Below are 72,089 nucleotides of genomic sequence, written 5' to 3' on the forward strand. Positions count from 1 at the left end.
GAAGAAGTCGCAGAAGAGTTGATTTGGTTCTTATTTAGTCCAGTGAGGGAAAATAAGTAGACAAAAAAAAACAAAGATTATAGTAAAATTTATTCTATTCTCCAGTTTCTGCTGGAGTTTACATCATTTTTCTCACGAGGTTGTTCAAGCTCCCAAATTTAAAATCAAACAAAGAAGAGCACAGAATAAGATTATATTTGCTTTATGATCAACAAGTCTATAATCCTAAAAATGCACACGTTTCATAAATAGACCTTTATTCATATGGACTTCTATACTTTATAAAGTGGCTTTTGTCGTTAACTGCTGTTTATCTAGGACTAATAGCTAAGAATATGCAGTTTTTACGAGAAGCCTACTCTATGGATGTATATATATATATTTATATATGCACGTAACTGCAATAAATCTGCATCATATTAAATGTTCCTACACTGTACATTTGTTTTGCTTTAGAGCAGCACAGCTACAATCTGTGTGGGTCAGTTTAGCATCATGGATTATTAAATCCCACACAATTCAGTTCGCAGTTAGATTAGAGATTGTGTGCTGGAGGCAGTGAGCTGCACCTGGATGATGATTAAAAAAAACAAAAAAAACAAACAAACAAACACACTCAAAACAAAGAATGATGAGTTAACCACTGCAATAGTTATGACGGAACTGGACATCAAACTTCCAATCGTGGTACATGGTGGAAATTTAAAGTGTGGATGTGAGGAGAGGGAAGAGCAAACTACAACGTGATATTTCCATTAAAACGTTCATCTTCCCATCAACAGCAACTTGTCCTACGCCCCCAAAACAAAGCTTATTTGTGCAACTTAATATCAACACCTTCAGGCTCCACAGTTGAAGTTCTGTGCCGGCATGGCAAAAGTCGTTCTCAACAGATTAAGGACACTTTAATTAAAAACACACACCTCAGCCAGGATGAACACATCATTTCATATTATCATATTACTCTATGAACAATGGTTGGACTGTCTTTTTATTGACATCCAACTCTGTGGTTTTATGCATTAGAATACATATAATTTAGCTTCAAGCTCATGTGCAAATGGGAAAGGAAGAAAAACACTGGGCGGCAGCGAACTTGTAGATTAAAGTCAAAACCTCTTAATGAAGCTGGATTAAATGAGCTCCACATTTTGAATGATTCTCTTGTACATTGTTCTTTTAATTGCCTTAATGCTAATGATAATAATAATGATATAAAAAGACACTTATTATAACTTCGAAAGTTGCCTGAGAATTATCACGTTTCTTTTTTTTTTTTAAAGTATCTTAATTATTAAAAGGAAGTGAAATAAAGTCATCAGTAAGCGAACGGGAACGCCTGCTGGCAAACCTGGCGTACGTTTAATTTTTTTTAAAATGTAAAAAAAAGAAAAAAGGAAAAAAAAAAAATGTGCTTAACACCATTGCAACATTATACTAAATGTTTACAGAACACAATGTTCCTGCAACTGATATAAAAAGTCACATTGAAAGCGTCACCTTGGGAAAAAAAAGAAAGAAAAATGGAATGGCAACCGCAAAGCTATAAAATAGACATCACGTGTATATATTCAGACATAAAGCAGCAAATGTTGGGTTTCATTTAACAAAAATGACCGAGTTTATTACGACAGGACGGAGCGAGTTAAGCTGCTCCCTCCTCTTACATACATAACGTGTGACATTCAACAACCACATTCTCTAAAATGTGGAGATATGATGTGGGTTTTTTGTTTATGACCACATTTAAAGTCATTTCAAATCAGGCAAAAAAAAAAAAACAACTTTAAAAAAGTGAGCGTGATATGTAGATCCTGTATTTCTCCCTATAGCGGTTTAATCTCGACACCTGCTGCTTCTGCTTATTTCTCGCGACGAGGGCGTCGATACACAAGGGCGATTGGATTAAATGTGCTTGTGGTGGACATTTGTCGTCCACCCGTGTGACTGCGGTTGTGCTGAGGTTCTGGTTCAGGCAGTGATGTCACACACGGTCGCGTTTTTTATCCCCTGAACGCCTCGTTTTCATGACTGCTTCATGACTGCAAACGTGAACTAAAAAAAAAAAAAAAAAAAGAGTGGAGTTCCGCTGCTTTAAGACTCGTCCTCCTGACCTGTTCATGCTCCTTCTACGGTTCTTCCTGTGCAAAAACAGCAGCTCCTCCTCCTCCTCCTCCTCCTCCTCCTCCGTGTGCTCTTCAGCAGACGCTGAGATGGAGGTTTGTTTTTGGGAGAATCTCTTTCTGGGCCTGGGATACAACAACATGTGCCCTCAGTCTTTACCCTGTGTCCACTGTGTTTAAACGTCCATAATGGTTCCAAACTCTCATAGAGGCTTGTGTTTGTGTGTGTGTGTGTGTGTTTGGTCACATGGTCACTGTCACGACTACACGACGCGCTCCCACTCTGTGAAAGTCTATAAATCCTGTCAATATTTCTTCATTGGCTACGTTTGGTAACACGTGACATGACATCGTGTTGTCATGGTGATGTTACCCTAAGAGGAACCAATAGCATGAAGGTACTTTTCCCCCACAACAGTGCCAAAAAAACAACTTTGCACTTCACATGATTCAACTCAACAGCTTTTAAGTCCACACTTTTATGTCTATATGAAGAATTTTACATCGTTCTTGAGGTTGCCGTAGTTGTTGTTGTTGACAACGCTGAAGCGGTTCGGAAGGATCCTCATCTTCATCGTTCCGTCGGCGCCGCAGGAGAAAATGTGATTGGCTGGTCCCACCTCTATCTGCATCACACCGGTGCCCAGGTTCCTGAACAGGGACTGGCGAGCGTGTTCGTTTGGGAAGGAGAAAAGGAGACCCTGTGTGGCCAGACTCCAAACCTGGAAGAGACGGGGAAAGATTCTATGAAGTGAAAACGTGGCATATAAAAGAGATTAAATCTCAAAGTGATCCTGCTGCTGCTCCCTCTGATTCAGCTCATCCCTCTGAGATTACAAAATGGGCACTGTAGTTAATTTTAAGATGATGGCACACAGATTATCTTGCTGCAATAAATTCCCACTTGTGCAAATGCAGTAAAAACATACCTTCGAAAAATATCTCATCAACTACTGGATGGATTGCCATTTAAATTTGAGCAGACGTGCACGTCTCCTTCAGGATGAATTATAATCATTCAGCTCTCCTCTTATTTTTTCCTCTAGTGTCACCAAGGCCCCATTAAGACCTGGTATTAACATCCATCTTCGGTGATCTGATCACAGGCAGAGCCCAGATCTGGATGCTCTCAGTCCATTCTGATCTCAGAAACCAGATCTGGATGTGGTTTGAGGACATATCGTATGTGGACCTGTGCTGCATGAACACGAGACATCCTCAGGACAGATTAAAAACAACCTCACTAACGTCGCTTCATCCAATGGCAGTTGTATATTTTTTTTTACACAAAAAAAAAGCATCCATATGTTGATTTTGCAAGTAATATTTTATACATATGTGGTCACAGGACAAAGTTTAATGTCAGGTGTGAACAGTCTTTCTTAGTGCGGTCTACATGTGATCAGATCACTGAGGTCAGATGTTATTACCAATTTTGAACAGTGTGTATAAGTAAAACTACAGTCTGTATCAAGTATATACAGTAAAAAACTGTCTATATTAACACCCCCTGCCTCGTGGCAAGAAGGTTGCCGGTTTGCATCCCGGGTTCTACTTTGTTTTTCTGTACTACGGTTTCCTCCCACAGTCCAAAAACTTGCAGAGGTCAACTGTACACTCTAAACCAGAGAGCTACTTGAGTCTTTTAACTAGTGCTGGGTGTGTTAACGTGATAGCGGCGGTTAACGGCATTAACGCATGACGACTGACCGGAAAAAAAGACGCCCGTGGACGTCATGTTTACGTATTGCTAAAATGAGTCTCTAAAGTAACGCTAAACTTCAAAAACAAGAGGCGCACATACGCAGTACACAGGTGCGCTGGCTATTTGTAGCGCTGCTCTTTTCGTTTAATAAACAGACCGCTCCAGTTCGACTGTAGGCGCGCTAACGGCGCTAAAAGCGGCTAATGCAGCTAACGGAGCTAACTGGTACGTAACGGTGCCTGGACTTTATATTCTGTGCAAAGACTGTTAAACTGCTGTTAAACTTCACCTACCACGAGTTAATTAACACTTAAAGAAAATTGAAGTTGGACAAAGTTCTACAGATCGGGATCAGGACATCCCGAACAAAATAACATACTATAAAAGAATGTTTTACAAAGCAATTACAGATTATAGCTATAAATACTGGACCAGAGTCAGTAGCATCATGGCTTTTGTGTCAAAAAGTTACAAATAAATTCATAGAAAAATAAACACCTTTATGATCTGTTTTGATTTTTGTTTTTAAATCTTCAATAGAAACATATTTTCTGGCCTGACACTTAGACAGACTATAATACCAGCTTTGGTCTCATTCATCACTAGATTTGTTGACAGTCAGGAGGAAAACAGAGAAAATTAACTCTGCAATGTTTTAAGTTAATTCTCTCTTTAAAGTGTCAGAGCAGAAACTGTGAACACATGAAGAGCTTCCAGTGAGAACCATCATGTTCTTGCATAACTTGCACAGTTTAGGTTCATATTCTCAGCCTGGGAGCTTTATTATTTGATAAGGTATTTCTCGACTTAATCTGTATACTTTAGTTAATCTTCCAGGGCCGTGGACTCTCATCACGCTCTTCTCATCACATTCTTTGAAAGCTTTTGCAGCAAAGCCATATTGCATTTTTAATTTGGCTGTTATTCAATTAACAACCTCAGATGAGTAACACCGCACAGATCTTTGGAGAGGTTTTTTTTTTTTTTGTGTGTGTGAGCAATCATCCAGAATAAAAGTCATTTGAATTTCAAGCAGACGTGCGCTGCGTCGGTGCTCGTACAGCGGCACAATGCAGCGGCTTCATCCTTTGAGTGAAAGCTGTGTGATCTGTGACAACACATTCAACCGCAGCTGCGAGTTAAAAAATAGTAGATTAACTGAAGACGGTCACATAAGTCACGATTAGAGCTGCAACTAACGATTATTTTCATAATCAATGAATCTGTCGATTATGTTCTTTAATGTCTTGTTTTGTCCACAGACCAAAATGATTCAGTTTTAAAGATGTCCTTGTTATGTGGAGCAAAGAAAGGAACACCATATTCACATTGAAGAAGTTAAAACAATCAGAAATCTTGTTTTAATCACGAAAAAAGCTTCAAACCGATCAATCGATTATCAAAATAGTTGACGATTAATTTAGTAATTGATTAATTGTTTCAGCTCTAATCACAATATCCTGCCTGTTCAGTGCATACACTTTTTCACTAATTCGCACACCTTTTCACACCATATCCTCCAGTAACCATCACTTATACCAGGACTAGACGATTAAAAACTCAGTTGGGCCACATATTAAAATCAAGAAATTTAGCCAGGCCATTTTTCTGCAGTAGGTTAAAACATCAAAAAGTGCATTAAAAAAATAATAAAAAGAACTAGAAATACAATTATTTATTACTTCCCACGCCTCTAAGTGCGTAAAAAAAAAAAATAGACGACAAAAATAAACATGTTCGCCATCTCTGGTGCATAAAATCCAAAAGCTGCACAATATTAGCATTTGTTTCTCTTTGAAATAAGACAAAAATATGTCCTTTACGACCCACAGACATCTCAAAGTGTCTTCAAAAGAATAATAAAAGCACTAACTCTGCTATCAAACCTGTCAGACGACTGTAGGAATCTTAAGGGACAGAGAAAAGTGTTTCTCTAGTTATTTCTGGTGAAACCACAGACTGGGCCACTATGAAGTTGTTCATGGGCGGCATGTGGCTCACAGGCTGCCTGGACTTATTGTTGTGAGCAGAAGGTCTATCACACTTTGGATTAAGTACGATACTTATGATTTAAAATGTGCCTGTGACTTTTCTGTCTCCATGGATCGTCATCACGCAGGACCGATGACAGATTCACACGTGGCTGCTACAAAGGCTCTTTGTAATGCAAATGTCAGTTTTTTGAGCCATTTTTCCCCACTGGAGCTCTCTTACAAAATTCATAATTTTCTTTTGAAAAGTCACAGAACTTCTATGACTTATTCTGAAACTTAAACAAAGTTTTCTCTAAAGTAAAGATCACACAAAAGGATTTTCAGAGTCATATTTCACCAGGAGGAGTCGCGGCGGAAATGATGCATGAAACGTTGTTTTAAATTAGCTACAGGTAGAGTGCTGAACTTTTACTGATGTGACAGGAGGGTGGGGTCGGCTTGTCGTCTTCAAATATGTCACATGGAGCCACACAGTGTCTCTGGTTTTAATTTCTAACTGACAGTCAGTGTGTTTACGTGCACAATTTAGTCAAGCTTAGGCCTTAGTCTGACTAAGACGGACAATCAGACAACTTGTCGAGTCCATGTATGCATATATGCGGATGAGAAAATCGGTGCGTACGTCTGACTCCGCCTCCATAGGTGGTGCTGTTTCTCTCTATATCTGATCTTTACATCACAGAAAAACAAACGGTGAACAGCGAGATGGATCGCGGTTCTATCTACATGTTGTTCATGAAAAGTCCAAAAAAGTCTCCTAAGCTTTTGCTCTAGTCAATGTCATTGTGTTGTTTGTTCTTTTCCAGCAACAGTACTGCAGTCTCCTTCTACTTGCGGGTCAAAGACCAGGCAAAGTCCGACTCTAGTTCGACGAAGTGTATAAATGCAGGAGTAATCAGACTATGAATCGCATCATCAAGGTATGTTAGTCTGACTAAGACTAGCTTGATTTTAATTGACTAAAACTGGACTTTTAATATATACCAAAAAAAAAAACTTGATGCAACATTTCTCGCTTGTTGTGTTTTGAAATGAATGAATCAGAAAAAAAGAGTTAAGTCAGATTTACCTTGATGTTGCCCTCTGCTGATCCGCTGATAAAGAAGTCCTCAATTACATCAACAGCAAGTGCTTTGACCGGTGAGTCATGGGCCTGGAAGCTCTGCCGCTGGTGCCTGTGGGGAAGCTCCAGGACACTGATCCAACCTTTCCTCCCACCTGTGATAAGCAGCTGCTGCCTGGGGGCCGTCGACAGCACGGTAGCACCCGACTCGTGGCAGCAGAAAGCTACGGAGACACAGAAACATGTAGAATGAGATGGAGGGCAAAAATACAGAGAAACAGGGATGCATCGACAGGAAAAACAAATTAAAAATGTGGGGTCAACAAAATGCAAATCATAGACCAAGCTGAAATATGGTTATATGGTAATATTGTGGAAGAATAAGTAAACCAGCATATCTTTACATTTGAGAGTAAGTAAAGATAGTTCGTTAAGCTAAACTCTAACATCAACAATCAATTATTGAAACTGTGGCAGGTTAATTTACCGTTAACCATAGACGATAATATAAAAACAGACGTAGCCTTTTGGCTGGTTGCAAAAATAACTTACCCTACTTGTAACGTCACTAAAGATTTTCTTGAGGAATTAAGGGTCGCAAGTCGCTATTTTTAAGTCTTTTTTGATAGAACACAATGTCAAATTTGTAAATTATCTTCCCATTTTAAGCATGGCACGTATAAGTGGACACAATGTGACTGACAGCTAGTATGGTCCAGTCGGTGCTTGGTAGCAGGTGATGTCTGTGAACTTATTGTTTCAAAAACTGACATGGCATCAATCAAATTGTGCCCAGTCTTACCATGAACGAGGCTGTTAGCAGGAGTCACCAGAGTGTCCCACAAACACACGTTCCTGTGGAGACAAAAATAACCCAAATCCTTATATCATAATCAAAGGACACCTTTGTCCTCATCGGCCACAGCAGAAGAAGAAACTTGATGGACAAAGATTCAGCATCTAATAAGAATTTCAAGGCAGATAATTCAATACCTGTTGTCTGTTGAAAGACCTGCAGTGGCAATGAGGGAGGAGGAGCCCACAAAGACGAAGTCATGAGCCGTCTTGTTGTGACACTGCAACGTCTGGCAGAGAGAAACAAATGAGATATTAATGACAGTCATAGAGAAGCAGGATTGTTGCTTACCAAGTGTAAACAAAAATCCAAAAATAAAAGACAGGTTTGGAAAACCATTTGGCTTTAGATGTTTCTTACCAAGAATGGTTTGGGGGCATTCCCACTGGTGTTGGTCTGCCACAGACTCAAACCACCGTCAGCATCGACGATACCAAACTGCAGAAAATGTTCACAGAGCAGATATGAGATTTTGCTGAGACACAGAACAAATTGCTTTCATTTATATCAGAAAGACATAAAGTAGATGTAGATCCTTCATTCCTTTTTGGTGAATTGCATTGTGCGATAACATTTTAACAGTGTGGCGTGTCCGTGCACCTCTTACACAACTGAAGTCAAGAGATATACAATTTCTTTCTTTCCAGTTTTTAAGCATATTTAACTCCTGGTCAGAGCAGATAGTACTGGCACAGGAGAGACACCATCTGAGAATATTATTAGCTAGAGGCGAGTGCCTGAGTTCAGAGCGGCTGAATCACTCAGCTGAAGAACAATGTGTGCTGAAGCCAAACTCCCCACTGTGGTTTGTGTCTGGATGGTGAAGTTGTAAGAGGAAGTGTGAAGGTGTTGCTGGATCTGACAGGCACACATCACAATGCAGACTTCAAGGCTAAAAATACTTTTGACATCAGCGGCGATGCCAGACTATTCCTGGCCAGGCTAGGGTTTATAACCTTGTTCCCTTGGTGGTTGAATCGTATCCTGGTGACTCTGGAGTTTCCCGGACTTCTGAAGCAGATGATCTGCTGGGAGTGACCCCACTCGAACATCCTGACGCTACCATCCTGAGCTCCCGTCAGGTCTAGGAAACGGAAGAAATAAATATTTTTTTTATTTTCTACAGTGTTCTGGTTCCAAAAAGCTTTTTTAAATGATGTCTAACACATTTTAGGGAGCTATCTTCTAATGAAGTAACAGATATTAAGAGTTCTACTCACAGTAAGGCAGCGTGGGATGCGAGGTCATTCTTCTCACATTATTGATGTTTCTCTTAATCATCTGGGAAAAGTGAAGAGGAGGAGGAGAAGATGCTTAGCCAACATTAGCACAAATTCAACGTGGTAAATAGGGATGCTGTAAGAACTGCTGCTGTATAATAATAATAATACAGAGTTATATAAACTGCAGCTCTGCAGCCTGTAACACACAGGGAAACAGTCAATGTTGCTGGCTTATTTATCTGGCATCTGGTATTTTGTCATTTGTGGGTTTATTCAGCATCACTGTGGAAAGAGACACAATGCAAACACAATATTTGACTTGATATTTCTCTCGCTTTTGTTTTTTGTTGTTGCCTGTAATGAGTTAAAGGGAGCAGACGCTAAGACAGAAACAATATGAAGACTTCTCTTGCCGGCTGCATTTGAGATGGACTTTAAAGTTTAATTTGTTGCTTAAGTCTTGATCACAGCGCATCATTCATTTATTTTCCCATCAGTGACATTATTTATTGAATCATTCCGTCTGTGTCAGTGCACACAGTGACGTTTGGAGACAAGACAATCGGATTAGGTTCAAATTCCTATTTTTCTTACATGTTTTATGTAACACATTTTTGTTGTTCACACACACGCTTGTCACAGTAAACTGATCTGTACACACTCTCTAATCCCCATCTAATCCAGTTTCCCGTACGACTGTTTGTGGGGCGTAGTTTATGGTTAGGTGTTGCTAGATGTTTCTTTGACACATTACTGCGTGATTATTTCGTGGTTGCAATTATTGATTTGTAATAAATCAACTACTATCCATGATTGCCAACCATTAATCAGTGTGTTATGGGTTTAATTGAGGACTTTGATGGTATTGTATTTATGATTAAACTACAATGGACAGTAAGCTCTATGTCGATTGTATATATATATATATATATATATATGTATTTATGTATATATATATATATATATATATATATATATACATATACATATATATATACATATATACATATATGTGTATGTATATATATATATTGCATAGTATTTATCCTTTGTGTTGTATATGTAGATTGTAAGCTGTGTGTATTCTATTTGGTAATATTTCATTATCCTACAGACAGTAGTAGTAGACGCTAACGGGTTAAACTGATTAACAGAATTGCCGCATTGAGGCTAATCAAGTGAGGCGTTTTAACCTCGGCATGACAGTCTGTTATGTCTTGAAGGAGGTCTCTACTGTGTAAACAGGTCTTGTGTTTAGGGATGAGCTGATACTATCAAGCAGAGACAAGAGCTTGCTCTCAAGGCCAACAAGATTTTTATTGATCTTCATCAGCAGGATTACTCAAAAACTACTGAACCCATCACTTTTTTTTTTTTTTGAAAGGTGGTGCGTGAGGCAAGGAGGATCCTATTCAATTTTGGAGTGGTTCAGATTTTTATTTACTTTCTTTAAAATGTTGAGACAGGGTCTTAACCTTGGTGGAGGTGCACCCTCTCCGAGCACCTGCTCCTGCACCTGTCACTCTGGGCCAAGTTAATCCTATGCCACAGCCTTCAAATCGATGCAACTGCAGTAAATTCGGGCAGGAGGCTGGTAAGAACCTAAAATGTTAAACTAGGTTTGATCTGGTAAAACTGCTGTTGAATTGCATTAACAAGTAGGGCTGCAACAATTAGTCAACATTGTAGACAAAACGCATGGCTATTTTCACACTGTGGACCTGAACAACATTCTTTTAGTGACACATCTCATGCCACTAATACTACTATTTATTATTATTATCTCCAAGTTTTAGCATTATTGTTGTACTCATAACACCCAGTTTGACTTTAAAAACAACAATTACACAACTGTTCCTGGCCCTGAATTGCCCCAGTCTTTCCCCCAGTCTCCCATTCCTTTCTCCTCTCTTCTCTTTTTATCTCCTATTTTCCAAACCTGTCAAGGACAATGGTTGCTCACACTGAGAGATTTCTTCTTGTAATAAGAAATGATTCCTTTTAAACTGTCACTTTGTCCTTGCACACTGTGAGAACTGTTGGGTTTCTCTTTTTTTTTTTTAATTGTAAAGTCGCTTATAACCTAAGTCTGGAAAGCACCTTGAAATTGTGCATGATTTGTGTACCACAAGTACAATTGTAGTGAAGTAAATTGTATTCTGCTCCAACCCTGAGCAAACTGCCTGTAAAATAAATAAATGCAAAGTTGCTCTTAGTGTCCAGACTGCATAACAAGAGCAGTGAACAAACTGGTACACATCAACAAACATGACTCACTACTGCTCCACTTAAAAACACTGCAACCACCAGAACCAAATCGATCTCCCTCCCCACTGCTCCTGCCAAGTTTCTCTGCTTTAAAAAAAACAACTTTTAGAGATGATTCCATAAAACAACATTCAGTTTTTTTGACACCAAATCCCTTCAATATGGTGACAAGCAAGAAATAAGGAATAAGAAGGAGGTCTATGATGCAACATAACAGATGCCAACTGCCACAAAAATGTAAACAAGAAGATAAAAAGAGAACCGTGTTCACAAGCCGAGGCATTGGACATTTAATGACTTTGTAAATCAATGAGGGAAGCACAGGAAAGTAGTCATGACGCTTTCAGCCAAAACAAAGACGAATTATCAGCTCTAGTCTTCGTTATTTTTGTTTTTTGCTTTTTTGTTTGGCCAATTGAAATCTCCTACATCAGAAATGTTGTGTGGATAATACAGCAATGTGACCAAAAACTTTTGATAATACAAAAATAGCAGGGCTGAACAATTTTGAATAAATATCTAATTGCGATTATTTTGCGATTTGAAAATTGTAGTAGGCCATATTGCGATTTCGATTAAAATTCGATTAATTGTTCACCCCTAAAAAAATAGTACATTTTTGTCACACAGTCCAAATCACAAAGATGTTGAATTTAAAGCAAAGGGAAGCAACACGTCAACGAAGCTGGAAGAGGGTAACGTTTGGCATTTTCCCACCAAAGTAGAAGATTGACTGACCATTTAATTGCAAAATTATTTTTTGTAAAATAAATAATAAAGGCAATGTACCAGTAAGTCCCTCATTATCCACAACCTACTGCCTACACCTCAACTCTACTACAGTAGCGCGATGAGTAGAAACAGTTTGCAGCCTGAAAACATAGAAAACAACAGAATGCAGCAGGGAAAAGGGGGTGGGGGTGAACAAATGACTAAAGCATTAACACAAACTGAAGGAGGCAGCTGCACACTAAGCACCGAGTGCACTCAAAACATTGTTCAACTTCTATCAAATCTACTGTACGTCATTGACCTGTTTTCAGTCATCAGTATACATTCATAGTGATTTGCTCATACTGATTCAGGTAAAAAACAACAACAACAACAACAAAAAACTGGTTTAGAGCTCACCATGGCTGCCCCCCTTCCTGTCTGCAGACCTCCCAGCCATGGCATGTTGATGGGTGTACCGGGGCTACTGCGGGTGTACGGTGTGGTGCCATGGAGGGCAGCAAAGTCGTCACGTGTATGGATCACCAGGAAGTCATCGCCTCCAACACTACGGATAGAATCATATTTAGAAATAGGTTTTATAATGACATGTCATGATGACAAAATACAGTTAATATCACAGACGGATAAAGAGCTGTTTGTTGTGGAAGAAGATGTGTCTGATTACCATTACAAAGTGTAATTTCACATTAAGAGTTCTTAGGAGGTAAAAAAAGAAATAACTATATTCAGCCATTATTAAATAATATCTACAACAATCTTTTCTTGTGCATTAAGTAAGCTATTGAGACAGGAACAGCAACAAGAAGAGACATCGAAAGTGCCCTTATTCTGAGATTTTATGAGATTCAGTCTTTATCTATCCATCAATAAAGAAGCAGCTGCATATAAATACAGAGTGATTATGCTGCAGCCATACAGACAAACAATACTGATGTATGTACACCACCCACACAACCATCACTGAAGCAATCACATTGTGCCCCGCCCACACTCTGCTGGTATGAAGGTGAAAAGGTGAGTTGATGTTTCTTTGGTTGAACTCACAGCTGGTGACATCATCAAATACAGTATGCACATGTACACACACACACACACAGATTCCTCTATTACCCTTTGGCTTCAGCGTCATCATCATCTATCCATGTCATGATCTGTGTGGCCAAAATGGAGGACACATCCAGCTCCTGAATGTCATGGGTGGAGGCCATGACTAAACAATTACGATTTGCCTAGGAAACAGACAGAGACATGATGTGGTGAACGAAATAGATGTCTGACGAAGAGGACAGAGGTAGGGAGAACAAGGTGATGGTGATGCCAAGGTCAAATTACACAATCTTTTTGTCTGTTACGATTGGTTTGATGGTTCCAGCACCAGATCGAACAAAAACAGAGCCATAAATTTGTGCAGTGACATGTGACTCATAACAAGCGGAAATTATGGACCGTCAGTCCTTCAAAGAGAACTTAAGGTCACTTGTTCACAAAGCCAAAGTGCAGCTGTCAGTGAGGTGTGAGAAGTAAACCATTTTCCCCTTTAAATAAATGGCTGTATTCAAGCAAAAAACAGTACTCAATGCAAAAAATGGCTAGAATATGGTGAGTTGTGCCCGGAGTTGTGTTATAAATTCTGTATGAATCCACTATAGGTTAAAACCAGACTCTGAATACACATTTTTATTTTATTATTATCATTATTATTATTGTGTAAGCGGTTTAACAACTTTACCAAACTAAAAACAACTGCTTCTACACACAACTGGGTCAAAACTAGCAGTAGTAATTGATTTATTGGTCTCCAAATAATGATAAATAATGTTTTTTCTCATGTACAGTGTTGTTCAGCAGCATTGGTGGAAAAGAGTAATACCTTGTTGATGGCAAAGGCTGTGATGATGTCCGATTCCTTGTGTATGATGCGTGCCTTTCCTCCAGGGCAGTCTCGATCTGACTCAGTCTGCGCAGAGAAGCAAACACATACACAAAAATAAATCACAACCGTGCAGATGAAATCATTGCAGCTGGAACATTAGTACATTTTTCCTGCAGACAAATGTTTTCAGATATATTTCACTTCATGCTACAGAACCACTGACCTGACAAGAGCCATGAGAAGGGCTGATAAAAGTAAGTGTGGACGATAACAGAACTGATGAGAAGAAAGAACCAAGTCTCTCACTGGGCTTACTCTTTGTTATGCCTTTATAAGATAGGACATATGAGGCCACACAGTTAACCCGAGCAGCAGCCAGTGAAGAGTAACAACGATGTGCCATTTAACAGTATGAGCACAACCCCTAAGCAATGTGCACAAGCACACACTGTACCATATAGGTCCTAAGGGATATAGTAGCAAAGTATACTGTACTGTGCAATAGCTCTGGGCTGATGTTTCACAATGAAGGCAGAGTCAAAAGAGATATAGACATCATTTTAACATGGGATTGAATGCAAGTCTTTACTGGATTCATTCAAGGGGAAAAGACCATGTTTTTTTCTGTCAGATGTTATTAAGTAAAACTTGACGAACAAAAATCAAAATATGGTGGTTTGCCATTTTCACAGAGCCCATAATCCTACTGGGACTGAGATTCACTGTGACATTGCCGGGCCCATTAATCAGAAGCTATTCAGCATCATAGCTTGTCCTTCGAGAGAGTGGCTTAATTAACATAGAACCAAACGGAATAACTATAACATGGCAGCTTGCACAGCATGAGGCATATTAGAAAACCTCCATGAAGCGTCAGTGTACGGGTTCAATTTACGGTTCACATAAATATTTAGAATTGCTAAAAGCAAGATTAATATCAAATCATGACATGAACATTCAAAGATCATAGCCTTTAAAACACTCGTAGTGTATTTCTGTCAAGATCATACGTTTAATATTTCTACGATTATATGTGACAGATCATGTTTTCTATTCCTCTAAGTAAAAAGGTACATGACGATGATGCACAATGTTTCCATTTATATTAATCGCCGCACATTGTACCAAGTTTAACATTTAACATCTAATGCAGCGTATGGCAGTGTTTACCCAATGGACTTGTCAAGTCAGAAGTCCCGTTATCAATGATGAAAATATATTTTTTGCACCATACAAACACTCACAGATAAAACGATGCCATTTTGTAGTATAGTGAATGTAAATATATTGTATGACGCACATTCTTTCGTTTTCATGATTCAGCCTTGGCATGATATCGTGGCCAAAAATCTAGTTTTGAAACCAGTGATTTCAACTGTGACTAAAGTCACGGAAGGGTTTTTATGTTACCTTACAAGTAAGATGAAGGGTATTTTTTTTCTTCTTTTTGATAAGAAAAGAGGCAAATGGCATGGTTTTACTTTTAAGGTATTTAATTGCTAGGATTATTATTTACCTTTATTTACCATGAAAATGTTTGCTTCACCCATAGGGCTGAGTACTTTTTGAAAATGTTCAACATCAGTACCAATGCTATACTTAATTCTCATCTGTGGAACATGCAATTCAAATTGCTATAAAACTTTTTTCTAAATTTAGCCAATATACATTCATAGTGTCAACACTATTAAAACAAACAAAAAACAAGTCAGTTTGTCAGTTTCAAATGAGAAGTATTGCAAAAGGTACTGAGGTTGATATCGAGCCCAGCCCACTCCAATAATCAATAATTCATTTAAGACACAATACCTGATTGTTTCCCGTCACGTCCATCCCTGAATATTTCATATTGTCAGTCTGGTCCACAACCAACTTTAATGTTTTGGGGAAGGAGCATTGAGCAGACACATTCACACACACAACACACAACAAAAGGTGATGAACCATGCAAACACACAAGGAAACTGAATTATTCGTATGTTAATCAAACAGTGTGTAATTATTTGAATACAATTAAAAGCATCAACATGCTGGAGACATCGGGAGGCACTAATAACACAGGTGGTTGGCATGCAGACCAAAAGGAAATGCACAAATGCATCAACAGAGTTGTCAAAGCAATAGGGATGTGGTTTGCCTTAGGAGGGATGTGCTATTGATTTTAATCACAATGTGAACGTATGCATTATTTGATGTTAATCAACACAATGTGCTAGCTGTGCAACAGAGATGGTGTAACAGGTTATCATGGGATAAATATGATGTACCTCATTTGGGTCCTGTTTCTTGGTAAAGATATTTCTGATGAAGGTCTCCTGCACTTCTTCCTGCTTTACCAGAAACTGCCATAAGCGTTTCACTGGCAGCGCTGAATGGTGGGATGTCCTGGAAAGAATAGAACAGCTCCCGTATATAAACAATAACACTGATTAAATCTGTCTCATCTGTTCACTGAAGCACAACGATGCTGGAAATTTGTCTTTGCAGCATTGTTAAACCTGATACAAAAATAACTTGCAGCATCCTCCCTTCTTTGGAGGATATTTACATCACCAGGTGCAGGAGCAGACCATTAAATATCATGACGGGCCCCAGCCAGCCCAGGTGTTCACTCCCTCCCTTCAGGCAGAAGGCTGCACATCCTCAGACCACGGACAAGGCTAAGGTGTATTTTCTTCCCTGAGGCTGTGAGGTTAATGAACTCAGTGAAATATTTGCCTTAAGCTGTCCTCTGTATTTTATACACATTCACTGATTAATTAATTTGATACACTTTTTAAAAAAGAAAACAAAAATGCTAAAAACTTGCTAATATGTTTCGACTATGTTAAAATTTTAGCCGAACTGAAAAACAATTTCCATGTTCTCCATGTTTTTAACATAATTAATGAAAATAAATTAGACCTTGAAGTGTTTAAAAGAGTATTTCTGATTTATGCCTTTGGTGTTTTTGTTCCAAGAACAATAAACTCCTACAGAGCATAGTGTTTATAGTTTAAAAGCTGACCAGTGTATCTGAAGGTTTGAGATGATATTAAGGACAAGTCAACTGTTTTGTGAACATACAAAAACCAACAGAAGGTGACTCAGAATTTTCAATACAAATTGAAAAACAATTATTTCCCCCAAACATTTCATTAATCCTTTATAGCTCGTGTTACTCTGCAAGAGTATTTAGATATTTATTGTCGTACCTGAATGGTGTGTTGGATGGTTCAAACAGGGCTTTGTGCCTCAGCAAGGCAGGGCCAGGAGTGGCTGTTTCATCCTGGAGGTGTGTGGGGATGTATGTGGAAGGTGGCCCCCCAAAGATCTCCAGCCTTTTCTGCAACACCTGTTCCCATCTTTGAAGAGTCCTCAGGACAGCATGACACAGAGGAGAGCCCACAGGCAGGTCTATTTTAATAAAAGCAAAAACATCGAAACAATTAGCTTATAAATGAAGTAGGAAATGGGGCGACACTTATCAAAGTGCTGGATGTTAGTATGTCATAGAGTGTGTTGGGCATTTACCCAATAGATCATATCCTGCCATTGGGTAAAAGGACTTGAGGTTGACCAACACCAGTTGCACCATTGCCAGACGCATTAAACACCAGCTAGGTGGGAGAAAAAGCCATCACAAATCAGATTATGGCTTTAAAAACAAAAGCTACAAGACTGCAAACACTAGACTCTCTTTGCTGTAATAATGTCTGAGTTGTTATTACCTGTATGAATTGTGGTTTGAATGCTCTCGTTTTGGAGAGTTGGGGTCAAACACATCATCATAGTCATAGTCATCGTCGTCGTCTTCATCTTGACTGCCCTGGCTCTCCTCAGAGTCGTACCTTATTCTGTTTTCCGATGGTGGCAGCAAAGGCTAAATGACACAACAATGAAGAGGACACATAAACTACATTTGCTACACAAAAAGACTTTATCTCACCAGAATTACTGTAACCAAAAAAAGTTCAGTCCTATGGCCAAACTATAAATGTGCTATTTAACATGAATATATGAATAATTAATAAATATGAAGTTAATTGAAGTTTGTCAAGATAAACGCAAAAGAAATTAAATGGCCATAATTTCAACACTTTTTAGTTTTTACCTTGGCAATAAAGTAATCCCAAATGCTGAGCTCCGGAGGAACAAATCGCTCTTTAAAGATGGAGGGAGCTTCTTGTTCCACTACAGGGACATGTTTAGGACTGGATGGCCCCTCCCGCTCGATCCCAGACTCCTCTTTGGATCCACTGCGCGATGACAGAAGCCTGAATCGTCTGGACTTTTTGTCAGAGGCACTCGGAGAAGCTGTGTCAAGAAAGTGTTTGTCACAGTATTATTATATCTATATACTCTTTATATGCATGTTATAATCTTATAAAATACACAGGCCTATCTAGATATAGTACTTTAAAATATTAGAAATATGTTGCTGAAAACAAACACATTTTTTTTCATAAATATGAGTCACACTTCATTACATTAGATTTACTGCCAACTATTAGAAAGATCTGCAGAGAGTGTGCGATGGAAACGGCTCTCTCAGTAATAGTTTGATGGATTTCACTATAACCTACAGACAGGAGGCGAATTAGTTTAGCAGGACTAATTTGATTTCAGGAGTGGGTCACCAAAGAAAGACAAACCCCACACAGACAGATTGCCACAATCACCTGGTGGGGGTGTCCTTGTTGGGCTGTTGAGTTTCTCTATGACAGGAGTCCGTGCTCCTCCTCCAAACACTGTCACCCATAGCTTGCTGTTGAGTGGGTGGGCCATGACGCGAAAGAGCTCTTGGCTGGAGTGAGTGGCCATGCCGTGAACAAACAAGCTGAGGAATACAGCCGTTAGGATCTCACAGAGCAGCACAGTCAAGCCTGGCTGACTCTCTTCGCCTGCTGAGCTCAGAAGGCGAACCAGAGAAGCGATCCCTAGAGAGAGGGATGGGTAAAGAAAAGCAGGACAGGAGAGAGAAAAATGGCAGAATCTGTAAAAGCCCTGCAAGTGTTTGAGGAACAAAAACCACTATGGAAATAAAGTCCACTCTTCATCACCATATTGTGAAATAATATAAAGAAATCTTAGCAACATATCAATAAAAGACCAAAACAATGAAATCTTAGCAACATATCAAAAAAAGACCAAAGCAACAATGAGCTGATTCTATTTTCTGTGCTAGAACATTTCATAACATGACATTCTATGATGCTCACATACTAGAGACCTCCCTTGTCTTCAGAAAACTAGTAAAACACATCTAAGAACCATAGTACTCATGTTCATAATAAACATGAGCACTATAATTTTATCTCAAAGCAATCATCCTACGGCCTTAAGTGAGTATATTTTCAAGAGTTGAGAAAAACAGTCCAAAGCAAATATGTTAACTCATGTTCATGTCTGGTTTGTTGACACCTGATAAAGTTACAGTACAAATGCTGTGTAAACTACAGAGGAAAATACATATATATACCTGGCCATTGTGCAGGAGAAGTGTTGGGCAGAACAGACTCATCCACGCTGACAGCTCTGACTGGCTGCTTCTGAGTCAGCAATACACTCTGATAAACAATCCCCGTGAAATGGTTCACATGGCTGTGGGAGATGAATAGACAAAAGAACCAAACTCCATAGAGTCAGTATGAAGTCGCAGGGCAAACAGTTATGTTAAACATGAAAAGAAGGGAAGTTGAAAAATTAGGTAAGATGGTATCAATATTTAATGTCCAAATGTTTTATTCCAAATGTTCCATTTTGATCTTAATTCTGGGAAACAATATATTTACTCCAGTAACTTAGGTGTCAAACAACATTAAATGCTAATGAGCTGCGACTGAGCTCCAAATGCTTGCGGTTGGGTAAGTAGATATGTATTATGATGATGAAAACGGATGCGTTAAAATTGCTTTAATACTTCATGTTAGGGATGCACAATATTGGACTATTTGCGAATATCCGATATGCCGATACATCAGGGGTGCTTGGGCTGAAAACCGATACAATACCGATATACAGTATATACACGTTTTTCTCTGCATCCAAATGCAGAGGTAATTTTGTCTTTTCTGTGGGGAAATTAACATAATATTTTGCTTACTAAAATTGTATCAGGTGTAGATATACATTTACTTCATTTAGCAAAATAAATAAAGGTCGCCAGCATAGAAGTCCGGGAGGTAGCAGCCTATTTATCCTACTGTTGTAGTAATCAGTCATATCCGCAGATCTTAGTGTGTTTGCTGATATCCGTATATTGTAATATACTACTATACTAATACATATTAAAGCCAATATCTGCTGATACCGATATTATCGTGCATCCCCACTTCATATAACCGAACCACCTGCTTATTCTATCAAAATAACTAAACCAAATTTTAATCAACTTTCAACAGAGACGAGAAAAAACAATACATCAAAATATTCTCAAATTGGCAGATTCCAAATCCTACAGCATGAAATGCCTTTTCAAAAATCAACAATTGCGCTCTTACTGTCACACATGAGAAAAAAACACAAAAGCACAATTTCATCAATCCTCTGCAGCCACACACCAGGAGAATTATAAAAGAATCACCATAACAAAGAAACTACTTTGCTAATTCATTTCACAGCAGCATGAGCGAGGGCTGTATGTGTAGTCGTGTGAGGTTCGAAATACTACAGTATGATCAGAGTTTGCTTTGAAAATTAATGAATTCTCCTTTTTGACACTTACTTTAACTGGCACACACTATGCACTCTTGCTCTCTCTAGTGCCACAATACTGTGGCTTTAAAGACCCAATCTGGTCAGGCGTAAGTTCAAATAATTACATATAACATCAAGTAACTTGGCAGAACTGTGTTCGGAACTCATTACAGCTGCTTGATGCCTGATGGGTTATTTAAAAAAACCAAAAAAAACCAATCTTTTAAAAACAAAGACCAAACCATATTTATTATTCACGATAAAAATCCTAAACTGCAGCTTTCATAGATCTCTCGCAGGATCAAAAATATCACGTTTAATTAGCAAACGTCCAACATGTTTTTATTTTTCTATGCCTGAAATCACATCACTGCAAATAAACCAGTCTAAAGCAAGTCATCAGATGAATTTCCTGAACAAAACCTTATTTTATCCACTTTGATATACATGCCATGTGGTGCGTATGCACACTACGCTCTCATTATAAAATATGCTTGGTTACCAGCAGCCATGTCCCTCCTTATTTCTTGTTATTCTGCTCCAATAAGCCTAAAATCCTCACACACACACAAATGTAAGGAGACAAAGCAAATCAATGTTATTTTTCAGCATTGTTTCCATTAAAAATGCTGGTGCTAAGAATAAGTATCACTCTTGACAGATAAATAATCCAGTGGCAGCTAGTGCAGTTAATGGAGTCGTGTCAAAGGAAATTTGAGGGGACATAACAAAGTTGTATCAAAGCAAAGCATAGCTTTAATACATATAAAGAATTCAGAATTTTAGCTCGGAGAGATGCTTCCCTTAAGATCCTGTGTGAACTCAGACCTTTATGAGTCAGGCTGCATAAAAGCTTATTTCAAAGACTGAGCTGGAACAAGCAAAGTTTTATGTCTTCAACTCTTCAAATCAATGTTGAGAAATGCATTGCTTGAAGATAAATAAAGAACAGCTTGTGATGTACGAGTGATGAGTCTCGTATAAAGCTGCTGATTATAAAACTTGGAAAAAAAAGTTCCTGTAACTCGATGGTCTTAAAAAATAAAAAGGAGTGTTCAGGCACTTACCTGTAGGTGTGCCTGTCACACAGACATTGATAAATACAGGCAGATAGGGAAGCAGCCAAGGTGTGCATCACATAGATCTGGAATTACAGGATGAACAAAGAAAAAATACAAATTAATTAGTTGATTATTTAACAGTGTTTAACTTACAAACTAACTGTTAATTTGACACTTTAAATTGACAACAGGCTTGAGTGTGAGAGTGAATGGTACATAAATTATGTCCTTCACTCTCTTTCAGTGTCTCATTTCACCATCAACCACCTCACAGCTTTGACTCACTCTTGTAAATTAATTTTATTGATTATATTATTGATTTTGTCCTATAGATGGATAAATGTGAGCAGAAACTGCCTCACCTCATTGTTAACAATATCAGGGTGTGGAGGAGAGTCGAGTGCAATGATGGTCTGCAAAATGTCATGAGTCAGGTTGGTCAGGTACACCATGGGATTGGCCACCACGGTCTTTACATTGGCTGTGCACGCCATTAGAAGAGGGATGGAGTTGGGCTGGGAACTGGATGTCACCACAGACTGGATGGAGTCATCCTGTGAACAAACATCAGAGGAAAAACAAGTCAAATCATTGGAGTACAAGTCTGTAGGTACATTAAAAAAAAACAGATGCCAGAATGAATACATATGCTGTTGCATGTTGATCGTGCAATCCATAGAAAAAGTATACAATAAAACTGTGACTGTGAAACCTGCACACTTGAACATATCTTTACTGTGACATCACACCATATTAATCTCAATAGTGTCATTTATGATCTTATATAAGACAGAACAGGGAGTGCGTTAGTAGTAGATGGATGACTGGTTTTATGTATATCTGCTAGATTCCAAAACATGTACCAACACCACACCATTTTGATAGTTGATTTAAGCTTTTTTCAATATTTTCTTCATTTATTTGCTCCATATTACAAAGAAACCATTTAAACTGAACAATTTTGGTTTTTGAACAAAGCAAGACGTTTGATGACATGATTATTTCCAGGTTTGAGATACATTGATCAACACTTTTCTTCTTACATTTTAGGGATTACTCGATTGATTGAGAAAACAATCGACAGATTAATCGATTATGAAAATAATCGTTAGTTGCTGCACTAAATTTGAATAATGGTTGCTTAGTTTGGCAAGCACTGGTCCCCTCCCTAAAAAACAACAATACACCGATAATACACAACAAAACCAGTAACTAGCTAAAAAAATAATTCCTAGCTAAGCAAAAACATTAAAGACAGACAAAAGTAAAAACATAGACTAAGCAGCAAATGTGCCATTTATAAATTTGTAAAATACGTCAATGAGTAACATAACCAAAATACCAACAACTCATTGACACAGATCATTTAATTCACAAGAAATTAAGAGAGATATAATAAAACAAATCATTTTGCTAATACATGACATATAATTTAATAACCTTTTGTGATAACAAACTGAACCAGAATAAGTTAAACTGTACTTTATCAGTGACCTTTATTGTTTTGTCAGTGTATGTTTTAATTACCTGGTGAGATTCCTGAAGCAACAATATGAGCTCCATGCGAACAGAGGCCAGTCCTCCACCGTGGGAGCCATGCAAGCTGCAGTAGCTGAGGAACATCCTGAGCAATGGCTGGTTACTCTGCAGCCAGTGTCTCCTGCTCCTTTGGCTGTCACTACGAGGGCTACCCAGCTGCAAAACAAGTTTTCCTTTATTAGTTTTATTGACAAGTCAATAAAATTCCCTGTAAATGAGCCAAAGTTCTCTCGCTGGACAGTGTTCAAATAAAAGCCCCACAATGGTGTGCTGAGAAAACAACCGCACACTAATCTATTCCGTCAACAATAAATAAACTAGTGCAGCTTTAAAATGTGTGTAATTTGTGAAAACACATTAAATGCACTGTAACAAGACAGGCCCTTATAATTAGGTCTGCTTGTGAATGGTGAAAATTCACAGCAGCATGTGTTGGTAGGGTTTTTGAACCCCCGACAACACAAACTGTCCATCAAAGATTCAAGGAAGACTGGTGCAACACACTCTTCAATAAAACATTGTTTTTTTTTTCAAACTATGTCATGCCACACTGTGCTGTTGTTTTTAACTTTTTATTATAGCAAGTGTTGCATCGATTTTCCCTTATGAACAACTGACAGTTTGAGAAGCAATCAGCAACTACCTGCTCCTCCTCCTCCGCCAACCCAAATACAGAGGCATCACCCAGGACAGAAAGATCTGACAGGCAGGGCTTGTAGCAGCAGCAACGCTGGAGAGCGACCACCTAGAGAAAACACAACTTTAACTTAAAATCAATTTTTCAAGAAGGAATTTATCATCCATGCCGAAAAATGTCAAACTGTTCTCACAAGACAAAGCAAACTGCTCGAAAAGAAAAAGCCACTGGAGGTATAAACAAAATGAGGTTTATATTCGCTGACATACAGACACGGAGATGGAGATGTGTAGGAGTGATGCAAGCTATGAATGTTTTACTGAGTGAACCTTAGGATGCAGCCTGAATATTGCTTCACAACACAAGTGATAACATGCTATTAAAAAAATACGTAAGTTTTTTATGAATTTGCTCTTTAATCCTGCAAGTCTATAATAGTGTATTTAAATTACCTCTCTTTCTAACCACTGGTAGAGCTGGTAACGCAGCTTTCCCCCATCGACTTCATACCCTGTTGACAGTGTCCGGAGCTCATTGGTCATAATCTTCAAGCAGGCAGTAAACTTCAGCTGGGACACTAAGACGTCATCAGACGGTGCAATGAAGTCGTCGCTGTTCTCGCTGTCGTCTTCCAGCACCGTCTCCATTAGTGGCGACATGGCATCCTGCGTGTCTTGGAACACGCTGCTGCTGTCTGCGATTACACCAGTCTTAGCATTTTTAATTTCTTCTTCGCTCTCCTCGTCGTTGTCGTCGTCGTCATCGTCGCCTTTGTCGCTGTCCCACTTCAGCTCTAGGGGCTCATCGGGAATTGTAAGTGAAGGCTGGCTCCAGTCAAAACTTAACAACGAATCAGATTTACTGATTGACAAGCTGTTCCCATCTGACTCGTAGCCGTTCAGAGATGGCTGAGACCAGTCTGGGTCTGAGGCTTGACCATCCTTACTCCCAACACTGAGTTCAGCAGAGATTCCTGTATCTTCCTGATTCAGGTGTCTGGAATGCCTATGAACTTTGGGCATTTTGGAGAGGATTTCAAGTGCTAGCATGGGGCAGCCAGCTTGTAGGTGGGCATATGCAGCTGTGAAAAACAGTCTCCTCTCCTCCAGGCTAATGGAGTCAGCCATTCGACCCTCAGCAGTGAGGCTAACTTTAGCCTGGTCTGAAGAGCAAAAATGGCGGCGAAGGAGAAGTGGGTGGGTACGGAGGTAGATGTAAAAGTTGAAAACTTCAGGGTTAGTTGTAGACACAAAAGAGGAACCTGTCCACGGAAAAAAAAAAAACATAAGTAGGAGCTGATGGACAAAAAGGTGATACAATGAGTTATTTGCCTAAATATAAATAATATGAAATTACTACACTCATTGAACAGCAGCATACAATCCATCATAGAAACACTTGAGTCACTGTTTACTTTCTCAGTTAATATAATATACTTGCTTTTGAGAGCATAATTTACAAAACACATGCAGCACAGGGATGTCGACCTAGAGCTGCTACTGCTCTTCATTTCATTTGTTTTAAGTTCAGTTAATCTATTCTTAAGGCGAGTCTTAGTGGACACAGAAGAGCAGGTAATTTAGGAAAAAAGCTTGTGCAATTTCATATAGTTATAAGACCTAGTTGCACAGTGGAGCCATTTTGTAAGAGCAGAGGATTCAACCTTTGCAGCATCAAATTACAGTCTGAGGAAACTCTCATAAAGTGTCTTTTATAAATTAAAACATTTTCTAAAAATAGTAGATATCAATAAAAACAAGTCAGAGTATGTAGATATGACCAATACTTAAACAGTAGCAGTTACAAAATAGCTAATTTTGTCTAAAATGATCACTTGCTTTTGGTTACTGGCTTCACATTATGCATTGAATGTAATTTAATGTGTAACAATAGGGTGTGCGGCCTTGACATAAAATGAGTACACAAGGTGTCCTATTTTCATTTTGCACATTGGTAGATAAATAACAGTATCACTGCAGATTTACCAGCTTCACATTTGCACTCAGTGGTCCCAGAACTGTTTCTGTTGGTGCCATGCTCAAGGAGAGTGTCCAACGCTTTACTGTAGTCCTCCAGGACCCAGTAAGCCATGCTGCGCAAGAATGAGTCCTGGTGGGCTGGAATCTAAAACATACAGAGAATTTTAATCATTCTGGTTTCTGCAGTTCATTATTCTTCAAATCCCTATGTCAACAGCTGTAAGTAACTTGGAACAATAAAAAACAATAGATCATGGATGCTGTGGCATATACAATATCTCATGTACCTGTTTGTCTTGACCCAGAATGTGTCTCTGAAGGATCTTTTTGTAGACAGATCCCGTCTCAAAATCAGACTCGTACAATCTGGAGATGACCAGAGCCAGCTGTAGGTCCTGCATTTTTTCTAAACACACCTGAAGGGAGAAAGAAATAAAGTCAGCTATTGTCTGAAAAAAGGAGTCTCTGATCTCTGCACAGGGCAGAATGGGATGAGACAAAAAGCAGAAAATAGCAATTTTGCAAGGTTAATGTTCTATTGTGCACCATCACTTTCTACATAATAGACATGAGAACCCCAAACATTCTGAACACAATATAATGAGACAGAACTAGGGCAGAATGATTTTGGGTAAAATAGAAATTTTTCTGACACATATTGCAATAGTCATTTGATTTGCAATATAACCTTTTAACAATTTTATCAATCTTATCAAGTTGGTGGTTCCTTATTTGTGAGTTTGCATAAAAAAACATTTAAAAATAAAAGCCTATGGTGTGCATTAGTGAATATAGTTGGAGTATAGTAAGTTGTGAGAAGAATTTAAATGAGACTGCCTCACAGTCACAGAGACTAAACAAAGTCAATGATAGCCCCTTGCCTGGGTGATGCTCATTTCCATAAAATGCAGAGAGAAGCTCCAGTTACTCATGCTGATGAAATAATGTGACCCACTGCTTCAGGGATTTTTCTCAACCAAAATAACCTTGACAAAGTGGTTAAGTAAAGAAGACACCCAGAAGCTGTCCATTTGATAAGTGAGTAGAGACAGAGCTGTATATATTTTTTAACACACGATGTTTAACAAAATACATTTTTATGAAATAAAGGTTGTTGAGTTAAGTGCTAGGATCTGTGATTCTTTCAAAAAGAAAAGAAAAAAAGAATGGAACACTGCTGGTTTATGAATGCAAGTTATTAAGAAAAATTTTATAAGAGAGGATAAACAATTCATCCTTCAGTGAATTGTGCTAAAGCCTCCTGACAAACACACTTCCTGCATCCAGGATGCTCATTTTGACATCTGAGATTAGAGCACATCTGTACACTCATTGTCGTCTCAGTGCAGCTATTGTGCCACAAGGGCATCAATCGTGCATAGGTGGCACCAGGCAAGCAACCAAGCAAGGTAGACAAGAAAATAGTGCAAAAATGCTCAGTTTTCTCATAGAGTCAACACTCTTCCCATCACGTAAGGTATGCAAACATTTTTTAATTTGGAGTCATCACCAAAAGAAAGAATGTCTTCCTTTAGCCATAACCTACATTATTATGCTGAACTCTGAAGGCAACACCAGCTTTGTTTTATGGTTAAGTATTTTAATAATACAAAGGACACAATGATTTTAAGTGGTCATAAGATTCTTTTGAATATGTTTTGTATGCTTACTGCATACTGGGGAGCTCTCTCTAGTAAGATTACTGCATACTCCCCCAGCCTAGAAGACTTATCTCTTATTGCTGGCTTTCAACTCTGCTTGAGAGGATACTTGGGCTTTTATTATACCTGTATAGCTATCGCTAGTTTTAGTTGTTTATCTTAGCAGACATTTTATTCCAAATTTATTTGTGGTTTATATTTGTATCTGTATTGTTTGTACAACACTTTGGTAAGCAGAGGTTGTTGTGTTCATGTAACTAACTTACCTTATATACTATATCAAACACATTCCTTCATTTTATTTATACACACACACTAATTAGTGATTGTGAATTTCATATTACCTGAAAATGAGTAAAACTTGTACTGACAGCAAGATCTCTATATAGAGTTTTCTGTCGAGTGTCATTTGCAGCTGAGGAAAAACGGGTTTCTTGGAAACGTTGTCATTTTTTTTTCACTTGCCTCAACAGCATCCTTTAAGGACCCAGCAAGAAGAAAGAAGGCTGCAGAATGTAAGAACCGCTGCTTTCCCAAAAGTGAAAAAGCATTTTTCAATGCCGCTTTCCTCCACCTGTCCTCACTGAAGTTGTTGCGGAAGAAGTCAGTCATTTTGGCATTCTTCTGGGACCTGGAGAGAACAACAGAACTGTTGTTATACGCCTTTGATGATTTGACATCATTTCATAAGCTTCTTTTTAGGCAGGGGTAAAATTTGTGATGACGATGTGCAGTTGTATTTCATACACAAAGTCATGACAGTTCTGACACATACCTGTACAATCCCCAGATCACTGCTTTCTTTTTCAGCGCAAGGTAGAATATAGCTGCATCCAGAGGATCATTGCTTCTTTGAAAAGAAGCCTTGGCAACCTGAAAATAGGGGTAAAAAATATACATCCATCTACTCAGTATATACTCAGTATAAGTCTTAAACCTTATAGATAAACAAAGCAATCAAAATTAATAAAGAAAAAAGGTCTAACATACTAAATACTCCTGTGAAAATTAGATTTTAAGAGAAATCCAAATTAAAATTGATTCCATGTGTTGCTTAGTCTAGGAAAGGCAGTAAAAACAGTAAATCTACCAATCTTTAGAATGAATTATCTTTAATCATTAATAATGTATTCGTTAAAAAAGAAATACCACAAACATTAACACAGATTACGCTTAAAAAAAACCCATTGTCTGAATTGAAACTAAAAGAAAACAACACCTAAAAAAAAACCTACTGACTGACCACCTCACCTTCTCAATACACCTGCGTAGCTTGTTGTTGCTGCGCAGCCACCAGCCCACACCCATGGAGCGTAGCTCAGGCCAGGTGGGCTCTCCCTTCTGTAGGGCGGGCAGCATGTTCAACAGCTCCTCCTCAGCTTCAGAGTGAAATGCCCAGGCATAGTGACATGTCGACAGGCCTATAGACAAAAAGACGGACATGAGGAAAAGAGAAAATGTCACAGATTAAGTCTTCAGCTCATTCAGTGCTAAAGAAAACATATTTTTTAAGGGATATCTGTGAATTACAGTCTTTGGGCCAGCTGCAAATGACCCCAATGAAAACAGTTTGAAAACCCGATCATATTACCTTGTCGAAGCAGCTGTGCTCGGTGTGCTGGTGGCAGGGAGGTAGAGAGGAAGGTATGCAGTCTGACGGCCAGTAAGAACTTCAGACCACACTCATCCAGTGTCTCGCCACCTGGTAAATGAATGATACACAACTTATTAAAACATTTTTGAAACATTATGGAATAGATGAAATTGCCTAATGTTTCCAATCTATTTGAACAGTTTATGCATTTTTTCCCCAAAAGTACCTTTGCTCTTGTCCTGGCTGTCGTTGAGGTCTGTGCTTGTTGTAGCAATGGTGTCGGCCAACGCCATGAGAGACATCTGCTCCAGACGAGTTAGTCCTGGCAAACTCGAGTGAAGAAGGTGGCTGGACAGAACCTGTGCATGTTCTGGACCAAAGTATGTAGGACTGTACTGAGACAAGTCAATAACCTAAAGACAAGGAACAGGACAGAATAACAGTAAATGTACAGTATAGCTGGAGACAACATGAGTTCTGAATTGTTTATCATTTCAAAGCAAAAATAAATCTAGAAGAAGGCTTAATATATACAATTATGCATGTTGAAAATGTTGCTTTGGAGTCTCATTTATATAAAAACATACAGAAACCTACTTTGTTGCCCGTTTCCTCATCATTATTGTTGAGAGGATCGAGATCCGCTATGCTGGGTGTATGAAAGAGCTCATCATAAGCATCCGTTTGGCTGGAACCATGTCCACTGTCCCCACTCACACTGCCCACTTTATCTGTTAGGAAACACATGGTAGAACATAATTACACAAGAGATGCATTTCATAAAATAAAATAATAAGAATTATTTGCATGTACTAAGTCTCTTTAGTTTTCACCCCACAACTGAAATAGTGTTCTATTACTTTATTCATTTTTATACCCACCGTGCTTTGTTGATGTATCTTCATCAGCTGCCAGAAGAGCATAAAGAGGCAGGGGAGGGATGGAGCTTATCTCAGTGTAGCCAGGGGTGGAGCTCTCTGCAATGCTGAACATTTTCGGATCCCTGGCTGTGCTGCCTCCAGCACCAATGGTTCGAGAGCGTACACGCCTTTCTGGATTGGTGTTGCTGTCTTTAAGTGGTACTATTTCTCCAGCAATGCATTTCACAAGGTGAGAGAGAATGGCTTTGGCACGGTGAACCTTAGTATAGATAATTTATATTACACATCGGCAACCACAACATGTCAATTTTCTGGCAAAGTTATTATTCTATCTAAATATGGTTCCAATTCTAATATAAAATCAAAACATTAAAATAAAATACACAGTACATAAGTACAGTAGATGAGCATTTCTTTAACATACCTTTCCTAAATCCATGAGCTCCAGTAACTGTACAGGATGATACTGGGGAAGAGTGGGAAAGAGTTTGTGTGCTGCTTCAAAAAGTCCAGAATCTTCCGTCTCCACAGGCGGGTCATAAGCTGTTCTCTTCCCACGGAGTTTCTGAGCCAGACTCATCATCGACCTTGAAAAGGCCTTTTTGGGAGGAGCTAGTGGAGCCCCAGGATTGAGCCCATCCTCCTGACTCTGTCTAACAGCCGAGATTATGGAGGACACACTGCTGCCAATGTCTGTGTCTTGAGCAATGGCAGCACTGGGTTTAGGTGGTGTTGGAGGTTGCCACTGGGAGTAAACGTGCATCTCACAGTCCATCCCGGCTACCAGGATGCCATCTCGTACCCAGGAAAGTGAGACTGGGATGGGTAATGAGCCTTCAACAGAAGAGACCAGATCGACCGAACGAAGCAAAACTAGGCGAGACAAGCTCTGTTCTCGACTTGCATCAGATGGCAGACACAAGTCTGGAGGCTTTCCAGCGAGGCGTCCATACATATAAATCTTTGTCCCGATACCGACAGTCAGAACATGTGACCCATCCTCTTGAGACACCCAGTCCAAATGAACCAGGTTCCTACAGGTGGAACCTGAGCAGTTCTCATTTGTTAAAGAAAAGTCCATGTTACTTGGACTACTGGCACTTCCACTTGTGCTGCTGCTAATGCCATAATTCGCTGTGTAATCTGTGCTGTCGAGGACTATGGTCTGCTCTAAAATCCACTGTGAACCACCTGTGGACTCACACTGGAAAATGCCAATGGAAACCATGGGCTCTCTACCGTTTGCTTGGTTGGGGCTTAGAGTGGAATTTAGGCTGTGTGGTAGAGTCAAGCTTGGGGCCAGGTGAGTGTTGTAGGGCGAGGATGCTTGTGCAGGAGAAGAAATCAACACTCCCCGATAGTTCAAATGAGGTGTTGATTTCAGATGTGTATTTGGTGTCTGCCTATAGGCAACTGCAAACCTTCCAGTGTGACAGCAGCTGACCTCAATGGGGCGACCTGGCACACTTATTTCACTGCTGCTGGGAAGCCTTTCCTCGACCAGGAGTGGCCACTCCTCCCACTGGTATGACAAACTATCTATACTGAAAGGCTCTGTTGCCACAACATTACACCTCCAGAAGCGCACCTTTCCATCAGAACAGGAAGTAGCAAGGAGATAAGGCACTCGGCCAGCTGGCAGAGAACATGATGCACTCAGGTGTCCTAGGAGTGGAGTGACAATACACAATTAAGCATGAAATCTTCCATCCCATATGTACAAAACTTAAGTCAGCTTTAGCTGTCTTTACTGAATGTAAACTTAAACCTGTAGATTTTGTATTCGACTGTATGCCCTCATTGTCTCTTACCTGCTGAGGGTGTAACACTGATGATTTCTACCCCTTCTGGCAGGACCATTTCTTGGCTGTATAGTGTGTGTGTAGTGAGGTTGAGGCGACAAGCACTCTGCAAATTGGAAGTGCACGTTTTACTCCTCTGAGTGACTGGAGAACTGAATGTGTCAAAGTCGAAGTGAGAGGTGTTCATAGGCGTTTCCGTCTTGGTCTCCTCTGAGGACAAAAACAGGAAGAGTGAAATATTATTTGCAGTAGAAAGAAGTGTATGCAAAGAAAGAATTTGTGATCAAAATATTATTATTTATTTATACATATTACACTCTGACATTCATCATTTTGCTTAGGTATGAAACAAGACGATGGATAACAATGAACTTGTGCTCAAGTCATCATAAATAATTCCTGTGAAAAGACTTTTGCTTAAAATACTTACCCATAATAATGGGTCGAGCAGCAAGATGGAGATGCCACATGTGGAGGAGTGAGCGACCTTTCGGTGTGACTTCCACCACTACCAGGAAAAATCGAGCCGAGAAGGTTGCCTCACTTGAGGCTACAAAGAAACAAAAAGATACACAGAAATGAGATATTAATCAAATGAGAGTTTGAATTAGATGCAAATCAAACTTTAAAACAGAACATTTGAAAAACAAATGTATACCATCATGATGAAGATCAGGAGGGTCCTGTGTGCTCTCTGTTCTCTGACTGCCAAGGATCAGATCTTCCTCAAAGACATGTAGGAGCTGGGTCTCCTTCCCCTGCTGTAGAGAACAACGGAATCTTCAATCAAACTACATCAGATGCAGACACTTCGCTGTAGATACACTTCATTACCCGAGTGATGGCAGGCACAGACACAAGAGTTTACTGATCACTTTTAAGGCTCGTCAAGGTCTAGCCCCTGAATACATCACAGATATGCTGACCCCAAACGAGCCTGTTCGCAGCCATAGATCCACAGGCAGGTCTCTCTTAACTGTTCCCAGGCAGAGGCTCAAAACCAGGGGTGACCATGCCTCCTCTGTCAGAGCACCTCAGCTTTGGAAACAGCCTGCCCATGGAGATAAGGCTTGCTGAATCAGTGTCTTCTTTTAATCACTTCTTAAAATGTATTTTTATAGACTGGCATTATGTGATGCTGTCTTTTTATGTGCTGTCTTTTGATCATTATCATTTTATCCTTTTATCTCATTGCTCTTTCTTTGTAAGCACCTTAAATCAATTAATATTTGTTTTATTTATACTGTTTATATGTGTGTTTTTCGATTTCTGTGCAAAAGTACTTTGTAAACTGCTGTTTTTAAAGGTGCTATACAAATAAAGCTATTATTATTATTATAACAACAAGTTGTGCAAATGTTACACAAACACGCATAAAAGGTGTCTCAGGGGAAGAGAGAAGTTTTGCTGTGCACTAGTTTTGACCTTTCACAGTTTACTTCATATTTCCCATATAGACCTTATTTTGTATTTTATTTTTGTGCAAAAAATGTTTTGAACCAAGAGCGTATAAAGATATCATCGCTTCTAGAAATACAGATATATATGAAGTCAGAGTTGCTATAAAATAACTGTAAAGCTTTAATAGAATGGGAATGTGTTGATTATTGGTCACAAACAAGACCAGAATGTGGGTTTTCCTCCTCTGAGAAATAGGGTTAGTGTTAGGATTAGTATAAATATCCTCATGTTGTCCATTACAGAAACGAATACCAAATGTGCCACATGAAAATAGAATGTCAGAACCCAAGTTACTTACACATTTAAAAATAAGGTCTATAAATGTTCCAGAATTAAACTAGGATTTTAAATATATTTCAGCTTTTCAATTTTTTAATCTTTCAAAATAAAAGCCTTGTCCTTAAAGAAACCGCAAGATGAATTCTAATTATTAGGAATATGCCCATTTACCTTGTTTAATTTGTACTTACAAAGTCAGTAATGGCATCCAGCTCAATAATACACCCTGGTTTTGCAGTGGATTGCTGACTGATCATGTTGAATACCTCCCCAACATATTTCTAAGGAGAGAGAGACATTTCATATTAGTATCAGCTTAAACATATAATTATGATGCCAATACCTTTTACATCGTCTAAAACTTAATGCAGTTTCAATGAGACAAAGAACTGTGGTCACTGCCATTTCAATTATCTTAATGTAATATTTTGCTCAAGGCTGTTACTAAGAAGTGACCAGTGATAACTTCATATTCCTTGTTCAATTCTGTAAGTGCATGTGGGGAAAACCAATCACTGCAATGGTGACTGTATCCTCTACGAGAATCCCATTTAAGGACTTACCGATATCTCTGGGTTGGAGAGTTCACTCAAGAGTTTCTTCGCTTCTATAACAGCCTGATAGAGCCTGAGTGAGTGGCCATCACTTGCCACGAAGCAGGCGCTTGGGGAGTAACAGTATGCACCTAAAGATGGCAAGAAAAAAAATGGATCATGTTTGTGATAACAACATTGAGATATAATAAAACAAACAAGCAATTATAAAAGATATGCAGCGCAGACTGTTTATAGTCCAGCAAGGATTAGTACTAGAATATTTAAATTTCCTCTATAATACTAAAACAGAATAACAGTTTGATGAAGAAAATTCCATCCATTTTCTACCGCTTTATCCTCCACATGAGGATCGAGGGGGTGCTGTGCCAATCTCAGCTGACATAGGGCGATAGGCGGGGTACACCCTGGACAGTTCGCCAGTCCATTGCAGGGACATAGAGACAAAAAACCATCAACTCCCTCACTTACATCTACGGTCAATTTAGAGTGTCCAATTTACATTAATTTAATTCCCATATTGCATGTTTTTGGACTGTGGGAGGGAGCTGGAGGACCCGGTGAAAAACCACACACACACAAAGAGATAATGAGAAATCTCCAACAGAAAATTGAATTGTTTTTTTCTCACCTAAACAGCTGCTGGGAATGAGTGTGGGCAACCAGGCTACATTAGCAAATGCAGACGCATGGAGAGAATTGATCCTGGCTAGCTCCGAGACCCCGCCTGACAAAGACAGAGGGCCAACAGGGTCCACTCTCCATAGAATCAGCTCACTGTAGATTGCATTAGGATCCTGGGAAACCACACCAAGGGATGCCCGACTGGCCCGTGAACTCAGGGGCAGAGATTTTGAAACAGAGAAACCAGAAGAGAAGGCCTCTGGGGGAGCCAGAATGTTGTCTACCTCTGGTGTCCTTAAAGCATTGTGGTGTGACGTGGTGAGGAGGAGAGGAAGTAATGAGTGACAGGCCAGGTCATTGAGGTGGAAGCGGTGGCCACAGTATCGTGACTTATGAGAGACACTGAGGACAGTGGAGAAAGCAGAGTCCTCTGCGAAACTGACTGCCCACTGATTCAGAGAACCATCGGCGTGTTTGGAGATCATAAGCACGTTTGGGGTGAATATGCTTAGTCGAAGACTACTGCTGGGTGTAGCTTTTCCTTGGTCTCTGTAGCTTATTAAAGCAGATTTAGTTTGAGGCAATGTAGCCCCAGGTGGTCGTTGTCTACCATGTTGGATTGCCAGATCCACATTCTTGTTGCAGGCATACAAAACAACACTGTGGCTCAAGGAGATTGCATCGCCTGCAGGAAACGCCACAGGTATACGGGACACAAAAGATACCTGAGAGAGGAAAAAAGACATTAGAGTAGTACAACGTAAAACAAACAAACAATTAATAAAACGACAGCACTAGATTAGTGGGACTCAAAAAAAGGGTTAATTAAAATCATTAAGAAACTTTACAATTGCCAGTGATAATGTACCAAAACACAGATGGCGGGGGGAGGGTTTACTCCAAATAAATAGCTGAAATTCTGTTGCTTTACATTCTAAAGCTGAGCAGCAAGTGATGTTCTGACATTGACAAATGTTTTTGTTAAAGTAGAAAGAATAACAAAATACTGAACTACCACTACTACTACTAATAATAATAATAATAGGAGGACACCGTCCGTTCCATCTAATCAAAGCTGACAGGCTAAATCCACCTAACGTATGAAACTTGGAGTTATTTTCTCGGCCTTTATGGACTGACTGACTGCCGTGTCAAGAGAAATTTCATTATTTCACTGCTAATAAAAATGCAGCAAGGGACTTTTAGTTTGATAGGCAAGCAGACATAATTAGACTATCATTGTCTAAACAGCTGAATGAAAAGCAATTAGAATAGGAGCTAGACCATCATGACTGTCAAAATGAGTCACAGCCACACGGAGATGAATGCTTTACCTGCCCCCCCCGAAACACTTCTTGAAAATGTGACTGCAAGTCATTCAAAAGAGTGAACCGAAAAGTCTATTTAGTTTAAACTGATAATTAAATAATAAAATAAAAAAATAATAATAAAAAAATATATAAAAATAAAATAACTGACAAAATATAATTGTTTGATCAAGAAATACCGAGATGCAGAAGTGTTATGGCATATAGCAATCATCAAGGCGGCACCATACAAATGTATGAAAAAGACATTACTATAGGGGTTATGCTTGTTAATTTAACTTAATCATAAATTAAGTAGACATTAATACATTGTCTTACATGAGTATGAACGTACCTGAGCTTGTCTGAACATTCCCGGCTGGTATTCATCCAGCCAGTCAACATTCCAGACCAACAGAGAGCCGTCCATGGGATGGATGCTGAACAACATGTCTGCCCCTTTATTCCACTCCTCTAGCAGCACATCCACCTCATGCTCCACTGCTGCAACTGGAAGCGCCACACCCTCTGGTCCTTGGGGATCACTTGGTCTGCTACCATGATCCTCTTCATCAGAGTACTCCTCATCCTCAGGCTCTGAAAGAGAATGCATAAAGTGCCTGGATGTGAATTCTTCTTCTTCCCTTTTAAATAAAAATCAGATCCAAATGTTTTCCTATACCTTCATTGGAGCATTCATTGTGTTGCTCCAAGCTGCCTCGGAGCTGCTGCAGAAAGACTTCCATAGCTAAAGTGAAATGAAGCTCTTTGTTGTTGAGCCAGTGGACAGTAAACGGACCTCCAGGTTCCTCATCATCTGATACAGTCAGAGAGGAGATTGAGGGCAGCAGAGGAATGTCTGAGGAACACAAAATATAAATAAGCGATAAAGGCATTACAACGTTTAACAAAGACGTTTGAGAATAACAGAAATGTACATAACATTAGATTAGGGGCATGCCGGATAACCAGAAAACTCCAAGAGCAAATTTACATTTATGAATACGAGCGTGGGTTGAAGTATGCTAAAACATAATTCAAGCGTACAAATATGACCCTACAGTAGTAGCTGTAGGACTTTCTGTCCTGATTCAGGTCAAATTTAAGCTACCCCACAAAAAAAAAACAGATAAACAAAATGAAAATTTACTGTGAACTACTTTTAGTGAGGTAAAAAGGTCACTGGGACGTGAACAAACCACAGGCGATCTACAGAATTTTTGCTGAAAGAAATAAAAAGTTGAAGCCCTGTGGCCTACAACTGATAATATGGCAGCAAAATTGACTCTATGAAGCCTATATGGACTAGGAATAATTATTTTTATAATTATTATTATTTATTTTATTTTTATTTAACCAACAATTAGTTTAAGAAAGTTACGTTTTCAAGTCTAACCTGTAGCTGGGTTGATGCTGGCAGCTATGTGGAAGTGGCAGAGGGCGTTGGCAAGAGGTATGTTGCTGCTACATTTTTTGTGATGGTAGTGTCGGCTCTGATGCTGAGGCAGGCCCCCAGTCAGGGAAAGCTTGGGCACGTTCTGGTTTATGGAGAAGTGCCATGGTTCTTGAAAATTAAACTGTCAAAAGCAAAACACAATGAAAACATCAGACAATTATATTATTGTTTCCCTGTGTTGGCTTGGATTGATCAATATTGCATTCTTGTTCTTTGTACACCTAATAGAGAAAAATCATTGTTCACCATTATTCCTTTTTAAAATGGACACATCAGTGCAGGAAAAAACTGTGAATTAATCAAATTTTATCTACTGATAAATCTACTCCTCCCATCTCAAAATGCCCTGCTCTATGACAGTGAATTATTGTTTCTCTTTAGGTGAAGTGCCTTGTTAGACTGCCAGGATGAGCCATTGGCAGCTAAGGCACTTATAATCTTTGATACTTAAGAAAAGCCAGTGAAAGGTAGATGTGTGGACTTATTAAGGCAGAGACGAGACATTTAGAAATCTATTTTCCTATCTACTCATGTGCCTTGGGCTCTGTTAATAGACAGTGAGATCTAGTTAAACATTGACTTTTAAATGCATATATAGTATTTAAGTGGCCCATAGTGGGCAAACAATAAGGAGACGTATTCACTGATTTCCTCTAGAGCCTTACACAAATCTTCAATAATATCAGAACAAATATTAGAAAAACTTCTCACAATAAAACATTTTGACAGCACTCCAAAATAAAACAAAATAAAGTTGCTTACTTCATGTGTTGTATTTCCTTGCTCCTTCCTGTTGCAGGTGTGTTTTCTAGTCGGAGCAGCACATCTAGGTGCGTCATTGTGCTGGCCAGATGCATTGTTGTTGAGGAGCCCAGACATGAGGCCGTCACCCGGCAACAGTGTCTCTGCCCAGAGCCGACACACGCTGTCCTTACAGCAGGTGAGCAGAACATTACACACCGCACCGCTTTTTGGAAGAATAAAAGGAAAGAGGAAAAATATTGGCAAATGGTTTAGTTTGAAGTCCACTGAGGGCCTGAAAAGAATATATTGATATTTGTTTAATATTGTTAATTTATCATCCAGTGATGTTGATATATAGAACCATTTGTATGGGTTCCTGTGAATTCAATGGGACACCAATAAAATAATAATGTCTTGAGAAAATGTATTTTGATCGTGTCATATTCTGTAGTGAGTACTGCCCCCCACATCCCCCATCAGCCATGGATTTTAATGCGTCAGAGACAGAGGATGCATACCTATCCCTGATCATCTAAAAGTAATGGCATATGTATTGGTATGAATCCTACCTGTGTGTTTGCTATTTAGAAGGACCAATCATACTTCACTTTCGGACAGTAAAAATCGTAGACAGCAACTCAACTTGAGCTTTTCTTATTGTGGCCATCAGATGTGCTAGCTTAGACTGAACTGAGCTACTTGAGAAAACAAATGTATTATGGCTGCAAAGGTGGGACTGTGAAGTGTTATATACCGTGGCATATATGTGCTGGTTTTCCTCCAAGAGAAGCCGGTAACAGAACGAGGGTGAGCCAGGTAGACAAAGGAGAAGGCCAGCTTTCCCTGGACATTGACACTGGGATCTGGAGGAATAAAAAGTCCCGAAACAGCCGACTTCCACTTGCTGGTGCAGTACCAGACCTTTACTAAGCAGTCATCCTGTACAAGAGACACACACAGGCATATAATTGACAGTTACAATGACGTTGTTGCCACAAGCTCTGACATTGTAAGTAAACAAAGAAAACACAATTGTGACAGGGTAGTTTGTATCCAAATTTGAACAGGTTTGGCCACCCCTGGTAAAAGACGCTTACCTGTCCAGCAGTAGCAAAAAAATCCCCATCAGGTGAGAACTTCATCAAACTGACTGGAGAGGCTGTCCTTAAGACAAAACAATAAAAAAAGGTACATTACTCATACTGCACAAAAATATGACTGCAGACCAATTTAAAAGCCGATAGCTGCTGAACTTGTCATTGTTTTGCACCTTTTCTTTCTCCACACCAATGTGCTACCAAAGTATGCTAAAATACTTTGGTGAAATTAGAAAAGGAAATAAGAAGTTTGAAAAGTTAAGTTAGATGCATAACCAATGGAACTAGCTGGTTTATTAAATGTTTTATTTAGTAAAGTCAAGTAGATTAGAAGTTTTGAATCAATACAGTTTCTTGCTTTCCCACATCTCCATCTTAAAGTTTCCCTCAGTTCTTACTTGCTCTGCCAGATGCACCTCCAGGCACAATGAGAATCGCTCATGGTCATTTCTGCCTGCTTTCCTCCTTCAGTTTCATCCGTAAGTCCATCAGCATTAGCCCACAACTGAAGGCTACTAGAGCCTGTTAAGAGAGTGCTGCCTAGACACACAAACACATTCACTCTTACAGTATTATTATGCTCCATATCATTTAAAATAATAATAATAATAATAATAATAATACCATACTATTAATGTGTCTGAGTTATTTTTAGTAGGATATGTGACAATACCTGTGGGGTGCCATGCCAGGTTGCGTACTATTGAATGCAATACAAACTGACCAGTCTTCTGCCACTGGCAGTGAAACTTCTGTAAAGAAAGAAAAAGCAAAACATCCTTTACTTTACTCAATTCCACCATTATTTACAAGGTTGAGCTGCCAGTGAAGCTGCTTCCATGTGAGCAACTTGTGATCAGGCCACATGTACTGCAAGTATGATGGCAGGAGAGTTATACTATGAAAGAGATTAGTGTGGAAAAATCATTTAATTTCACTTTATCAGAGCAGAGAGCTAAAAAGAAAAAAGTGACTAGATAGAAAAATTCAGTTCGAATATGCGTGTGTATTTCAAACATTTGTTCTTCCCTGGTAAGACTCTAATATGATTAGACGGAAAATATTCCAATTTCTTTTAACCAACTACAAGTGCATTGCCTGAAAGAGAAATGTCTTGTTTGATTACATGGGTGAAAAGACAGTAATTAAAATAGAATATAGGTGACTTACAGTCGATGATGCATCCTTTTGATCTGGGTGCTGAACAGGCTCAAAGATGCACACAGTGCTTCCATAGGAAGCTGCAATCTGTCAGCGGAGAAAAGGCATCAGATTACACATCAAGAAACACTTTCTGACTCAGTGTGAAACCATACATCATTACACATATATTACTTGAAATGGAAAAAGATTTAACATTTACCGCTTTAAATAACACTCAAGCATACAGATATAAAACATTGCAGTTATTCAATTTAATAGATGGAAGACGAACTGGTGAATACACGCATAGTACCTCTCAACAATTGATGAGCATAGTCCCTAAATAAACAACAAATCGAAAATACCTGAGGCTGTGTCAACCCAGTGAATATTTCCCGGCTGTCAGCAAGTGAATTCTTAATGCTAGTCAAGAGGAAGACTTCCTTTCTTTGGCTAAGATCAATACACTTGTTTGATTCTCATAAAACCCGATTTGAAATTTTGAGATCTTAAGATACTGCAAGACATCTTAATTTCAAATGACATGTTAAAAATACAGATATTGTTACTTAATACTAATCCAACTATGTTATTTTTACATCTGTGCTCTAAAAAAGCTGCTGTATGTTGCCAGTAACATCTTAAAACAGGGCTATTCAACTAACATTTCTGGACGGCCAGCTTTTAGGAAGGCTGTCCAGCCAGTAGGCCGGTCGACCCCTGTAATTCTATTTTGTGTTGCATGTACAGTAAACAGATACAAAATGTTATCAATTATTTAGCACTTATTTATTGAAATGGCTGCTAGTTTTGTGCCAAAAAGGTAAGTAACAAAACCACCAACATTCAGCTACAATACAATTTGCATATAGTGCAAAAAGGTTACAGTTACAGTCCCATCAACATTTGGGTATAACAGTCACAATTGGCTCATACAAAATTAGAGGTAACAAATAAACAACATTATGCACCATAATGGCCACAATAGGCTATTTTTGCATAAATATAAGTAACAGTACCAATACATTCAGGTACAATTGCTACAGTTGGCTCTTGTGCAAAATATTCTGGTACATGCATACTGTAGGTTGCCTACAATTACAGCTGTACTATTTTATTTGCCAAAAAGGGAAGCAAAGTGCCAGAAATAGGCAAAGCTATGGTTTTGTTGGCTTTTTAATAATACATTCATTATTTATGGGTTAATGGGCCACGGGGCCAGTCCAAATTGCTTGAAGGGCCGGATCTGGCCCCCTGGCCTTAAGTTGAATAGCCTTGGCTTAAAATATAACAAATAACTTAACATTAATAAAGGGCAGTGGGCTGTTATTATTTACACAATGGAGCTGAAGTTGTACAGTAGTTACATTATGAGCTCAACAATATCTTGTAAACTAATAGCTTTGTAAAGTTCACACTGTGGAGAGGGGCAGGAATACCAGCTGAGCACGTTTTAACAGACGCTAAACCATGCTGGAGGCATGTGAGATTAGTTCTGGCCCAAATCAATTGGATTAAATATCACATGAGGGGAGTGGTAAGGGATTGGGTGAATATAAACACCACTCTCTGAATGAAATCAGGCCTGTTCTGCTGTTTTCACAATGCTGCCACAGTCCACAAATAAAAAATGTATTAAAACAATGGTCTGGCAAGACTTCTCAAGATTTTTCAAGTTTATGTAAACGTAGCAGCAACAGAACTCTATAATAATTCTAAAATCAAATGCAGAAGTAGAGTAGCAGAGCAGACTCATTAATACCACAGACTGCTTTAGCTTCTGAACAACTGCAGACTATCAGACTACGGAGGTTTGGAGGCTTAACATTAACTGTAGTGTAGTTGGGATTTGTGGTCTTAAACTAAAAGTTATTTATATATTATTCCTCCAATTTCTGAATATTTTTCCTTGTGATCCTTGCAAGATAATATAACTTTGAAATGAAAGCTTTGAATGGCAGTTATCAACTTTTCCATGCCAAATACCATATTTCAAAGCTTCAATTTTAATCAGCAATTTGCAGTCTTGCCAAAACATAAATAATGAAAAAATTAAACATGAAACAGATGCCGTACAAAGAGGACAACTTGTCATCATCTCTGTCACACAGATGGAATGGGAAATTATAAATAACTAAATCATTTCACAAATCCATTTTCTCCTAGAAATCTGCATCAAATGCACATTAAAACATATCCGACCAGATCTTTCGTTTGTGCCAACACTCAAAACCAGGGCTCATTAAGGAGATAATATCTTCTTGTGTACCACTACATGCTTTACTTGTTAATGTTTCCCTCACTTAGAGTTGATGACTGGAAGCTCCAGATTTTTACAGTGCCTTTGATGTTGCCAACAAATGCTTTTCTGGAAACATTAAGCTGCCAACATTTAATAAGACCAATGCAGAGCTTGTACTTTGCACACCAGTCACAGTTAACTTACGAGTGTTAAAAAGAGCAAAGAAAGAAAATGTGTATAGGCTTCGTAAGATGAGCACGATGTCAGCAAACCTATGAATAAAGCTCATCTGCCACACATGTAGCCATGTTAACATGTAATTGTGCTTCATGGTGCAAAAATACACCCCCACTTTTTTTTGTAATTTGGGTCATACTGGTCTATTTTTCATGATGACTGTACAGTAAAATAATGTTGCATTATATTGCTTAAATCCTGAAATACAATTACATATCACAACACTGTCTGCAGCAAGAGCTTTATCTTCTACCGACTCATAGTAAAATAATTGTGATTCAGTTTGCATTACATGTGATTACCGTATTTTCTGCACTATAAGTCGCACCAGCTAAAAAAATGCATAATGAAGAAGAAAAAAACATATATAAGTCACAGTGGACTATAAGTCACATTTTTGGGGGGAAATGTATTTTATAAAATCAGAGACCAAGAATAGACATTTAATCTTGAAAGGCAAGTTATAGTAATATCAATAGAATAGAGAACAACAGGCTTTTAGGCCGTGATTAGCTTTTTTTGTTTTCTTCATTGCAGCTAGAGTATCCTCCGCTATTCGCCAGTACCTCACAAGTTTCTCGCTCACTCCAAACTTTCTTTACGCTGCTCGATTACCGTTTTCAGCCGCATATTTCACTACTTGCAGCTTGTAATCTGCAGAATATGATTTTCTTTTTGCGGGCATTTGTGTCCAGTCTTTCTCAGTTGTCTTTTCAAAATTAGTAGTTTTACATTTTCAGTGGTACAGGAGTCATAGGAGTAGCAGAAACTGGCACACAAGCCTAGAGTGCCCTCTCGCAGCTGTCAGTGTGAAAATAACGAACATGTGAAAGTATATATTTTAATCTATAAGTCACACCTGAGAACAAGTCACAGGACCAGACAAAACATGAAAAAAAGTGTGACTTATAGTCCAAAAAATATGGTGCTTGTACATAATAAATAATGATGTGTTACAGTTGTAGTTGGAAAAAGGAATTTCTCGTCAGAGGAAATGAAAAATCCCCTGAGGTAAGATTTCCACAATAAGTCAGAGCAACCATAGAAACCCTATGAGTAAACAAACACTGTTTATTGCACTTTAGTCGTATTTGTTTCCCATTAAGTCAGTTGTATACATAATACTCTGAAGTGTTCTCCAGGTGGGGTGTATACATTTGTTTATAAGTTGCCTATAGCCTGAAAGCAAGAAAAACAAAGGCTTTCCTGCAAGTATCCATGTTTTTTCTGACTGGAACTCATTCACACAAACTTCCAAAGTAAATTGAATCCACCAATAATCCAATTTGATTAACACAAAATAAATATCATTGTAAACTGTAATGCAATGGTTTCTGTATTCCATAAAACTGTGGCATTTCAGCAACACACCAGATTGACCTTAAGGGGACCTTACCTGTCCACCCTGCAGTGAGCAGTCGACACAGCCAACCTGGATGTTGCCATGCTTGGCCCCTGGGATGATCTGCAGTCGCTCAAAGTCACTTCCCAAAATAACCACGTCGCAACCTGACGCATAGGCCTATGTCAGAGGACAAAGAAAAGAGTAGAGAATAGATTAAGATGACACTCAGCTCCACCCAGAGAGAATTGCATGAAGGGTCACACTTGAACTGCACTTTTGCTCTGCCACCACATGACACCTCTGAAGAGAAAGCAGCAAGATTTAAATTATACACTCCATTTCCATGGCTCTCAGAAGGAGCTCTTCACATGAGCTATGATGCACTGTGACTGTGACTCTTTTACAAGAGGACAGATGGAAGGACATAGTCCTCCTATTGATCCACTCTCTGAATAGCTCAGGTTCTTCTAACAAATGCTATCAGAGGTACTGCCTTTACTGAATTTCAGACATGAAATAAAGCCTGAATCTTAATCAAAGAGTGCTTTTATGATCACTTCTTTTATACAGTTATCCTTCATTCTTAACTCCATTAGGCAATGCTTGAGCAACCACATAGTATCATTGCTATCTAGCCAGTCAGTTGTTTGTAAAACTGGTAGATAATTACAAAAGTATGTTGTTTAAACATGACCTAAGTTGTTATCTCTCTCCATCACTGTCTTTGAGAGAGAAATGATGTGGGTGTTGTGACAAAGCAGGTAAAGGAACCTTTCCCTACATTCAGCAAAAAAACATCAAGCTTATATTACTTGCTATTGAAAGATACTAGAACAAAACCTTTGACCAACACAAGCACAATAATATTGCATTATAATACAGACTGATTTTGGTCTAGAGAGAAGAGCGACACAGAAAAGAAGAAGATTTTTGTTCAAACCAGGGTAAACACAACTACTAACTGGAGGGGTTTGTTTGTTACTGCTGAAAAACCTCCTTCAAACAGAAAAGCTGCTCCTTGTTACGTAGACAGAACAACTGCTCAAACTCTTGTGCAACTAGTTGTTTTATAAGAAATTGTACGGTTTTGTGTTGTACCACTTGTATGACATTTTTCACTGAAGACTATCTGACATGGGATGGAAAAAGAGAAAATCTATAAATAAAAATGTATGATGACCAAAATCCAGATGTGATTCATTCGGTACTTCCTACAATGACACATCAGAATGTCTGGAGAGACAAAAGGACATAAGGAAGCCTACTGTCCTTCTTAACTTCTATTTTTGAGTGTCACCAAACAACATAGGTTGCAACAGGATTGGCATCATTATCTATGACTGGTATCCTTTTTTTATTCAGCAATACAGTATATTGAGTGCAGGGTTTAAAAATGGTGTATTGTCTTAGTGACCAATCGGTTCACCCACACCTCAAGAAACAGAGCTCCTACATGTCAGGGAGGAAAATATTTCCAGAGCTTGACATATCTTACCGTGAATGGCACATTGTTGACGCTTCCTACAGAGAAACAATTGTCTCCCGGGTTGACAGCCCCTGTGAGGACCTGATGGAGATTCATGACTTTCGATTATAGACCCGATGTGTGCGTTCCTCCTCTGTCCTTTCTCAAAACACCCACCCACTCCAGGTGAGGTTCATGGGGAACCATGGGGAATTTGAGTTCATCTTGGTCTGAAGCCTGTAAATTCACGTCAGTGACTCTACAGACATGCTGTTTGGAAGAGAGGAAAGAAGAGACAAAAACAGAGACATGTAAGCAGAAATTTATTTTGCGTAGGCAAGCACCAAATATTGACCCCTGCACATTGGCCCTCCCCTGTTTAGACCTAGAAACCGGCACACACCTGGCATTAAAATGCTTCCTGGATGCTTTTCCTGTGATCACATAATCAGATCTCACTCCCCTCACACTATGTTATGTTTACATGCTATTGCTGTTACAAAAGACCAAATTATGTTGTTTCACCGTCCTGCCTATACTGATGCTGATGTCAGTGGTTCTGCATGTGTGGGAATAAAGAAATAAAGAAAGAAGGGCTGAGTGAATCAAAGCACGATCCACACATCTTTACGATTAAACAAGATTTTAACCAATGGAAAAAAAGAAAATAAATATATTTGCATTGTATAATTAATATATGATGTATATGTATATGCATGAAATTAATCCCACAACGGGACACCGGTGGCCTATTTCTTAAATTAAAATGCACACCATATTAAAATCAACTCTTAAAGATTAACACTAAGAGCTTTTTCACTTCGAAATAAATAGGAACTTGAACAGCCACGAGTGTGGGATGAAACTAGAAGTGAATCTGAGAAGGACTAAAGTAATAAAAGCAGGATGAGCTTTCAGGTGGTTAACAGCAGATTATAATTTATAATATAATAACGCCCAACAGAAATACTAATATGTCAATAGACAACATGTCATTATTAAAAGGGGTTCAGAGTGGGTGTGTCTGGTTCATCACCCGTATAAAGACTACAAAACCAGTTAACTCACATTGTGATGTGTTTTGTCTTAGTGAATATAGGTGATGATATTAGAGGAGTCATGTCCAAGTAAAAAGTAAAGAAACAAAAAAAATGCTCAGCTCCTTGAACCAGCATCCACTCAGAATGTTCTTGACATTTTTTTTTTCATTTTGCAGGAAGATAAGATAACTGAAACTGACTTCATCAAGTATTCAAGTCCAAAATACATTTCCCTTGGAATAATCTGTGTGATCTGTGCAAGTCTTTACTCGGGCTGAACAAATTATCGTTAAATTGTAATTTTAAACATCACAATGAACAAAATAAACAGCAAGGCTGCAATTAAGATTTTACGCATTCTATACACTTGTGTTTTTATACATTAGTGTTAATTCTACAGTAATGGGAATTGTGTTTAAAAAAAAAAGTGTAGTTAATATTTTGATGGCATCCGTTTTAAATATATTACAATGTGAATATTGAAGAGAAATTTTCATTGTAAGTAGATATTTTCCCCAAATCGTTCAGTCCTATTTTCTTACTAATTAAAAAACAATTATATTCTCAAGAATTGCTCATTTCTGTACTATTCCACATCTGTATGGCAGTGTGACTGTCTACATTTGGCGGTCTGATCGCATATTTATATTCCAGAAAAGTATATCCGGAGGCGTGCTACATAAAAACAGTTGCATAGACATGTGAGGTGATAAACAGTGAGAGATTTTTCACGGTCAATTAGGTCTCAATGGTTGTGTTTCGAGTGGAAAACAAGCCCTGCTCTTTCAAAAGGTACTTTTGAAACAGAGTCCATCAATAGGACAGTGATAACATCACGATCTTAGTTCATAAACGGGGAGAAAAATAAGCCTTATCATCTCTGAGCTGTGGCAACTCACGTGACAACATTTTCGCACAACAACGCATCAAAGGGTGACAACAAAGTAAAACATCACAGTCGTGTCACTGGTTAGCATAAATGTGTGTCTCCACGTTTAATAGACACCTCATATACATGAAAGACCTGTTTTCGTGTCACGACGCTAACTTAGCCGTCAAGTTTAGCTAGTCAGCTGTACAGTCTGCTGAAGACGCAGTGTCACATAAACTCACGAGCTACTACTCACCGAGTTCTGCTTCCACGCCAAGTATCCCGTAGAAACAGTGTCAACGTTGTCTTCTGTCAGCGGCTCTTTCGTGTTGCACGTAGCTCCCAAACATTCGAGTTGACGAGTGCGGTCACCTCAGTTAGCTGGCGTTAGCGCACACTAGCTTATGTGGCTGTTCTAGCGAGCTTCTGAGCTAGAGAGCTAGCTGCACCAGCGGCTCACTGGTGACACATATTTAGTGCCCGGCGGCCTCTACCCGTCGATGCGATTGTTTATTTACGTGTCAAAATGACAACCGTAAGGCAAGGGAGCCAACCACTACCCGAGGTTAGCACAGTGAATGCTTCCAATGAGGAAGCTTTTACTTGTGTGGTAGAGAGATGTGTCATGAGAATTGCTGTTTCGCTGCAATGCATGATGGTCTTTGTAGTTGCATTTGAAAAGCTGAGTACATCACCCAAAATAAATTAAAAACAACAACAACACACAAGCAACATAATACATGTACTAACATTACTATTGATTTATTCATTAATTTAAAATTGTTGGGGTACATCTAAAACCTAGATCACCATTTGATCCAGATTATCCTCTCACTTTATTAGGTACACATGCAGATGCATCTTCTTCAAGGTTCCATGTGTTTTGCAAAGGTCCTCTCTCTGCTCTGCCTAACAATGTTGTAAATAGTGATCATAAAAAATATATATATTTATAAATTATTTATTAATTTATAAGTGCCTTTCAAAACACCAAAGGACACAACAATAGTGAAAAAACAACAACAAAACAGCAATAAAACAGATAAAATAGGACAAAAGGGCAACACAGTTGGAGGAGTGGTTCGTGACCTGTTCAGAACAAGGGCCTTTCTGCATGGAGTTTGCATGGTCTCCTTTAAAAACATGCAGATTGGGGATTAGGTAAATTGGACACTCTAAATTGACCATAGGTGTGAGAGTGGATGGTTGTTTGTCTCTATATGTGGCCCTGTGATGGACTGGCAAACTGTCCAGGGTGTACCCCGCCCTATGTCAGCCGAGATTGGCACAGCGCAACCCAGTGACCCTCATGTGGAGGATAAAGCAGTAGAAGATGGATGGATGGAAAATAGGAAAACAATTTGACACATAGCATAGTATGCATATGATTTGAATAGGTGTTTTTTACATTTGGATTCAAACAGAGCAAGAGAGTCGATGTTTCGGATGTACTTGAAGTACTGTTGCTTTGCAAAAGAAGAACAGAAAGTAAAACATGAAATAGAGAATAAACAAACAAACGTGGACATTAATTGATTAACGAAGCAATCAAATAATCTATCAAACTGAAAAGACTTCTTTTACAATTTTAGACACAACATAGAAATTAACTATGCATGAGATAAACTTTTCTCATAAGAAAGTGGATTGGACAGGAAATGGGTAAATTACTCTTTACTGTCATGGGAAGTAATGAAGAATGAGTGTCATTACTTTCATATTTTTATTTTACGACAACATCATTTTTTTTTTTGTCAGTATCTTCCATTTCCTCTTTCGATTAGGGATCTCAAACTCAAATTCAAGTTCAAATGAACATTAAGTATCACACCACTCATTCCATTGTTGGAATGAGCCCACTTTGTGCTCATTTTAAATAATTTCATTTTAATTCAGATGTAATCAAAATCTTGGATTATGGCCATACAGTATGTGAGGTGGGAGGGAGTCTAAATAACCACAGGGTGGCACTGTATCCCAACAACCTGGGTTCTACGATTGAGTATTCCTGAACATGTTGCCGCTTTAATCCAACCTGAAACAGAGCCGTTTTGTTAACTTACCCTTATTTTCCCTGCAGAATTGGTGGTACTTTTATTTATTTTCAAATGCCCGAGTCTTTATAAAATGGACGTCCTGGTTCAAATGAAAACACTATCCCCCTGTGAAACACCATGAGGAGTTCCCTTCTACTATATTGTCAAAAATGTGAGAAAAAGACAAGTAACAAAACAAGACAGACTGGTTGGCCGGGGGGGTTCATCTTGCAGCAAGATAATGAATGATGAAAATTTCCGCAACAGTGTCATAGTGAATTTGCTCAGGTTGAGTGTGTTTGGCTGCTGATAGCATCAAAATCATAATTTCGACTAAAATTTGTTTAAATAGAATATTCTATCTATCCTCCAGGCCTCTAATTAAATTATAACACATTGCGTTATGTAAATTTGAACAGCATCTGGAAAGCAGCAGGTGTTCCGAGACTGGCGGGATATTTTCAGAGGTCAACTGGTTTCTTAATTTCCACTTTTACTCCGTTTCCACACATCCTCCTATAGCTCCACAAGGTTAAAGGGAGGTTTGCGAATGAGGACGTGGATTCGGAGGCGTCAAACTCAACCAAAGCATGTTGAAATAAATGGATCGGGCACCTCTAAGTGAATAATGAAAATGGCTGACATGTCGGTGACATCGGGGGAAGGTCAGTGACATGTATTGTCGTGGCAGTGTTGACTTTCCAGTCAGAATGTAGGTCACAGCGTTGTTAAGATGTTACTTCATAATTTAACTGTGTTAAATATTACATCGCTTGTCAGTGTTGACGCGCAACAAAGGCACAACCTCTGGATTACTACTGGTTAAATGTGCTGTACGTTGACTAGATGGAACAAAAAAAAAATAAAGATTATTCTTGAAAATCAAGTTTTTGTCTCGTTGGTTTGATGTGAACCACGTTCACAATGGAAATCAGAGACATTTCGTTGACAAAATTCAGTAATTGGGATTAAAGATATTACTGTTCAAAGTAAGAGTGAATTCTAAGCTCATCCAGCAGTGTCTACATCTTTGTCAACAAGATTTTCTTTCAGTGCAGGCACCCAAAGAGAAAGGGAAACACACCCTGAGCTATTCACATGATCTTTTGTGGAACTGAAAATAGTCATAATAATGTTTAGTTAGTTATGTTATGAGTGTTAATAAACATCCTGTGTCAAGAAGGCAAATGTGGAGTCACTCAATAAAAGTGCTGTCTTGTTTGAAAACATTTCAGTGAGAGTGAAAATCATCATGATCATCAATCATCGTCATATAGTTTAAGACAGATGTCCCGAACTCGTTGCCCCCCAATCAATTCCATGCAGCCCGCCACTTAATATTAAGTAATAATGAGTTATTCCTGTGTGTTTCTGCTTTATTAATAGATTAATTGTGCATCTTTTTTTCCCCACCTCCTACACAGACCTCTTCGGCTTGTCCTCATAGGAGAACCCTTTTTGGCTCCAGGTAGAACCTTTTTATAAGGGTTCCACCAAGAACTCTTTTAAAACCCTTTATTCAGGGAAAGGGTTCTTTTGGAACTTATTTCTGAGAGAAAACAGACCAAACTAGACACTCAAATGGCCCCTGGTTTAAGCTCTTTTTTAAATTGGAGATCAGTATATGTATACGTGCATTAGTCCCAATTCCCTATGCTATATATTGTAGAATGCATCTGCTGTCATTATTCTGCTTCTGCAGTAAATGACGTTTAGATAAAGAATGTGGATTCATTGATTTATTACACCGGGTTATAAAAAAAAAATGTGTAAGTTGTCTTTTTAACTGAATTAGGACCATTTTGCACCGCTGAATCCAAAAATGACATCTATTTTTCTCAATCAGTTTTTATGCTATTTTTGATATTGAAAAATCCGATCCTCTGACTAAATTGATTACATTTTTGTGACATTATACCACATTTAATACCAAAATACGACAACAATGGTGTATTCACCCCAGATGTAGCAGAATACATCAGGCATATTTTTTGCAAGATCTTATAATCAAAGCCATTTCATTCACTTGTAATAAAAAAAAAAACAATTAGTCATAAGTTGGCACATGCAAAATCTTCAGAATTTGTTTATTAGCCATACATATATGTAGCTTTGTTCAGAAAGTTCACCTTATTGAGCAAAAAGAATGTGATTTTTGGATTCAGCACATTAAAATTATCCTAAATCAGCTAAAAAAAAACTTAAACAATAAATGTGGTGTTGACCAGTGTTATTTATCCACAATGATCAATGATGATTTTTTTTTTTTTTTGTATTAATTTTTCCTTGAGTATTACCTGCTCCTTTTGAGTTTGGTCTCTCTTAGTTTGTGTGCAGGTGGGATAGGGGAGGGATTTGGAGCCATGTTTGTGTATTTTCTGTGCCTGTGCATGTCTTGTTAAAATCTAAAATAAAATATTCAAAAAAGAATGTGGATGAAGTTGATCTTCTTTGATGTCTTTAAAAATGAAGAATAAGAAACTTGTTTTCGTTCATTCTTGATCTCTGACTTTGAGGAGAAAATATATCGAAAGAACAAACATACATAAAAACATAAAAAAAACAAAAAAAACATGTTAACACATGAGGCACAAGAGGGCAGTATTGAAGCATAAAAAAACCCCCCAAACTTTTGGTAGCAGGGCAGATCATCTTCACATCAAAGCGCTGCAATTTAACCTTTCCCTCTAAACTCACTCTCAACTGTAATCCTGTGTGAATGTCATGGACACACTGGTCAAAACTCACTCATGTTTTTGTGGTCCTCCTCTGTCTAAGTACAGGAGAATGGCACACACTGGTGCCAACAAACAAGCAGTTTGTAGTTTGAACAATCACATAAAACATACCTTCAAATGACACCATCGTCATATTTGGTAATCATGTTTAGCTCTGACTCTATATCACTCTATGAACTGAGCCCCAGATGCGTCGAAAGGTTGAATCAGTCGTTCCTGATGCATAATCCATGAGTTTGTATTTTTCCCTTGAAATGTGAGTTGTCCCTTTGAAGTGCTTTGTGGTATTATTATACCATGGTTTTGACGAGTAATAATGTTGATGTCTTGTATGAGCTGTAATTACTGGATCTGGAGGTAGGAGGGCAATGCCAACATGGGCTTGAAATTTCAGTGTGGCCGTGCTTTGATGTTCCATAAGTGGGTAGGGGGGTGGGTGGTTGGGGGATGCGAGGAAAGGCGGCTTTTCCATTGAGGGAAAATACACACAAGTCGCTGAACTCTGTCTGACTGACAGTGACATGAGCACCTAACCATAATGAAGTATAATGTCAAATAAAACAACTGCTCTTTTGTAGAGACGAGCCGTTTAGCATTTGGCTTTAGTGATCACAGAACGATAAATAGTGTAATTGCAGGGTAATTATGTGGAGCCCTTTAAACACGGCTTTCATTTGAGTGTTTATATGTAAAAACTGCACAGAGATGGATATAATAGTCCGTGTTTGCGCTCAGTAAATCAAACCAGCTGCATCGCACTGCATGATAATATTGTTTTTGTTAGTGCCATCTCTGGCAGACTTTCTGTGTGTTCCATCCACCAGCTCTTCCTTTCTGTGCAACATTTTCAACACTGTCCTTCATCCGTGCGTAATGTGGTGACCCGAGTGACAGCGTCCTTGGCTGTGACTGTTGTTGTGGAGGTGTGTGTGTGTATGTGTGTGTGTGTGTGTGCGTGTCCAGTTGTGTCAGCATGTGTTAAGGCCCACGTACAACAGTGCATATATCCATCTGTGCGCGTGTACGCGAAACATGCGATGCATCACGACATGATGCGTCGCTGTGTTTTTCTCGCTATTAAGCAGCGCAACTTCATCCTGCAGAGGTTTGATTGGGAAACGATGGGAACAGACATTTAACCAACAGAGGAAGACGGGTTAGCAGGCAGGCAGGCAGGATATCCCATCACGTTAGGACTGCTGCTGCTGCTGCTGCTGCTGCTGCTGCGCCCACTTCCTGCATCTCTTCCCAGCAGCCACATCTAGCAAGAGGTCAGGACAGGTCAAAGAGGCGCCTCCCTCCGTCATTATCCTTCCATCACCTGCTGCCTTCTCAGTGCTGACAACAGAACTTTCTTTTCTCTCCACTCTTGACATCAGCTTTAACTCCTTATGGCCCTCACCCCTTTTCTTTTTCTACTTTTCTGACACTGCCTTTATGATTTTCACCTTTTTTTCCCCTCTCCATCTGTTCCCCAGTCCCTTTCTAAGCCTTTTATTCATCTCTTTTTTTTTTACTCTTTTGATAGCCCTGCATCACTTTCAATTTCCCTCTGTCATTTTCTCACCCAGATACAGAGAACTCAGGGGTCCCTCTCTTTTTTTTTTTTTTTTAGACCTTTTGTTGCGTCTGCAGCTCATCTCTAGATTGCAACACAGATACAGCTTTCACAGACAGCTGGGAGCTTGAACCAAACTCTTTTAGAAGAGCATCTCTGGTGAGTTTTCAGCAAGAGAGAGCAGGACGAGCTTTGTTCTGACAGACTGAGAGCACAGTCGACTGTGTGTGTGTGTGTGTGTCAAAAATACAGCTGAAATCTGGGTCAAGTGGTAATGCAATATAGATGTTATATCATGATAAATATTTTACTAAACACAACAATGTACTCCAGTGGTATAATGGGTGGGTTTGGGTTATTAAGGCGATAATCTGACTGGATCCTTATATTCCTTGTTTCAAAGTCAAAGTGAAATAATTCAGCCATACTCTCGAACATAATTTAATTCACTTCGTCAAACCAAATTTTAACACTTTATCATGGTTCAACACGTCAATCTTTAAGTATCAAAATCCAAAATGCCTATCCTTTTTATATTCTGCATATCAGTGTTTGACTAAGATGTGCACATTTCTGTTTTTGTTACCAGGACGCTCGGTCGTCCATGCATATTTCAGATTTTTTCCCGATTTATTCCGGCCGTCTTTGAGCTCAGGTTCTGTAACAGTAGATGGTGTCGTTCTATGTCTGGCTGCAAATGTGGAGTGAACTTCTTTAATGAGGAGACAAGAATATCTTTGCATGATTTAAATGGTAGATCACAGAGCGCGGCGTCCGGAACACATTTTCTCAAAACCTCACACATCTGATAACAAATCCAATAGAGCACACAGAGACACTTACCACGAGAGCATTCTCCTCTCCCAAGAGACTCCACTCAAAATGACGCCCACATTCAGAGCATATGAAAATAATTATGGTCATGAACTTTACTTTGTATCCATCTGTCATTCCATGACTGTCCCTCCACCTATTTATACATCGTCCCTGAACTCGTCGCCCAGTTAATGACAGAGTTTACATCCTCCTCGCCTAAATGACCTACAGGTGACTGTTGTATGTTGCGTAATGTGATGTTTTTGATAACATCACATTTATAAAAATGTGCAAATCCAGAATTTAGTGGATATAAGGCCGAGCGGTTAAGCTACTGAATACACCTGTAATGCTCTAGCTGGGTCATTATCCTCAATACGTTATCTGATTTATGCTGCTTCTGTCAAACCCCCGCCCACAGTGACCTACATTCATTTTCATCTCACCCATCAATCATTTAGCAGTTCAAAGCCAGTGGAGGAATGCAAAGGGCTTGATCAAAATGGCATTAATTCTCCAATGGCTGGGTTCGAAAACGTGCCTGCTTTTATGAATGTGTTTTCACTGTGACACTGTGGATAAAGCGGAATACAAATGGAGAGATAATAAACGAGAAGTGTGCGTTTTCACGTTCATATTCAATGAGCGGAATCGTCCTGCTTTTTCGTGGTTGTCGATGGACTTTCGACCCCACCGACTTGTGAGAAAACAACCACAGCACAATAATGACACCAATGGTGATGATACAAGTTTTAAAAAAAGCCTAAAAGGTAATATTTACACACAAAGACAGAGGCGAACGGGCAGACAGAGTGGGGCTCAGGAGGAAAGAGAGAAATGGTCTTTGCTGAAAAATACATGAGCACTATGGGTGTTTAAGCAGAGCCTGGATGACTTATTCAATAGGGACCATGTACATGTCATTAAATCGTCTGGTATATGCACATCCAGCCGCACAGGTGAGGTTCAAGCTGGGGCTCCACAGAAAGATACGAGACACTGGAGACCAAATCTCGGTCTGGATTTGTGTGTGGATCAATGAGGCTGTGTTGAAGATGGGGATGACTAACAAGCAACGCAAGGAGAACATCTGCTTCCACTTTGTGTGTCGCTGGGAGTTCTTCTGCTCAACGCTCTGCTCCACGGCATAATTTAATCAGCAAAATCAATTTCGCTCAACACCTGATGTGCCTTCACCGGTGCAAGACCTCGGTGCTTTGCATGTCTGTAAGCAAATACTTCTGTTGCTCATGTAGACAGAGCCAGAGAGGACAAAGGTCATTCTTCCAACCACAACAGAATGTCGTATTAACTTATGAAGTCGTGTTTTTCACTTTCCGAACAAGTAAAACCAGTGGAACCGTTGTCACCTTGAGTGGCACGTCTACCGACATATAGTTCAATGATAAAGGGATAAGAAGTTGCATGTGGGCAAGAGTAGATGAACTGAACTCAGGTGTCATCTTGCCCAGTAGACTTTCCACAGATAGGAAATATAGCTGCGACTAGGCTGTAGTAGGCTGTGAGAACAGGGCTTCTATGAGCATTGAAAAAACCTGGCGAAAAAGCTGTTCATCACATGACTAATCAGCAAACAAAGCAAAAGCTTAAATACACAGGGCATGTAATTTTAAAGAAATACTTGTGCCACAAACCTTTAAAGGGGACATATTATGCAAAATCAACTTTTTTAATCATTTAAATGCTTATATTTGGGACTCTGGAGGCCCTATCAGTTGGCAAGGTGTGAAAAAAGATGACTCCCTCATGTTTTTGTGGTCCTCCTCAGTCTAAGTACAGGAGATAAAACACGCGATGTTGACTTCCGCGTGACTTCCGCGCACTGACACGTCTCAATGCGCTAAATTCCTGGAATTGTTGTCTCGTTTGTCCAAAAAACATGCGAGAGTGCTGGCGAGGGCAACAGTATCGGAAAACTGGAAGTCCGCCTAAAGTACTATTCTTGGCTCCACAGTGCAGCACAGAGTCCTACACAAACGCCCAGCCTCAGAGGATTTATCTGTCCAGTGGATAGATGTTATATATGAGCTGCTAGAGCAGCCTGCTAGAGCCTGCAAATGATCACTTTTCCAAATGCCAATTTCCAACAATTCCAACTGCTGTTAGCTCCCAGTAGCCTCTGTGGCTGATGTCATTTCCTGTCCCTAAAGAGATACTACTAAACAGCGTTCTGAACAGGGCTGTTTTGGCAGGGTTAAAGACAACCTGCTGAAGTTCAAATCAAGCTTCAGAATGGGGAAAAGATGTGCTTTAATTGACTTTAAATGCGGCATTGTTTGTTGGTGCCAGACGGGCCGGTCTAAGAATTTCAGAAGCTGTTAATATGCTGAGGATTTTCACGCACATCCATCTCTAGAGTTCACAGAGAAAGAAAATAGAAAAAAAATCCAGTGAGTAGCAGTTCTCTGGGTGAAAATGCCTTGTTCATGCCAGAGGAGAATGGCCACACTGGTTCAAGGTTCCACTCTTGGTTCACATACACAGGATCTGGTCATATTTTTCTGAATGAAATTAAAAAAGTGAACTTCATTGTGTTGTATAAATAACAAAACAAAAAGGGCAGTGATATTATTTTGGACCCCCAGTGGTAGTTCAGCTCCGGATAACTGCTCCAGTTCCAAATGACGTCAACAACCTTTCTTTCCCTCTTTCAGACCTCATCAGCAGCACACACACACACACACAGTCTGAATCCCTTCTGAGATTGTAAAGACTGTGCTCTCTAACTGTCACTCCTAGTTACAGACCTATCATGCAGAAATTATGACTTATTCATAGCGTTCATGCAAACCTGAATGCACAGAGGAAACCGGAGCTGGCTGGGTCGAGATCCAACAGGCTATGGTGTGTGCGTGCGTGCATGGTCTTCACTATAGTTCTTTTGCTCACCGTGCTTTACTCAGCCATGCTTTACATCATTTCGCCATCACTGACACACACATACGTTTGTGCAGCATTTGTTATGAGGACACTCATAGACTCATAATGCATTCTCTAGCCCCTTACCCAAACCCCAACCATCGCAACTAAATGCCTAACCCTAACCCTAAAACCAGGTCTTAACCATAAAAAGCACTTTTAAGTGGGAACAGAACATGAGAACCAGCCAAAACTGTTTTTTTTGGTCCTCACAAAGATACCCATACAAGAACACACACACTGGATTCCACGTCTTCCCCATAAGGAAGACAAGACCCCATAATGTGACTGTGTAAACAGATTTAGGTCCCTACAACATAGGGAATACCAGGTACGCACATATAAACACACACGTACACACTGGATTCCATGACTTCAGAGGACATTGCATTGACTTACATTCATTTCCTGGAGACTTACTATAACCTTAACCATAACTACTACTGGCCTAATCCTAACCCTGACCTCAGCCTAACTTTAAAAAATGTCTTCACCTTACAATTTAGTATTTTACATAATGGGGACTTTCATTTTCACGTCCCCATAATGTGACTGTGTAAACAGACTTAGTGTCCCCACAACATAAGGAATACCAGGCACACACACACACAGAGGATATGTTTACATGGGTATCTTTGGTTTACACACAGCGTCATTTTCAATTTCTGAGGCTTTTAATACTTTTGCCAACTTTGGACTGTGTATAGATTGAGTAGGAACAATTGCTTTGAGTAAGAATTGCAAAAAAAATTAACCGGTGTCGTGTATAATCATCAAATTACTGTTACATGACAGAATTTTGACGTGGAGCACAGCTTGTGTAAAATATTAAAAAACAAATATAAAAAATTGAACATTCAGTAAAAAGTATTATTGTTGCCTTTTCTTGTCAATTTATAGCGGTGAAAAAAATAATGACTGAGAAATTGATGATATACGAATACAAACCCAGTGACTCAAAACCTCTTCACTTTACAACAGCGCTGCGTTAACAGGTAGTGCTGTTGAGTGTTTTTCTTTCTCTTTCTTTCATAGACCAATTAAAAACAAGTGTCACTTTGCTGCTGGATAGTGTTAAAAATTGCTCATGCTCGGGCAGCGACGCTCTAGATTTAGATTTAGCTTTGGTTTAAGTGCTACGTTGTTATAATTGTAACCTACATTATGCTGAGGATGCCTTCGAAAATACAGTTTAATTGTCTTTTGCTGTTGAAACATTCATGTTTTAATATTTTTAAACATCAGTGTATAGATTTGATATTATTTGATGCACACTATTTAGGGGTTTAGGAGTGAAAAATGTAACTGCCATTTTCTGCCACTTTAACCTTTACATGAGGGTCGTGGGGGGGAGCTGTGCCAATTTCAGCTGACAAAGGGGCGATAGGCAGAGTACACCCTGGACATGTCTCCCGTCCATCACAGGGACAAACCATCTAACCATTAGTATGTGGAAACTTTGCACCATTATTTATGTAAAATTCGTTATTGTGGCCCATGCATCGCATGTGGACATAAATAAGTTACTCCACACATTTGGTGGTTGATATTGTTTTATATTGCTGTATCTGTTTTAAATTAACATCAAGCGAAGGAACACAAACTTTTGCTGTGACAGTGTTTTGGTCCCTTTCCTGCTACTGGACAAGCTGCAAACTCATATTACAGAGTCTAAACAAGGTTCTTATAAAAAAACAACAACAACACAATATTGATTTCAAGCCTATAGCTGTTTTACAAAATCAGGCTAGATCCTTGTTATTGTTGCTTTTCTGTCTGTTTTCTGCATGATTAATGTCAATTAAGAGATGAGAGAAACAGCAGAAGGTGGTCTGTGTTACAAATGCATGTGTAGCTGTTGCACTCTCAGAAGCAGTAAATAATATGTTATTCCACTTTACTCCTTTTGGGGGATAATGCACAGCACAACAGTGCCCAGAGGGGAGGTAAGAGACAGATTCATCGATTGGCCTGCAACAGTACAATGGCAGTTGCTACTGTAAATGGCCAAGTGTTGCTATGGTCCACAGGTGAGCTGCATCCATTAGGATTTCCAGCAGCTGCTACAGACGCCAAACAAGTCCCACAAGTCAGATACACACTGACTTTATTAGGAACACCTGTTCAACCGCTTGTAGACAAATATCTAACCAGCTAATCACATGGCAGCATCTCAATACATTAAGGCTTAAGTTCAATCCCAGCATCGGACGCAGAGCAGAATCATCTCTGAGGTTTCTCACATTTCCAGTGAGAGGCTGTTCTCCGGGTGAAAATGCTCCATTGATGCTCGAGGTGAGTAGAATGGTAAGACTGGTTTGATACGTAGACTGTATACATAAATCCATGTTTGCTTAGGTTAAGTAATAATATGTAGAATAGCCTCCAGGGGGCGACTTTGCTGGGTGCAAAAAGAAGTTAGTTTGAATAGAAAAAATAATTCTCATTCTCATTTTGTTATTTTTGTAAATCATGTTTCCATTTAGGCCATGTGATGGACTAGCGACCTGTCCTGGGTGTACCCTGCCTTTGAGTTGGGATTGGCACCAGCACCCCCTGCACCCCCGTCCTCGTGTGGACGATAGAGCGGTAGAAGATGGACGAGTGGGTGTTTCCATTAAGAGGAAATTGGATCATAAAGCATTGCACGTATGCGTGGACACCAGTGTTATTGTCAGATGGTATCGTCACAAAATCGGTATGTTTTTGTGTATTTTTTGTACATCGCCTATTCTATATTACTAATGGGAAGATCTTATCTTCCTTAAAGGTGCATTATGTAATAAATCTAAAGCAACTGGCCATAAAATCCTCCTAATATGTCACAGAGACTCAGGAATAATGTTCATATAACAAACTGAACTCACCAACAACAACAGTACAGCCAAAATATTTGCATAAAAAAAATATTTTGCAGACTGCAAATCATGTTTATGTTTGGAAATCAAGATTTGGCATGTGGCGCCACCTACCGCCGTCTACCAATCATTGCAGTCAGTAGAGTCTCAGCTGCCGAGCAACCACGGGTTGCCAGTTACGTCAAAAAACGAAACCTAAAAGACTTCGGTATTTTGAATTTGAATGTAGTAACCGTTTTTGGCCACATTCTTACATATGGCACCTTTAAGGTAAATAATGATGCTTTTGAACACATTTCAACATGTACTGTATGTGATACAGCTTGTTTTTTTGTGAAACTCCACTGATGACTGTAAAAGTGCATTTACCCATAATTTTTATTGAGTACTTGCATTATACTTGAGTAGCTAAGTTCCAATCTAATCATATTCTGCATTAATTTGACTACTTACTAGTGTTTTTTCCCTCTGATAGTATGGTTTTATATATTTTTTAAAAAACAATGCATTATTAAATATCAAACCATTGGTCCACAGACTATAATACTGCAGAAGGAAACATTGTGTGGTGATTTTAAATCCAGGTATTTTTTTTTTTACATTAAAGGATCAGTGTTTTCATAATGTGCTCGGAACCACTTTCCCACCACTTGTGCAGCATGACAGGTTTTCCCTAAGAGTGATGAAGATAAAGTGTTACAGGAAATTGGTGCATGTTGCAACGGTGTCCCTCTTTGTTGAGGAAGGTGGCCACAGTTTGTGCAGTAACAAAGAAGCTGGAGGACATGAAAAATTCACAAAACCGGGGCTGTGAAGAAAAATAATAGTTTAAGTTTCAAGGATTGGCGAGGAGCCAGGCAGGTGGAGGAGCATGCGTAGCACTATAAGTGAGATAAACTCCCAACACAGGCATATTTCCTCAGTTCAAACGAACTGCTGTGTATTTAACGTCACTGAGCTCGAATTATACCCTTCCCACCTCTCACACAAAGTGTGTGTGTGTGTGAGAGAGAGAGAAAGAAACACAGATTACGTAATGCAAATGTGTAAAATAAGGGTTGCATGTGGTTAGACTATTGGTGTCACAGCATTAAGATTAGGCTTATTTTGTGATTCGCCTGCACTCTTAGAAATAAGGGTTCCAAAAGGGTTCTTCTACAAGGGCTGAAGTTCTACCTGGGACTATTTGCTTCTGAAGGGTTCTTGGTAACACTAATGGTTCCAGTAAGAACCATTTTGATCCAGAGAACCCTTTAAAACCCCTTTCCTGAATAAAGGGTTTTAAAAGGGTTCTTGGTGGAACCTTTATAAAAAGGTTCTACCTGGAGCCAAAAAGGGTTCTCCTATGAGGACAAGCCAAAGAACCTTATTAGCACTTTTCTTTCTAAGTTTAGTAAACTTACAAACAAACTCTTCACACACAGAATTTGTAATAAACTACATTGCAGTAACATGAGGTACACGATAAATGAATGAACTCAACACATATAATTATACGCAACTTTTAACTCCACTGCACTAAATGGTATTCCCAAACAAACATTTGCTCCAGAGAACGAAGGAAAAACAGCTATTATTTTGCTGAGTTATTGTGTTTTCTCTCTGTACACAGCTTAGTTGCATTATGGGAAATGAGTTTTGTTCTTAAGGCCAATCAAACGATGACAAATGAGAACAGAGTTGGCAGGTAGGAGTGCATTACTTCACATTAAATAACAAGAGTATGGCATTTTGGCATCGGGCCTGCAGTCGAGGCAGCACTGTAGTGAGCTGTGACAGTAACAAGAGGGCAATAGACCCTGACAGGCCTTTTACTCAGGAGCACGTGCACAATCACACACACACACACAGATAAGTGTTCAAAGCCACAGGCATGCTCCTGTAGAACTTATACTGTACTGTATACCTATATACAATCTTGATGTGCACACACTGGTGTTTGTGCACTGTAATATACTGTAACATGTGTTTGTATGTAAGAGCATGTGCAAATAGTTGATGTTTCGTGCAGCTTTGCAGTTTGTAATCTGCCAAATAGATGGTGATGGGTTTGAACTGAGCCATACAGAGGGAGCATGTGGACCGCACGCCTGGAATCTGATTGCAGCCCTAAATGTACCATACATTTTCAACAACTTTTCCTTTTTGTTTTTCAGACCATACCTGACGGCCAGGTCTCATGAGATCTGAAGCCAAAATAGAGTGACGGCCCATTTGGACTGTAAAGCATGTGTTTTGTGTGTGTGTGTGTGCGCACATAATACGCGTGTGCCAGCCTGTGACCAGGCAGGGAGACCACCATGCAGGGAAGGAAGGGCGGTCCCTAGACAAGAGACAAGAGACAAGAGACAGGAGAGGCTTTGAACCTGAACTTACCCAGCAAAAGAAAGAAGGAAAGGAGAAAAAAAATAGGAGACGGAAAAAGAAAAACAAAGTGAGGTTTATGCGGGTGGCACCTGCTGCGCCTTTATTGTGTCTTCAAAAATTGCCACTGACAGTTTGCATTACACAGAGCCAGCAGCAGCAGCACACAAACCTTATTTGAACCTTCAACAAACCTCTTTACATTTTTCTTTTTTTTCTTTTTCCCCCCTCACAGACACTATTAATAGCGCGCAGGCTTTCTCCTTTGCCACAGCAAATGCCGCTGCGTAAAAATAGAAATACAGTTGTCCATAACTGGAACCCATTGACACAATAGCTCCAGTTCCACAGACGTAGCTCCTCCCTGTGAGTGTGTGTGAGTGTGTGTGTGTGTGTGTGTGTGTGTAGCGGGTGGGTGACAGCTGGGCTCAGTCGCTGCGCTCCGCTCCAGTCTGGTAAGAGGCTTCATCTCCAAATAGGATGACCGTGGGCTTTTGTGGAAGGTACTGCGTGCGCTCAGCTCCGTCGCCATAGTTTCTGGGACACACCGTGCGATTCCACGCGTCCAGCTCACCTGGGGGAGGACAGCTCAAAAGCCCCCACACGTCGTGTTTTTGTGTGGATTTCCGATGGATATTCCGATTTGAAGAGGTGTGATTTGAGCGCGGCATGTAACAAAAAGAGACGCAAGAGAGAGAGAGAGAGAGAGAGAAAAAAAAACAAAGTAGCGCATGTTATTCTGACAACGGGCACCGTTCGAACTGCTTTGGGAGCCACATCTCATGGATTACTAAAAGGCAGAGCCGTGTGACCACTCGGAGGCATTCCCATTCATGAGCTGAAGGTACGATTTTCTTTGTTTATTTGCAAACTTTAAGGTGCGTTCATCATCGCCCGTCTCTCTCTCTCTGTGTGTGTGTGTGTGTGTGTGCAGCCCCGGAGGCTTGTTTTCTGTACGACAAGTGCACACCATTACTTCATCAACCAAGTGAGGACGGGTTTTATTAAGCATTTTTGAAAGTTACAATAAAAACAACAGAAAGTGTTCGAATTAGAAATACGACGCTTTTTTATAGGAAAACACAGCACACAGTCGCGGTATAAACAGAGCGCACAGTTCCGTGCGTAATCCCTCATGCGCTGTTTATCCACATGGGTTAAAGAAGTGTCAGGCTCGCATATGTAGTCGCACAATAAGCCAGAAACAATGTCGTTAACAAGAAAATAAGAAATATTCTTGTTATGGGAACTTGTTCTTCCTCTCACGTGCTGTTTTTTTCCCCCAACCTGGCTGTTGGAGTATGTTATAAATCTACACAGCATTTTAAGTGGCACTTAATAAATGTAAGATATTAATAAATAAATAAAGTGCTGGTGTTATGAGCCTGTTATGATCATATAACACATAATGTGAGCACATTCGTGGATGATTTGTATTGAAACATGCTGTAAGTGCTCTCCTACAGACCATGGTGAGATTTCCATTTATTGTCACTGCTGGAAATTCACAATCAGAGCAGCAGCAGCAGCAGCAGCAGCACACAGAGTGACTAATGATCCAGTTTGTGTTTACAATCGTTCTTATGTTATATAACTCGAATCAGATTTAAAGCAATTTGATATCAATGAATCAACAATGTCACTAGTAGATATTTTATTGTCTCTCTGTCTCTCTCTCTCTCTCTCACACACACACACACACACTGGTTCATGGGTGTGTTCAGGGGGTTTCAAGCTGCCAGGAGACAATGTGGTCAATCTGGTCCAGTGGATATATCAATTTCTTTCTTTCTTTTTTTTTTTTTTTTTTTAATCTGAGCAGGAGACTAAATTGCATCAGTCTCACAAATGAATTTGCCATTAAATCAAGTGCTGCTGTTTTAATGAGCGGGGAGAAGAGACAGAGGCCTCACAAACTGCGTCCAGCAGCCTCACTGCCAACACCCAGCACCCTCTCCTCTCCTCTCTCATTATGGAATACACATACACTGACTTCCACAGCTCTATATGTAGGTTAAAGTGTAGGAAGCATATGTAAAGATGGTGATAAAAAATGGCATAAGAATAACTGATAACACTATTCAGCTGCACATGCTTTTTTTTGGAAACATGAATTTTATACCAAGAAAGGGAAAAATAAGGGGTAAAGCATCAATATCACAGCAGCTCTGAGCGTGTTTCCCTCCTGTGTTGTATGTTTTGTTTTACCATTTCTTGGTTTTTACCTTTGCTGATGTTGAACTTGAAATAGCAGAATGTTTTAACATGTTAACACAGCTCCTCCTCCTCCTACCAACGTTGGCCTTCAGGCATAAGAATGTCCTGGAGGCATTTTTTTTTTTTTAATGTGAAAAATCCCACCTCACCGTTTCATAAAGGCGACACCAATCACTGTTAACCCTGCTTTTTAAGACACTTGACACACAGCTGTGACGCTGAGACGTGAATTACTGCACCAGTTACCTTCTCAGACGCCTGCTGGTTCTGAGGTGGAATAGAGCAGAGCAGTCAGAGTTGTTAGTTGTATTTGATCTGCCGATGCCCCGACAATAGTGATGGTGATGCCATTGTGTGTGACTGATGTGAATTTGTCACAGTGTTTGTGTGTCTGCGAGAGAGGGAGAGAGAGAGAGAGAGAGAGAGAGAGGCAGGGAGGGAGGGGAAGAGATAGACTTAGTATTTACCTTTGCTACTACTTATGCAGCCGCAGCCTGAATGTAGTTAGTGTGAATAATTGATAAATGGCTTTGTTCCTGTTTAAAAGAATTGCCCCCCTCTATTCCAAACAGAGAAATATCAGCTGCTGTTGACCACACATTCACATCCAGACAGTGTCAATACCCAGCATTCAGTGTATGTGTCTTCATGTGTGATGCATATTTTATAAAATCCCTGTTTTATTGATGCACGTCCTTAGTGTGTGGGCTGTATTTTTTAATTAGAGTGTGAAAACAGCACCATGCCCACCCCACCCCACCCCACCCTCATCACGCATGTGATTTATTGATGCTTAACCCCCGTTTTCCAGTTTTCAGATCTCTCTAAATTGCCGTTGCCTCAATTACAGCGCCTTAACGCTAAATCTGCTCTAGTGGTGGAAACATTAAAAAACACATAATCATGAGCTTGAGTATCTGTGTTTGGTTCATTTTGTTTTAGGAACACAGTCCAGCGTATAATCAAAGACACTTGTGAAGTGATGGAACCGTGTAGCGCAGATGTTGCGTGGCACGTCGGCTAAATTCACACAAGTCGGCTGGGAAAACAGGAACCTGCGATAACAAATGACACAACTCTTCCTTTGAATAAACATTTTCCTAGTTTTTTTTTGCTGCTGTTCTATCCTTTTATTTGTTATAATTTCCTTTAGCCACTAAAGTTGAACTAATTAATTGACCAATGTCTTTTATTTAAAGGTGCCATATGTAAGAATGTGGCCAAAAACGGTTACTACACACATAATTCAAAATACCGAGGTCTTTTAGGTGTTGTTTTCTGACGTAACTGGCAACCCGTGGTTGCTCGGCAGCTGAGACTCTACTGACTGCAATGACTGGTAGACGGCGGTAGGTGGCGCCACATGGCAAAACATGATTTCAAAACATAAACATGATTTGCAGTCTGCAAAATATTTGTTTTAATGCTAATATTTTGGCTGTACTGTTGTTGTTGTTGGTGAGTTCAGTTTGTTATATGAACATTATTCCTGAGTCTCTGTGACATATTAGGAGGATTTTATGGCCAGTTGCTTTAGATTTATTACATAATGCACCTTTAATGATAAATTTATCAACAGAATATATTTAATCTTTTTTTTTTACTTCCCCCATATTCTCGAGTTAAGTTACAACATATCGCCCACTCTTTGTATGTGATAATAAATGATATACTCCGTACTATAGAGACCTATTATATCTCACCATGCAGTATGGCCGAGTGTGCTCTATTCACAGAGCACGGCTCATTGAAAATTTTAATCTTTCGCTAATCACTTGCTTGAGCATGTTGGTCTATGTTCTCCCCGTGTCTATCACACGCACTCAAACACATGCAAGGATGCACGATCTCCCCCGTTTCCAAGTTTCTATGTGTTGTTATAGCTCATTGCTTTCTCCCACTCAGCCTTAACCCTTCCAGTTCCCGACAGTATAAACAACTCGACAGTGCATTCGCTGAATTAACCGTCCATGTGTTAAGCAGCCTTCATACTCATTACATTAGCATAATTGATTGAGTGTTTTTCATGTGCCAAGAAACCCAGAGGCATGAAGGACCAATCGGAAAAAAAGGCTTACTTTGGGCTGGACGCCCCAAGTCAGCGACAGAATTGGCTGCCGAGGAATCTGTTGGTATTTTGGCTGTTGATCCTTGGCAAAGCTTTGTTGTTAGAAATTAAGTGAATTAGAAAGTCGTTGCAAGTCCACCGAGAAGAAGATTGTTGAAGTGCCAAACTTAGCCACGTGTGTGCCAAGCCAAAGTGCACGAAAACATTCAAATCAGCTTACAAACATCAGCCTTCTCTTCGCGGAGAGATTGCATTTGAAATACTCAGTATGGGCGACATCAACTGGCGGTAATGCCTTTGTCACAGCTGACTTTGTTTGTCTGTTATTACTCAAATGGAATGGAAAGGAGAGGCATTTGCGGGGGGATAATCTAAAAAGCAGCGGGACTTAGTGCGATCGCCTGGGAGATGGACCTATGAGTGGCCTGGAAAAGTCTTGCACTACGGATCAGATGACGTGAATTATCGTCCGACAGCACAGAAATGCGCTGTCCCAGATCCCGTCCTGCTGTTGTGCTTTTACAGGTGAAAGCACCCTGCTGTGAGTCACGGCCGCCGCCTCAGTCCGTTCAATTTCATTAGGATCGTTTTCTGTCCCTGTGGTTATTTCAATTCTTGGGCTTGTTGCGAGTCGTACGGATGTGTAGCATCTGGGAAACCCTGCCACCTATTTGCTCTAACAGTGTTTGTGAGTCTCTGCGAGGTGGGAATAAAAAAAAAAACCAACAACAACAAAAAAAAAAAAAAAAAACAGAGTTGGTCCTAGTGTGTACTCACTCACAGTATATGTATTCCCTGTGAGTATGCATGCATGTTGCTTGCGTGGTGTGTATCTGTCCCTCCTCCCCGGGCCACAGCGATTGGCACAGCATCTCTCATCTATTAATCATAGAGAGCGCTTTCTCTCTCATTCGGTTGCCATAGTATCAGGACCTGAGACAGTGTTGGGGTGTCTGGCTGCCTAGAGGAAAGGAAAGGAAAGGAAAGGAAAGGAAAGGAAAGGAAAGGAAAGGAAAGGAAAGGAAAGGAAAAAGGTATGATTCTGGAGGAAATTATTTTAACACAGCAGGGAAGGTTGAACAATTCTAACAGAGCGGAGGAAGAAAGAGCGGAAGTGATTGAAAGAGCAACATAGCACGCAGGTTCTCACACCATGGTGAATGGGTGTTCTTCAAGAGCCAAAATGGATTCCATTTTTATTTCAGCTGTGAACCCCGTCTGTGCACACATCCTTTCAGTTTCCCTCATCCACATGCGTCTGTCCCTTTGCTCTCTCGCTCCCTCCGCGGAAGAATATTTTCACAGCAGGCATCATTCTTTTGAATAGTGTGGTCGTGGTGCCGGTGCATCTCCGGTATATTTACAGTACATTGAACAGCTGTTATTTCACCTCCCTGTACTATGGAAAAGCCGAGGTAGAAGATGGGCCAGCCCAGGGCCTCCTGTTTCATGCTCAGTTGCATGTTCTGATGGTAAATCATGCTGAATTCATGTGTTATTCAAAAGGTGGATTACTGAAGAAATGGAAATTTCCAAGACAGAAAATACCACATGCTATCACAAGCCCCGACTCTGTATCACTGTGTCTTTGTTATCAATCTCTCTATGTCCTTTCCCTTGTTTCCTGGGCCTGGTTTCTGTCTCCTAGAACATCCTCTACGTTTAGATTTTCTTCTCTCTTCCGTGTGTGTAGAAGGAGCACTGAACACGCACTGTTACTTTCAGAGAAGCAGTTTGTGTTTTGGCTGTAGGCTTTGTGTCTCCCGTATGACCTCATAATCTCATTTGGGCCTTTTAATGGCTAAACCATGCACTAATGTGGTGGTTGTATTATCGCCTTGTCTCATCACATCATACCCTGCTTGTGAGCATTTCCATTGGGAGCCTTTTGGAGAGTAAGCTACAGTAGCAACCCCGGCAGCACTGTAATCAGAGGAGTTTTGTTTCGGGGAACACACAACGCACCTTTCACTCAAACGCGTGTACACAATTGAACACAAAAACACATCTCAGTACACACATTTTCACGCACAAGGGCAGTTGTTTTGTAAAAGGGAAGAGGATTAAAGAGGGCTTGACATTGTTGCAGCGGAGCACACCGTGAGTGCCAGTGGGCATTAACCCAAGAATACCTGATTGTAGAGTACAATGTAATGATTTTCTTTCTTTTCCTCATGCACAGACTTTCCAGAAGCGAGTGACTATTTTTATTTCCCACTTTGTCAAGTGAAGAATAAACTTAAATGCTTATGATGCTGCTGTGTTTGTTTAATTCACATTCGATTACAGAGTTGGATTAAGTTTGACACGGGTTTGTCATAATTGACAGAAGTGCAGTGAGGAGAAGTGTTACGCTCTTATTTTCTTAAAAAGGAAGTGACTTCGACATCGTTTTTTTCTCAATTTGATTAAATTTTTTCAATCCCAACTTCCTCTGTTGTTTTGGGAATGAGACATGTATCTCAGATCCACTGTCTGATGATCACATGACACATTTATCTCTGGAAAGTAGTAAAAAAAAAATAAAATAACTTTTTTGAGGGTGAAGCAGCCCTTTAAGGAAGTGAAACGGTGCGTTTGCTCTTTGTTGTTTGAAGTGATGAGGTCGCAGGTGACACTGGGGCGATGGCATTCTCAGGTGCAGCAGGTGAATTTAAGCAGGTGGGGGATGGGGTAAATGTGTGCGCGCAGATCCGGTGTGTCAGTGCTTGTGAGTGTCCGAAGAAAACAGGCATGCATGGGCTTTGTGTGTGTGTGCATAAGTCATCAAAGCAGAGGAAAGCCAGTGTGTAAGGTGATCTGTATGCTCATGGCAGAGCGGCCGTCATACTCCCAGAGGCTGTAAGCTTCGCTGAATGTGGACCAAGCATCTTCTTCTTCTTCTTCTTCTTCTTCTTCTTCTTCCAGTGCCCCACTGCTGCTTTTCACTAGTGTGCCAAATGAGGCCAGACACATTCAGTTGATTGTAAATGTTTCTGGATTCAAATCAAATCAGCCTTCCGCACTGATATAGTTTCACATTATTTACCGTTTCTCTCTCATCTTGCGACGCAAACATTTATCAGCTGGGCCCCTAAACCTTACTGAGATTAGTTCAGCTCCAACAAGCATGGCCTGATATCCTAGACAGCAGGTAATTTGTAACAAGCATCCCGGGCTCATCTGACACACTGACGGCGATGATAGATTGCTGCACCTGGCCCTTGGGCGAATATTAATAATTTCCAGGTGACTGGTAAATCTATAAAATGACCTTTAGTTATTCTAACCCGATAACAAAGTTTTGTACATTCAGCCATATAAAAAGGAATAAAACATCAATGATACAATCCACTTACTAATATCTAAAACCTTGCATTAACAACACACTTTTTTTTTTTTAGTACGGTGACAATTATTTGTATGTCAAATAGATAAATACAGGTTCCGTGTGCTTCCTTCAGACAGTGTTGAGGAACCAGTCCTCTCTCCCAGTCACAGTGGCTGGCAGACTTCAAGTGATTCCCCTGAGGCTCCTATGCTTCACAATCCAATCAGCAGGACTCAGAACAATATTACCTCTGTATGTGCGTACATTTTTTTATAATCCTAATGAACAAATTGCAGCCATGTGGCACGGCCTGGTGGCATGGCTGGTGAAAAAAAAAAAGAAACACACACACTCACACACAGGCTCAAACACCAAGCACACAGCCACCGTCTTACCCCCCCCTTTTCACCACAACACACACATACGTACGCACACACATCCAACCACAAGGCCCCCAGTGTTCTTGGCCTGTCTGCCTATCAGCTCATGCGGAGCGCTGGGCTGGGAGTACTTATCATCACTCTGCTGAGTGGATGCCTCACAAAGGCCCACTCACATCACACACACACACACACACACACACACACACACACACAGGGACACACGCGCGCGCGCACACACACATATATATATTGGATGCTGGATTGATTGGATGTATGGTCTCTGAGTGTCAGCCTGAGCCGACACTGAGATGAAGAAGGTAATACGATAGGCAGGCAACCCTATCGCTAATGAAATGAATAAGTACATTTTATTTGCTTTGCCAGATGCCTCGCAGAAGAAATGTAATTGTTGTCTGAATTTACTGACAATCACGAGTGACGACGTCCCTTTTTGTCCGCCACAGATGCTACAGGAAACTGTTGAAGGTGACTTTTGGACAAATAACAGGTACTTTGAGACAACCTCATCAAAAAGCAGCGTTCAATATTATCTAGTGCTGGGAACATTAACGCGCTAACAGCGGTTTTAATGGCGTCAACGTTAGCGCACGTTAACGCATGACGCGTGTCAACTGACCCGGAAAAAGACACGCATGGCGTCATGTTTACGTGACTTCCGATACGTAGTACACAGGTACGCTGGTTATTTGTAGCGCCGCTCTTTTCCGTTTAATAAACAGGCCGCTCCAGTTCGACTGTAGGCGCTAAAGTAGCTAATGCAGCTAACGGAGCTAACTGGTAAACGGAGCCTGGAGTCTGGTGCCGGGGCACGTAAACATCACGTCACGCGTGTCTCTTTCTGGTCAGTGTCATTCGTTGACAGCTGTTACAGCCGTTAACCGCGTTAGCGTGCCCAGCACCGGTATTATCATATATTGCTGATGCAAAACTGAAGGACGAATTTGACAAAAACGTCATACTATACCATGTCGTCCAAAATTGTAAACATTTTTGGGAAAAACATTTTTTGGTTCAAAATTTGACAAAAACCTCTAACTATACTATGTCGTCCAAAATTTGACTTTTGTGGTTTTTGTGGTTTGCTCTGATTTTAGCCATGTCCAAGTACTTTAAGAGTTCCGTGAGAAATTAAGCACCGCTTGCTCAGCTATGCAACCAAGCCATTTTGCTGCCAGCTGTGTCCCTTGGTTCCAATTTCTTGTTATATATGTTTTTTTAAAGATATGCAAGGGAAATAAGTTGA

At 39.7% G+C, this 72,089-nt stretch overlaps 1 protein-coding gene across 1 annotated transcript; it reads right to left on the reverse strand.

Annotated features, from left to right (window-relative positions):
* Positions 1 to 2,608: 2,608 nt before the first annotated feature.
* dmxl1 (Dmx like 1) lies at positions 2,609 to 45,743 on the reverse strand (the record flags this gene model as incomplete). The annotated part of the gene is made up of 50 exons (XM_083904485.1): positions 2,609 to 2,845; positions 6,892 to 7,109; positions 7,688 to 7,740; positions 7,879 to 7,970; positions 8,102 to 8,179; positions 8,698 to 8,825; positions 8,962 to 9,022; positions 12,364 to 12,511; positions 13,078 to 13,196; positions 13,838 to 13,924; positions 15,650 to 15,712; positions 16,108 to 16,225; positions 17,035 to 17,236; positions 17,354 to 17,439; positions 17,551 to 17,702; positions 17,934 to 18,136; positions 18,502 to 18,759; positions 19,302 to 19,423; positions 21,586 to 21,662; positions 21,942 to 22,133; positions 23,107 to 23,274; positions 23,762 to 23,863; positions 24,208 to 25,016; positions 25,741 to 25,879; positions 26,022 to 26,150; positions 27,861 to 28,026; positions 28,171 to 28,268; positions 28,647 to 28,816; positions 28,987 to 29,097; positions 29,216 to 29,402; positions 29,587 to 29,720; positions 29,871 to 30,129; positions 30,295 to 31,535; positions 31,682 to 31,882; positions 32,103 to 32,222; positions 32,331 to 32,433; positions 33,604 to 33,693; positions 33,976 to 34,097; positions 34,598 to 35,315; positions 36,253 to 36,494; positions 36,580 to 36,756; positions 37,294 to 37,474; positions 38,116 to 38,320; positions 38,852 to 39,036; positions 39,195 to 39,261; positions 39,593 to 39,734; positions 39,868 to 39,946; positions 40,365 to 40,442; positions 44,213 to 44,338; positions 45,657 to 45,743. 50 exons carry the CDS (start codon positions 45,741 to 45,743, stop codon positions 2,609 to 2,611), a joined length of 9,330 nt encoding a protein of 3,109 aa, XP_083760611.1.
* Between the last annotated feature and the right edge of the window lie 26,346 nt (positions 45,744 to 72,089).

Source organism: Microchirus variegatus, assembly GCF_963457635.1.
Source record: "Microchirus variegatus genome assembly, chromosome: 18".
NCBI classification, from domain to species: domain Eukaryota; kingdom Metazoa; phylum Chordata; class Actinopteri; order Pleuronectiformes; family Soleidae; genus Microchirus; species Microchirus variegatus.